The following is a 72089-nucleotide window of genomic DNA, read 5'->3' on the forward strand; positions in this document are numbered from 1 at the left end:
TTTTAATGAGATTGCAAAATTTTGTAAACTATAAGGTTAGTGAGACTGACATCTTCATTATATTGAGATGTTCTCACCAAGAAGAGAGGATGCCTTTCTATTTATTGAAGTCTATTTCTGGTTTCAGTGGTGCTTTATAGTTTTCTATTTGTTGGTTTCGAACATTCTTTATTAAACTTATTCCTAAACATTTTATCTTAATCCAGTGTTAACAAAATTGGAGTCACTATTTTTTTTTTTTTTTTTTTTTTTAAGACGGAGTTTCACTCGTTGCCCAGGCTGGAGTGCAACGGTGCGATCTCGGCTCACAGCAACCTCCACCTCCTGGGTTCAAGCGATTCTTCTGCCTCAGCCTCCCGAGTAGCTGGGATTACAGGCGCCCGCCACCATGTATTTTTAGTAGAGACGGGGTTTCTCCATGTTGGTCAGGCTGGTCTTGAACTCCTGACCTCAGGTGATCCACCTGCCTCGGCCTCCCAAAGTGCTGGGATTACAGGCGTGAGCCACCGTGCCTGGCCTGGAGTCACTGATTTTATATTTCATTTTGTGCTGTTTTAGGTATTAACAGCCAGGTCTATTATATTCCAGAGTTCAAACAGAGTAACCCTAAAGATGTTTTGGTGGTATGTTTTTTCTTTTCAAAAGGCCTATAGCTGAATATTGTGTAGTAGTGTTAAGCATATATTTCTTTTTATTTACTTTTTTTTTTTTTTTGAGACAGAGTCTCGCTCTGTCGCCCAGGCTGGAGTGCAGGGGCGTGATCTCTGCTCACTGCAAGCTCCACCTCCTGGGTTCACGCCATTCTCCTGCCTCAGCCTCTTGAGTAGCTGGGATTACAGGCGCCTGCCACCACGCCCGGCCAATTTTTTGTATTAGAGACGGGGTTTCACCATGTTAGCCAGGATGGTCTCGATCTCCTGACCTCGTGATCCGCCTGCCTCGGCCTCCCAAAGTGCTGGGATTACAGGCGTGAGCCACCGCGCCCGGCCAGGCGTAGATTTCTTATTTCCATAAAACACTAATATTTGTTTCTGGTGTGGTTTTCTATTAACCCAATCAAATGGTTCTTTTCCTCTTCTTTCATCACCATTTTTATCTAAAAGCTTTCAGATGTATCTAGCAGAGATATTATTTTTTAAAAAGTTCCATATATATATATACACACACACACACACACACACACTTTTTTTTTTTTTTTTGAGATAGAGTCTTGCTCTTGTCGCCCAGGCTGGAGTGCAATGGCGCAATCTTGGCTCACTGCAACCTCCGCCTCCTGGATTCCAGTGATTCTCCTGCCTCAGCCTCCTGAGTAGCTGGGATTACAGGTGCCTGCTACCATGCCCGGCTAATTTTTGTATTTTTAGTAGAGACAGGGTTTTGCCATGTTTGCCAGGCTGGTCACGAACTCCTGACCTCAAGGGATCCACTCACCTTGGCCTCCCAAAGTGCTAGGATTACAGGTGTGAGCCACTGAGCCCAGCCTGTTTTTTATTTATATATCATTTATCAGGTCCATTTTGGGTGAATGGCCGTAGAAACTTCCATTATGGAAAAACACTTTCAAGTACAAGGTCAATATATATGCTGGAATGGTTATTATTTCTATTTCTATTTTCAGTAGAAATTTTTAAACTGCTGGCATGAAATGACCCCATACCACACATATGCGTGTGCACGTGCAGGCATGCACGCACACACACATACACACACACACCATGCTTCCCTTGTGACTTCAGCTCTGGCCATTGGATAACTTGCTGAGGCAAAATGGCTTCAGTGAAAATGTGTTGATAAGGGCTGTCCCCAGTGGTCTCAGGGCATCCCCACCAAAGCTAACCCAAAGACCGTCTCCAGCTGAGATGCTGGGGTCAGTGACCTCCATCTGTCATTCTTCTTTCATCTATCCTCCCAAGGCAAATTCTTCCAAACTAAAATCTCTTTCTTTTCATTCTGGTGAAAAACCCCTCTGAGCCAGCAGTGGCTCCAAGCACTGGGGAGATGGACCATGCAGTAAACACTCGGTGCTGAAGGAACAGGGCCAGGGCCATTCTTGGTGTAGGCATTTGTCAGGATCTGGGGCATTTGGGCTCTGGGGATCAGGGAACAGGAGGGACTGTAGCTAAGGGGGCAGTGTCTTGGGCTGGATAGAAGGGTGGGTGGCTTCAGAGCCTTAGCTCCTGACTGGAGCTTTAAGGAAGGTTGTGGCTGAAGGGCTGGATCACTGGCATGTAGGCATAGCTAACATGACAGGGATGTGAATAAATGCCCTTCAATCTGGCATCAGGGAAGGTGAGCGTGTGGCCAGTGGCTCTCCTCACAGACACTGGAAGACTTAGGAAGAGGTGAGGTTGAAGACCGTAATATCCCTGTCCCATAGGACAGTAGTCTAGAATAAATACGCAGAGTAATTCCTCCATGTCTCCGACAAGGTTGAATGCCTTGGGGTTCTCCTCAAAGTATCAGTGAATGAGGTACATAGCCAGGTATGCAGCTTTGTAGAGAAGCAGTTTATTAAAACAAAAGACCATAAAATACAAAGGACCACTGTGCAGAAAGTAAAGCATAAACCAACTATCTCATGATCAGTGAAGGAAAGCAACTCTTTTTCCTCCATTCCATATCAGGAAAGTGGAACATCTGTTATTGATTTCTGCCATCTTCACACTTATGGAGAAAGGAAAGGAATTCAGGAGAGCACTCTTATGGCAGGTGCTCACGGCTAGACATGAATTTTGGAAGTCCAGAAGGCAGAGTGTTATGGACTAAATTGTGTCCCTCCCCACCCAAATTCATATGTTGAATCCCTAATCCCCAGTGTGACTGTTTTTGCATATAGGACATTTAAAGTTGTAATTAAGGTTAAAACGAGGTCTTTAGGATGTTGCCCTAATCCAGTATCACTGGTGTCCTTTTAACAAGAGACACCAGGAAAGTGTGTGTACAAAGAATAAGCTATGTGACACCACAGAGGGAAGGCAGCCATCTGCAGGCCAAGGAGAGAGGCCTTAGTAGAAACCAAATCTGCCAACACCTTATTCTAGGACTTCCAGTTTCCTGAACTATGAGAAGATAAATGTCCTATTGCTTAAGACACCCAGTCTGCTGTTTTCTTATGTCAGCCCTAGCAAATTAATACAGATTTTGGTACTGTGATTGGGATGCTTTGTAACCTAAAATGTGGAAGTGGCTTGGAACTGGGTACTTGGTAGAAAGAAGATACAAGAGTTCTGAGACACATGTTAGGAAAAGCCTGGATGACCTTTAAAACACTGTTGGTAGGAATGTAGATGTTAAAGGTTCTGGGCTGGGTGTGGTGGCTCACACTTTGAGAGGGCAAAGCAGGAGGATCATTTGAGGCCAGGTGTATGAGACCAGGTTAAGCAACATAGCAAAAACCCGTATCTACAAAATGTTGTTGTTTTTTTTTTTTTTAATTTTAAGGTGATTGTGGTGAGGTCTCAGACAGAAATGAGGAATGGGTAATGGGAAACTGGAATCCTTGCAAAGGACTTGCCCAAATTGCATTCTAGTGTTTTGTGGAGTATAGAAATTGTGAGTGAGGCAGTGCAGAATATTCAGGTGATATTTCTATACAAAGTGATGCAAGTGGAGTCTGTTTTCTCCTTGCTGCTTATAGTAAAATATGAGAGTAGAAAGATAAATTGAAGGAAATGTTAAGCAAAAAAGAACCAGTACTTAAAGATTTGGAAAATTCTCAGCCTGTCCGCATTGCAAAAAATGAGAAAGTATGTTCTCCAAAGAACACTAGGCTGTGGCTGGACAACCATGTGATAAAGAGATTAGTATAGGTCTGAATGGAACCAATTAACCATCTCACCAGAAATGCTGCCAGCCTGAACTGAATAGAGAAAGAGACACGACAAAATGAAGGCCGGCTGTTAGACTTCTGGGATTCTACAGGAAGGTACAATAGAGCTATCCAGTTGCAAACATACGTTGATCTTCAAGAAAAGGGAAGAATGTGATTCTCAAAGGTTCTAATGGGCCCAAAGAGTACAGGTCTAGAGGGCAAGTATGTCTCCTCCTCAATTTCAGTGGGCCAAGAGCCGCTGCCAAGGGCCAAGGGAGCGACACTGCAGCTCCCGTGAGCCTAAAAAGCAGGGCTGCCAATCCAATTGGCCCAGAGGGCAGAGCACTGAGCCAAACGGGATTATTCCCGAGACTTAAAATCTAATGGAAGTTGCCTTGCCAGGTTTGAGACTTTCTTGGGATCCATCGTTCTTCATTTCTTTCTCATGTCTCTCCTTTGGAATGGGGAAGTCCAGCCTCTGCTTGTCCCACCATTGTATAATATTTTGGAAGCAGATAATCTGTCTGGTTTCACAGCATCACACCTGGAGAATTTTGCCTAAGGATGATTTGTACCTAAAGTCTCATTCACGCTTGATTTAGATGATATTTAAATGAGATTTTGGATCTAGAGTTGAGGTTGAAATGGGTAAAGAATTTTGGGACTGGTGGGATCATGTGAATGTATTTTGAATGTCTGAGGGACCTGAACTTTGGTAGTGGAGTGTTATAGACTAAATTGAGTTTCCCAAAAATTCATATGTTGAAGTCCCAACCGTGTAGTGTGACTGTATCTGGAGATAGGACCTTTAAGAAGGTTATTAAGGTTAAATGAGGCCATGTGGCTGTGGCTCTATCCAAAATGACTGGTGTCCCTAGAAGAGGAGGAAGCCACACCAGGAAAGCATGCACACAGAAAAAAGCCCACGTGAGGACGTGGCCAGAAAGCAGCCATCCGCAAGCCAAGCAGAGAGGCTTTAGCAGCAGCCAAACCTACCAATACCTTCATCTGGGACTTCCAGCCTCCATAAATATGAAAATATATTTCTGTTGTCAAAGTCACCCAGCCTGGGGTACTTTGTTATGGAACCCCTAGCAAGCCAAGACAAATTGTGAATATAGAAAGTAAACCAAAAATCAACTATCTCATGACCGATGAAAGAAAGCAACATTTTTTTTTTCCATTCCATTTCAGGAAACTGAAGCATTTACTAGTGATTTCTGCCAGCTTCACACTCACGGGGAAATGAAAGGTCAGAAGACCTCTTGGGGTAGGAGCTGATGACCAGACTTGGTCCTCCTGTGTCTATGCAAGTGAGACTTCTGGCTAAAGCCACGCCCACACTCCCTGCAGACATACGGCTTCTCCCCAGAATGGGTCCGCTGATGTCGGATGAGGGCAGACTTAAAGCCAAAGCCGCGCCCACATTCATCGCAAATGCAGGGCTTCTCTCCTGAGTGTGTCCTTTGGTCAGAGATAAGGTGTGACTTCTGGCCAAATCCTTGTCCACACACCCTGTCTACATAAAGCTCCTCCTCTGAGTGTGTCCTCTGGTGTCGGGTGAGGAGCGACTTAAAGCCAAAGGAACGCCCACACTCAGGGCACAGATAAGGCTTCTCCCCTGTGTGTGTCCTCTGGTGTCTGATGAGGGTGACCTTTTGACCAAAGCCACGCCCACAATCAGGGCACAGGTAGGGCTTCTCCCCTGTGTGTGTCCTCTGGTGTCCAATGAGGGTGACCTTCTGGCTAAAACCCCGCCCACACTGGGGGCACAGGTAAGGCTTCTCCCCTGTGTGTGTCCTCTGGTGCCTGATGAGAGTGACCTTCTGGCGAAAGCTGTGCCCACACTCAGCACAGACATAAGGCTTCTCTCCTGAGTGTGTGACCTGGTGACTAAGGAGGAGTGACTGCTGCCTGAAGCCACGCCCGCACTCAAGGCACAGGAAGGGCCTCTCCCCTGTGTGTGAGCTCTGGTGCTGGAGGAGTGATGCCTTCTGGCAAAAGCCTCTCCCACACTCGGGACACATGAAGGGCTTCTCCTCCAAGTGCGTCCTCTGGTGTAGAATGAGGGCTATCTTCTGGCGAAAGCCTCGCCCACACTCCTGACACACAAAGGGCCTCTCCCCGGAGTGAATCCTCTTGTGATTAGTGAGGGAGGATGTATACCTGAAGTGTCGCCCACATTCCCTGCACACATAGGGCTTCTCCCCCGAGTGCTTCCTCTGGTGTATGGAGAGGGAGGCCTTCTGGCTAAACCGACGCCCACACTCAGGACACAGGTATGGCTTCTCCCCGGTGTGTGTCCTCTGGTGCTTGATAAGGTCTGATCTCTGGCAAAAGCCTCTCCTGCATTCAGGGCACACATGATGCTTCTGGTGGCTGAACAGGCTTGACTTTTTGCTAAGTCCCAGTCTATAGATTCCACGTATGACTGCTCCAGATTCTGAGGTGTCTACTCCCTTCAACATTGTGTCTGACCCCCCAGGACTCATCCTCTGGGCCAGGCGAAGGTCTGTTCCTCCTTCTCTGTTCCCTTCTACCCATTCTACTGGGTCACCTTGATGTGGGCTGAAGAATGTCCTAGAAATTCTGCTTGGCCTCTTTCTTAATGAGGTGTCGGGGCCTTCTGTCTCTCCACTTTCTCCTTTTTCACTAGAGCATCTTGGAGCTTCTAGTTGGAAGTCACCTCCTGCAGATGAGCTTGGGAAGATCTGTGTGGGATGACCACTTAGCGCATATTGTCTGAGGAGCTGCGAGCTAGAAAAGGCCACCAGGTGGGGAAGACTGGGCTGGAATTCTGTCCTAGGCTCTGCTAGAGAGAAAGTCTCGGTCAGAATCACCACAGGTGCCTGTAGATTGTAATACCTGCCCAGCAGTTTTCTTCAGATGTTCACAACAAAGACCTATCTTCCAACCCACAAGGGCACATTACATGCTCTATTGCAGCACAGAAAACCCACACTACAAACTAGTCCTATCAGCCAAACTAAAAAGTTCAAAAAAGCATCACAGGCAGCTTCAGCTCTATACATTGCTGCAAGTAGAGTTACACATTTATCTTCCTTTCTTGGGCACTGCTCCCTTGCTTTTGCTCCAGCTCAAGCCTATTAAACCTTGCCTGAGAAACATTTGTTTGGCCTGCTGTTTATCCAAGAGCCAAGAACTTGGTGTCTGAGCTGCAGTAAGTAACAGACTGATTATGATCTTGAAGGTGCTATAAATAAGATCTAAGCATCTGAAGGGGAGCCATGCTTTGGGCTTCCTTGACTATGGTGACTCAAGTAAGGGGCACCCACGAATCAGATAAGCTGTAGCAAGAGATACTGGTTTCTGTGTGGAATAGGCTTTAGGCCAGGGAGCTTCCATATCAGCCTGATGTGAGTTGTCTCCTGAACTGCCGGAGGGACACTCTTAAGTCCTCTTGAAGAAGAGGAATCCCTGATGCTGCCCTCCTGGCAAACGAGGGTGCTGTCCTCCAGCCTCTGGGCAGACTGCAGCCAAGTATATTCCCCGAATAGCACTGCGCAACACTGTGTACACTGTTTTGCTCAATAATCTAGAATTTTTAAAAAATCTGGCAAATTAAGGTGAAGCTCAGCGTTTGAAGGTTAATAATAGATGACTTCTTATTAGCATAAAGATATTTCAGGGATTATACATATTTTGGCTTAAGCATATTCTTATCCATGCACAAAAACTGTTAAAACTATACAAATTGACTTTTTCAAAAATTTTTGTTTCCAGGTTTAAATAGGCTGCCAATCGGAGATAATACTAATTCCCATGATGGTATAAATTAAAGGCTCTGGAAATTGGCAGCTTCCATAAGTTGATACCGTAACTCCTATGGACTAAGTTCTTTTTTTTTTTTGAGACGGAGTCTCATTCTGTTGCCCAGACTGGAGTGCAGTGGTGTGATCTTGGCTAACTGCAACCTCCACCTCCTAGGTTCAAGCGATTCTCCTGTCTCAGCCTCCTGAGCAGCTGGGATTACAGGCGTGCACCACCATGCCCAGCTAATTTTTGTATTTTTAGTAGAGATCGGGTTTCACCATGTTGGCCAGGCTGGTCTTGAACTCCTGACCTTAGGTGAGAGACGGGTTTTCACCATGTTGGCCAGGCTGGTCTCGAACTCCTGACCTTAGGTGATCCACCTGCCTCAGCCTCCCAAAGTGTTGGGGTTATAGGCGTGAGCCACTGCGCTCGGCAGGACTAAGTTCTTATAAGTCATTATGGGACAACCCTTAATAGAGAAGTCTGCTTTCATCATCTCTGAAATGTTTGCTGTAGTGAATAAGCGAAGTATTCGGTAAAAGAAAAATAAGGCATTTTCTTATCCATGGCTAGTTTATCTTTTTTACCTTATTTTTGTTTAAAGATTCCTGTTTTTTAACTCAGATTAGAAATTGAGTCTCCTGGAACAAATTTTTTTTTTTTTTTTAAAGGAGTCTCGCACTGTCGCCCAGGCTGGAGTGCAGTGGCGCTATCTCAGCTCACTGCAACCTCCACCTCCTGGGTTCAAGCAATTCTCCCACCTCAGCCTCCTGAGTAGCTGGGATTACAGGCGCACCTACCATGCCTGGCTAATTTTTTGTATTTTTAGTAGTGACAGGGTCTCACCATGTTGGCCAGGCTGGTCTCAAACTCCTGACCTCGAGTGATTCGCCTGCCTTGGCCTCCCAAAATGCTGGGATTACAGGCGTGAGCCACCGCGCCCAGCCCCTGGAACAAATTTTTAAGAGCATTGATCAGAAATGTACCCGGCAAGTAGCAACCCATAGCAAGAAACTGAATCAGGGTTTCAAGTGCCCTATCAGAACAGAAGTGAACAATTTAATGGAATTAAACTACTTAACGGAAGACCCTTGGTTCAAGGCAGACAATTATAAATAGAATACTGATTTATATGTTATTCTATTTGTTAACTATTTTTAATCACAAAATATGTATTTCTTATTTTTGACCATACTATTCCTAAGAAAAACTCTTTGTGTCATTGATTAGAGTCAGTAAGATCATATCTGCAATAGGGAACTTCAGCAGCTTTAGGGATTGCCATTCACATTCCATCTGGAATACAGAGAAGGTCCTTCATATTAAAATATTCCAGTGGAAAAAGATGTGAGTTTTGCAAGATTACAGCACACAAAATCACTATACATAAATCCATTTTATTTCTATATACCATCAATAAACAACTGAAAATTGATACTTAAAAATAGCATCAAAATATGAAATACTTAGGGGCAAATCTGACAAGAGATATGTAAGGCCTGTATACCAGAAATGACAAAACAATGCCGACAAAAATGAAAGAAGTCTTATGTAAATGGAGAGCTATACTGTGTTCATGTACTGTAAGACACAGTATTATTTATGTGTAAGTTCTCCACAAATTGATACAGATTCAACTCAATCCCAATCAAAATCTCAGCAGGCATTTTTGATACAAACTGACAAGTTGATTCTAAAATTCATATGAAAAAACAAAGAATAACGAAAAGAACTTGCAAAAAAAAGCAAAGATAGAAGATTTTTTATTTTATTTTGAGATGGAGTCTCGCACTGTTGCCTGGGCTGGAGTGCAATAGTGCGATCTCGGCTCACTGCAACCTCTGCCTCCCAAGTTCACGTGATTCTCCTGCCTCAGCCTCCCGAGTAGCTGTGATTACAGGTGCACACCACCACACTCGGCTAGTTTTTTTTGTATTTTTAGTAGAGATGGGGTTTCACTATGTTGGCCAGACTAGTCTCAAACTCCTGACCTTGTGATCTGCCTGCCTCAGCTTCCCAAAGAAGATGGAGGATTTACAGTGAGTTCAAGACCTAATAAAGCTACAGTAATCAAAACTGTGGTATTGGCATAGAGACACTAACAGAGGAGTAGAAAAAATATAGAGTCCAGGTATAGACCTATCACATATGGTCAACTGATCTTCCACAAAGATACATAGGAAATTCAGTAAAGAAAGGGTAGTCTTTTCAATAAATGGTGCTGGAAAAATTGGATATTTGTATGCCCTTCCTCCCCTAAAAAAGTACATAAATTCAGACCTTTTATCAAGTATATTTACTCAAAATAGGCTTACAGACCTAAATGTAATTAAAAATTATAAAATTACTAAAAGAAAAAAATGAGAATCTTTTTGACCTTAGTTTAGACTAAAATTTCTCAAATACACTACCAAAACTGCAATTCATAAGATAAAAAATTGAAAACCGGACTTCATCCAAATTAAAAATTTCTCTTTGAAAGACACTATTAAGATTATCAAAAGTAAACCACAGAAAAAATGTTTGTAAATCTGATAATGGACTTCTACATAGAATATCTGAAGAACTCTCAAACTCAATAATACAAAAATAAGAAACCACATTTTTAAATGGGTAAAAGATGTGAAATACTTCACTAAAGAAGACATAAGATGGCAAATAAGCTCATGAAGATACTCAACATATCAGTCATTAAGAAAATGTCAAAACCACGGTAAGATGCCACTCACTACACAGCTATAAGAATGTCTGAAATTAATATAATAACCAAGCCAAGTTTTGAGATACGGAACACCTGGAGCTCTCTTACACTGCTGTGGGAATGTGAAACGGTGCAGTCACTTTGGAAAGCAGTTTGTGAGTTTCTTCAAAAGTTGAATATATATTGTACCCATCATCATACAACCCAGCCATTCCAGTCCCAGGTATTTATTCAACAGAAATGAAAGCATTATATTCACACAAAAACTTGCATGCTTAAAACAGCTTTATTTATATTTGTCAAAAATGAAAACCCAAATATCTTTTAATAGGTCAGTATTAAAATGTGACCTAGCCATATAAAGGAATACTCAGCAATAAAAATTAATAAACTACTGATACACACATTATAGATAAAATTCAAAATACTTATGCTGAGTGAAGAATCCAGTTGTATCCTGTATAATCCAGTTATACAGATTCTAGAAAATGCAGACAAATCTTTAATTACAGAAAGCTGATCAGTGGTTGCCCAGGTACAGGGGAGGACAGGAAGGAGTGGGAGGTAGGAGTGAGGCAAAATAAAATTTTCAAGGATGACAGACATGCTTGTTACTTTAGCTGTGGCAGTGGGTTCATGCATGTATACATATGCCAAAACTAACCAAATTTCACACCTAAATAAGTGTAGTTTATTATACCTTAAAAACATATCTTATAATATACCTTAATTACTGTATCTTAATAACATTTTTATCATTATTTCACTTTATTTTTTTTTGAGACAGAGTCACTCTGTAGCCCAGGCTGGAGTACAGTGGTGTGATCTCAGTTCATTGCTACCTTCGCCTCCCAGGTTCAAGCGATTCTCACTCCTCAGCCATCCGAGTAGCTGGTATTACAGGCATGCACCACCAGGCTCGGCCAATTTTTGTATTTTTAGTAGAGACAGGATTTCGCCATGTTGGCCAGGCTGGTCTCAAACTCCTGGCCTCAAGTGATCCGCCCGCCCCTCGCCCACCTCAGCCTCCCAAAGTCTGGGATTACAGGCGTGAGCCACTGTGCCCAGCCCATTTTTATATAATGAAACGCTTTTAGAAAGACAAAAGCACTCAGTTGCTACATACTATAATACCAGCTATATAGTTATATTTAAAAGCAAAAAAAAGACAAAAATAAAATGCCAGGAAACCATGAAAATAAACAAGGAAGAAGATAAAGCAGGCAAAAATTTATTTCTATCTCCCAGCATTCATATAAAATTAATTCCAGTTAGATTAAAGACCTAAATGTTTCCATAATTTATATGGGATTTCTACAAATCAGTAACAAAAAGAATGGACCCATTGAAAAGTAGGCAAACACCTTAAATGGTCAAATCACAGATGGAGAAACAGGAAAGGCCAAGCAACATATGAAAAGATGCTTATGCGCACTAGTAAGCAACTTAAAAACCCCTCTGAGATTTCGCTTCCAGCTGAATAGATGGATAAAACATGAGGTCTCACAATCCCAAATGTTGGTGAGGATGTGCAACAAGAATTCTCATAGACTCCTGCTGGGAGCATAAGCTGCCATGCCCACTTCAGAACACAAGTTGGCATAACTTACATAAGTTGAGGCTACACATGCCTGTGAACCAGCTACTACACACCTAGGTATATATCTTTTTTTCTTCTTTGTGAGATGGAGTCTCGCTCTGTCACCTAGGCTGGAGTGCAGTGGTGCAATCTCAGTTCACTGCAATGTCCGCCTCCCGGATTCAAGCAATTCACCTGCCTCAGCCTCCTAAGTAGCTGGGATTATAGGCATGCGCCACCACGCCCAGCTAATTTTTCTATTTTTAGTAGAGACGGGGTTTCACCATGTTGGCCAGGCTGGTCTCCAACTCCTGACCTCGTGATCCACCTGCCTCGGCCTCCCAGAGTGCCGGGATTACAGGTGTGAGCCACTGCACCTGGCCGGTATATATCTTAAGAGAAACTCTTGGATGTGTTTCCAAGGAGGCATACAAGAATACAGAACAAGATTATTTCATAGCCAAAAGTTGGAAACAATAATATTATGTGCAGAGAAGTTTACAGACATGCAAAACAACACCCCATATGAGTGAAGAACCCATCGGATGGAATAAAAGGATAAAGACAGTCATGGAATGCTAACTCAGAAAACAGAGGTGGAGGAACGGGACACGATCAGGAAAAGTATGGGGCTATTACCTGGTTCTATAACACGCTATTTCTTAGGCTATAGGGCTGCCCCAACCCTGCTCATTGTACAGTTTTCCTTTTTTTTTTTTTTTTTTTTTTGAGACGGAGTCTTGCTCTGTCACCCAGGCTGGAGTGCAGTGGCGCGATCTCGGCTCACTGCAAGCTCCGCCTCCCGGGTTCACGCCATTCTCCTGCCTCAGCCTCTCCGAGTAGCTGGGACTACAGGCGCCCGCCACCATGCCCGGCTAAATTTTTTTTTTTGTATTTTTGGTAGAGACGGGGTTTCACCGTGGTCTCGATCTCCTGACCTTGTGATCCACCCGCCTCGGCCTCCCAAAGTGCTGGGATTACAAGCGTGAGCCACCGCGCCCGGCCATTGTACAGTTTTTCATACCTTGCTGTAAACTTAAATAATCTATGATAAAAGAAACAAAGTTACGAGAATTTACAGGATAGAAATGATGCACAAAAAAGCTACCAGGTTAAGAATAGAAACTGGCTGGGCGTGGTGGCTCACGCCTGTAATCCCAACACTTTGGGAGGCCAAGGCAGATGGATTGCCTGAGCTCAGGAATTCGAGACCAGTCTGACCAATAAGGTGAAACCCCATCTCTACTAAAAATACAAAAAAATTTAGCTGGGCATGATGGCGGGCACCTGTAGTCCCAGCTACTCAGGAGGCTGAGGCAGGAGAATCACTTGAACCCAGGAGGCGGAGGTTGCAGTGAGCCAAGATCATGCCATTGCACTCCAGCCTGGGCAACAGAGTGAGACTCTGTCTCAAAAAAAAAAAAAACAAAAAAACAAAAAAAAAACAGGGGCAGGGACTTAGTCTCAAAGGACAGGAACTGTTTTGAAGATTATGCCAACCACATGAGCCCAAGAATGGAGAAATCCTGAATGTGCTCGAGAAAGGAAGCCAAGTGAGGAGTGAGGCTCCCTGACGGAGGAAGGAGATGGAATGCCAGGGGTGCCCTCTCCTGGGGGGAGGCATACAGTGTGGAAGGCAGGCAGTGCCATGCAGCCTTTACCAGTGGCCTAGGAGGCCTGAAGAACTTCCTCCTAGTACCTCAAAGACAGCCCCTCCTTCCTTACCTGCTGAGCTCCTCACTGCCCTGCACGCTCGCCTGCCCAGGGCTTCCCACTCACCTGGACAAAGGTCCAGATGTTCGTTCTCCTCTCTCCAAGGTTCATCGCCTTGCTCCAGCTGTTTGATGAGTTTTGGTTTGGAAAATGCAATTCCTACTCACAGGAAAAAAAAAACCAAGGTCATCTTGAGTTAGTGGCTTAAGAGGTTATCTCAGAACTCAGAGCCAACCCAGGAATGCAATAAACCCAGAAGGTGGTAGGGAGGTGCAGGGGTGGAGTAAACTATGTTTGAATGCTAAGAAAGGATGCATACAGGGAGGGGATCCTAGACCTAAAGGCAATATGTTGATTCTACTCTGTGCTTGAGTCAATAAAAATATTCCTCCTTTTGAAGGAAGATAACCTTAGAGGAGCCCAGCCAGGGTAAACAGGCCTGAAAAATGCAGTGAGACACACCACACGCTCACAGCGTGTGCACGCACACACACACACACACACACACATAAAACTGCACTATGAAAGCCAGGCATTCGCTGGGGGAATAGGGGAAAAAACCGTTTTTCTGAGTCAGAAGCATGGCAGCTTGCTATGTAAGAGCTTAAAATACCCACAAGCAGAATCTGAAACCTTAAACAGGCCAGCCTTACCCACAGAGACCAGATGGCTGTAGTTCTCCAGCATCACCTCCCTGTACAGGGTCCTCTGAGCAGAACTCAATAGCTTCCACTCCTTCTGGGTAAAGGCCACAGCCACATCCCAGAAGGCCATCAATGCCTGTAACACAAACACATCCCTGCTCACTCAACAGCCAGCCATGCCCACTAACCAACTTAAGCCACTAACCATAGTCAAGGCAGAAGGAAGCAGTCCTAGAGCACCCAAGTGAGATTTATAGATCCTGCTTTTAACCTGAAACCTGGTTCCATATATTCAAGCCTATTAATCCCCTCCATACACTGATGCTGGTTCTATTTCTGGGCTCTCTGTTGTACTGATCAAACACACAAGTTTGATTATCGTAGTTACATAGCAGGACTGGAAATCAGGTAAACCAATTCCTCTCACTTTATTTTCACGTTAAAAGTTGATTTAGCTATTCTAAAACAGCCCGTGCCTGTGCCTTTCTATGCAAATTTTAGAATAATCTTGTCTATATCTCTAAAAGCCCTTGCTGAAATTTTGATAGGATTCCCATTAAACCTGTATATCAATTTGGTGAGAACTTACATCTTTACTATATTGGATCTTCAAATCCATAAACACAGTATGTCTCTCCATTCGTTTAGACAATCTATGATTTCTTTCATCAACATTTTGTGATTTTCTGCAAACAGACCCTACACGTTTTGTTAGATTCACACCTAAGAATTTCTTCAGCTTTCTTCTTTTTTTTTTTAGTAATTTTAATGGTACTGTATTTTAACTTCAGTGACCATATGTTCATGCTATGACATATGATACAATTGTTTGTCTTGTTTTATCTTCTATATGGCAACCTGAGTAAACTTTACTTAGCTTTAAAAGCTCTTTTCCGTTCGTTCCTTGAGATTTTCTACATGGACAATCATGTCCTCTGCAAATAGGAACAGTTTCATTTCTTTGTTAATGATCTGTATGTCTTTTATTTCCTTTTCTTGCCTTATTGCTGTGGTTAAAACTTCCATTTTTTCTGGTAGTAGTTATCCTGTTGAATGAGAGTGGTAAGAACAGATATAACCTTGGTTTGTTCCCAATCATGGAAGGAAAGCATTTAATCTTTCACCATTAAGAATGCTGTTCTGGCCAGATGCAGTGGCCCACATCTGTAATCCTAGCACTTTGAGAGGACAAGCCGAGTGGATCATGAGGTCAGGAGTTCAAGACCAGCCTAGCCAAGATGGTAAAACACCATCTCTACTAAAAACACAAAAATTAGCTGGGCGTGGTGGCGAGTACCTCCCAGCTACTTGGGAGGCTGAGGCAGAGAATTGCTTGAACCTGGGAGGCGGATGTTGCAGTGAGCCGAGATTGTGCCACTACATTCCAGCCTGGGCAACAGAGCAAAACTCCATCTCAAAAAAAAAAAAAAAAAGAATACTGTTCCATAGACCAGAATCAGAGTAGATGTTTAAAAAATTTTTTTAATTAAAAATAAATTATATAAAAAATACTGTTCCACAAACAGGATAACTACTACCAGAAAAAAGAAAAACATATTTTTGTGGGATGTGGAGAAACTGGAAACTTGCACATTGCTGATGGGAATGTAAAACTATACAGTTTCTATGGAAAACAGTTCGGCAGTTCCTCAAAAAATTAAACATATAATTAGCATCTGATCCAACAATTCCACTCCTAGGAATATACCCCCAAAAATTGAAAGTAGGGACTCAAACAGATACTTGTACACCCATGTTCATAGCAGTACTGTTCACAACAACTCAAAACAACTTGAATGTTTATCAACTGAATGAATAAAGAAAATGTGGTATATACATACAATGGAGTATTTTTCAGCCTTAAAAAGGAGGGACCTTCTGATGGATATTTTCAAGAGACAAGCCTTGAAAATATGCCGAGTGACATAAGCCAGTCACAAAAGGACAAATATTGTATGATTCCACTTACGTGGGGTACCTAGAATAGGCAAATTCATACAGACAAAGTAAAACAGAAGTTACCAGGGGCTGGAGGGAGTGGGGATGGGGAGTTATTGTTTAATGGATACACAATTTCTATTTGGGATAATGAAAAAATTCTGGAAAGTGGTGATGGTTGTATAACAATGTGAATGTACTTAATGCCACTGAATTGTAAAAGTATATAGTCAATTTTGTGTTATGTATTACCAAAATTTTAAAAAGGATGTTAGCTGTAGATTTTTAGAAGATTATCCTCTGTTCCTATTGTACTGAGAGTTTGTTTTGTTTACAAATGGTTGTTGAATTGTGCTAAACTCTTATTTTATTAACTGATAAAATCATGATTTTTCTTCTTTAGCCTATCGATATGACCAACATTACATGACTTAAATTAGAAAAAATTTTTTTAACTGAAGAAATTTTTGCTTTATGTTGGTTTATGGCCCAGGATATGTCTATCTTCATCTGTGTTTCCAAAGGCACATGAAAAGAATACGCATTCTGTTCTTATTGGTTGGAATGTCTGCCATTTAAGTTTTATTTCTGTTTGTTCTCTGTTCTCTGGGCTTTTTGCCTCTTTGTTTTCTTTACAAATTTCTCATGGGTTACTCAAACTTTTTTATAATTCTGTCTTGATTTGCCTACAGTGTTTCTTAGTGTATTTCACTGTATAGCTTTTTTTTTTTTTTTTTTTTGAGACAGAGTCTCATTCTGTCGCCCAGGCTGGAGTGCAATGGCACGATCTCAGCTCACCGCATCCCCTGCCTCCCAAGTTCAAGTGATTCTCCTGCCTCAGCGTCCTGAGTAGCCAGGATTGCAGGCTCCTGCCACCAAGCCCGGCTAATTTTTGTATTTTTAGTAGAGACGGGGTTTCGTCATGTTGGCCAGGCTGGTCTTGAACTCCTGACCTCAGGTGATCCACCTACCTCGGCCTCCCAAAGTGCTGGGATTACAGGCGTGAGCCACCATGCCCGGCCATTGTATAGCTTTTTAAGTGGTTGCTCTAGGTGCTACATTACGTACATATAGCTTGTCATAATTTACTGGTGTCATCATTTTACCAGCTTGCTTTTTTTTTTTTTTTTTTAAATTATACAAACAAAATCGCTTTCCTTTGCTCCAGGGAGTCCAGGCAACCTTTCAAGTTCATTTGCTGCCTGAAAGAAAGGTTTTTAGTATCAGAAAGAACCTCGCTCTCCTCCAATATCCACATGGAAAACAAGATCAGAAACAAAAGTCCACCATGGAAGAAATCCCAGAGTGATCCAATTTGGAAAGAATTTAATTAACAAAATAAAACGGAGGGAAAATGGTCCAGGTGGGGCCCTAGGGAGAGAGGACTCCTGTCCCAGCCGAAGTCTGCCCAGCACACCTGGTGGGCAGCCCCTGGGCCTGTCACTGCAGAACTGGCCTCGACAATCAGACCCACTGTGCGCGACACCATGGCTTCCTTACGCACTCGGCATTATGTACAGATATTAAAAAACCCAACGGCAGGTGGCTGGAAAGTGGCTTCTAGCTCCCCTATGCTGGCTTGGCACATGCATGCATGCAAAGCAAGGAGGTTTTGCGGGCTTCACCAAACAGTTAATTTTGGCAAAAAGAGAAAACAAACCAAAAGCTAAAATTCATAAGCAGGATTTAAAAGCCACTGAAGTGAAAACGATGTATTTCCTCAGCGTTATGGAGTTAGACTACCACTACAATCTTTTTTTTTTTTTTAAATAAAGTCTCTGCCATCCTCTCCCCCGACTCAGGTCAAAGTTCATAGCAGCAATGCACAAAGTCCTCTGTGAAGCCAGTGTTCTCTGCTCCCCGGGTCAGAGGTCACAGGTCAAGTTTAGTCAGTCCGAAGAATCATGGGTGGGTGCTCGCTGTCCTCATCTAGGCGCAGGGCACTGGCCTCGTCCTCCAGGCAGGCGCCACCCACAGCACCCAGGTTGTCTGTGTAGGCTTTTGCTGCAGCTGCGCCGTATGTCTAAGTGACTAAGCGGCAGTCGTGAGAGGCAGAGTCCAAGATCTCACTGGTCGTTTCCAGACTGCCGTCCAGCCGGTACCGCTTCATCAGGGCGCACTCGCCGCCCTCCTGGGGGTCCATGTTGTACATGTACAGGTACCCGTCGGCGGCACCCACCAACAACCGCGGGATCTTCTGAATTGTGGCTAGCGAGCAGATGTTTTTGTGGCCGCAGAACAGCAGGCGGACTGTGGCGAAGGCTCTGCCCTGGTTGAACATTTCTGTCACTTGGGAGGGCAGGTAGCTGGTGGAGGCCATGAGCACTTTCCCGAAGTACGCGGTCGAGGTGGTGGGCTCCTCTGGGGGTTTTTCTTTCACAGTGTCGAGTTTGAAGATGTGCACGGTCTCAGTGTTGCTGGAGGCGGAGAGGAACATGCTGTCCATGCTGAAGGCCAGGGAGCAGATGCTCATGCACCTCTTCACTCATCTCCGAAACTCAAAGAGTTTTTGTCCTTCTGGAATGGAAAATACCCTAATCACGGTCCCCTTCTCCGAAGCCATGGCAAGTTTAGTTCCACTTGCGTCAAAGGCCAATGCCGCTAAAGGACTGTCGTGAGCCGGAATCATGTTTGCAGCTCTCAAATTAATGGTATTGAAGACCTGCACCTCTCCCATGGTCGCGCTCCCTGGGTACGCCAAGTAGCCGTTGTCGTTGTTGACTGACAGCGCACACAGGCCTGCAGGGTTTGGAGGCGTCTCCCTGATCGTATGCAGAACCTTCATGTCCCGAATGTTGTGGATGTACAGGGACTCCTCCAGGCATACTATCAGCCTTGCATTCATAGATCTCTTCCAGCTTACCCACGGAAGAAAGGGAGAAAAATTTATAACCAGACTTAACTACCAACAGCTAGGGACCAGACAACAGCGCGACGGCCAAGACCAGCTGCTCCTGATGCCCTTTTCAGTGCTGTCCTGGTTGAAGTTGGCGAAGAGCAGCTGGCCGGCGCCGGACTCCCGGCTCTGGCTCGCCAGGTTCATGGCTGGGCGCGCGAGTGGGCCCGGCAGAAGAGGGAGCGCGCGCGAGGGCGGGTCAGGCTGCACTCAGGGTCGGTGCCGGGCCCTGCTCACCTCCTTGGTCGCCGCCACTCGCCACCCTGGGATCAACCGCCCCAGCTTGCTTTTTTGTTGTTTTTTTGAGGCAGGATCTCACTCTGACACCTAGGCTGGAGTGCAGCAGCATGATCATGGCTCACTATAGCCTCAATCTCCCAGTCTACAGCAATCCTCCCACCTCGGCCTCCCAAGTTGCTGGAACCACAGGTGTGCATCACCACATCTCGCTAATTTTTTTTTTTTTTTTTTAACAGACAGGGTCTTACTATGTTGCCCAGGCTGGTTTCAAACTCCTGAGCTTGAGCAATCCTCCTGCCTCAGCCTCACAAAGTGCTGGCATTACAGGATAAGCCACCATACCTGGCCCATTTTACCAGGTTGAATAATTGTAGAGAACTTACCTCCCATTACATCCCCTTACTCTTTCTGTTTAAAAACAGAATTTTCCTAAGCATTTCCTCTATATACATTCAAATCCACATCAGACCATATGATAATCTTTGCTTCAGCCATCAACAAGTTTAGAAAATTCATGCAGAATAGCAATGCCTACTACGTTTACCCTTATGTCTTCTTTACCATGTTCTTCTTTTCTTCCTGATTGTTTCAGGGGACGCTGCTAGAAAGAACTACCTGAGACTGGGTAATTTATGAAAGAAAGAGGTTCAATTGACTCACAGTTCTACAGGCTGTACAGGGAGCATGGATGGGAGGCCTCAGGAAACTTATAATCATGGTGGAACGATGAAGGGGAAGCAAGCAAATCTTCACACTGTGGCAGGAGAAAGAGCGAGCAAGAAAGGGAAGTGCTACACACTTTTAAACTATCAGATCTCGTGAGAACTCATGATCACAAAAACAGCATGAGGGAAACCTGCCTCTGCACCAGAGCCCCTGCCATAGCTGCCTCTGAGCCCATTGCTGCCACCTCTGAGAAGATGGCTGTGCTACTCACATATGAGATCCTGGCAAATCTGCCAGGGATGTCTTCACCAATGGCTATGGATTTGGCTTAATAAAGCTTGATTTGAAAACCAAAGAGAAGAATGGATTGGAATTTACAAGCTCAGGCTCAGCCAACACTGAGACCACTAAAGTGACAGGCGGTCTGGAAACCAAGTACAGATGGACTGAATATGGCCTGACATTTACAGAGAAATAGTACACTGACAACACACCAGGCACTGAGGTTACTGTGGAAGATCAGCTTGCACGTGAACTGAAGCTGACCTTCAATTCGTCCTTCTCACCTAATACTGGGGGAAAAAAATGCTAAAATCAAGACAGGGTACAAGTAGGAGCACATTAACCTGGGCTGAGACATGGATTTTGACATTGCTGGGCCCTCAATCCAGGGTGCTCTGGTGCTGGGTTACGAGGGCTGGCTGGCCAGCTACCAGGTGAATTTTGAGAATGCAAAGTCCCGAGTGACCTAGAGCAACAGTGTAGTTGGCTACAAGACTGATGAATTCCAGCTTCACACTAAAGTGAATGATGGGACAGAGTTTGGCAGCTCCATTTACCAGAAGGTGAACAAGAAGTTGGAGACTGCTGTCAATCTCTCCTGGACAGCAGGAAACAGTAACATTAGCTTCGGAATAGCAGCCAAGTATCAGATAGACCCTGATGCCTGTTTCTAGGCTAAAATGAACAACTCCAGCCTGAGAGGTTTAGGATACAATCAAACCCCAAAGCCAGGTGTCAAACTGACACTGTCAGCTCTCCTGGATGGCAAGAATGTCAATGCTGGTGGCCACAAGCTTGGTTGAGGACTAGAATTTCAAGCATAAATGCACACTGTATTGTTTAATTTTAAACTATTTTTGGCCTGGCACGGTGGCTCATGCCTGTGATCCTAGCACTTTGGGAGGCTGAGGTGGGCGGATCATGAGGTCAGGAGATCGAGACCATCCTGGCTAACACAATGAAACCCTGTCTCTACTAAAAATACAAAAAATTAGCCAGGCGTGGTGGCAGGCACCTGTAGTCCCAGCTACTCGGGAGGCCGAGGCACGAGAATCACTTGAACCTGGGAGGCAGAGGTTGCAGTGAGCAGAGATTGCGCCACTGCACTCCAGCCTGGGTGACACAGCGAGACTCCATTTCAAAACAAACAAACAAACAAACAAACAAATTTTGCCGTATAGGAAACTTCAGAATTTAGTGTATCTTTTAATGTTGTATGTCTGGGATGCAAGTATTACTAAATATCATGTTAGACCCCCAAGTTAAAGATGATTCAGCTTTAAGATGTTACCCTTTCATGGGTACAGAAGAAACCCAATTCCAAAAAAGGTTCTTTCAGTGGTAGACTTGGAGGGAACATGGTGGCCCCTCTGAGATGCCAAGTTTCTTTTTTATCTAGAAATGGCTGTAAGTGGAAGCTGATAATATGTAGGTACTTTGTAAATTCATATTGAGTAAATGAATGAAATGGTGATTTCCTGAGAATGGAACCTTGGTTTCCTAACCCTAATTGATGAGAGGCTCATTGCTTGATTGTGTGTACAAACTCACCTGAAAGGGACTTTTTCAGACAGAGCTTCATGACCTGTTCCCACCCCAGTTCATCCTCACCTCTTTTATGCCAAAAGGTCTGCAGGGTGGGTTCACTGTGTCTTTTCTGCCATTTTGGGGTGGAGATGGTAGATGTGATGAAGCCAATAATTCAGGACTTACTCCTTCTTGTGTTGTGTTTCTTTGCCCTTGCACCAGAGTATGAAATAGCTTCCAGGAGCTCCAGCTGTAAGCTTGGAAGAGTCTGTATGATTGTAATCACATGATGACAACACTCAGAATCTAAACTGGACTTCTGTTGTATTCTCACCACTCAATTTGTTTTTTTAGCAGTTTAATGGGTACATTTTAGTGTCTTGCATTTTGTGTGGAATTAATTCCTCCCCTTCAAATGCTGTAGTTAATATCAGTTAAAAAAAACTTGAATAAAATATTGAAACCTTAAAAAAAAAAAAAAAAAAACCATCAGATCTCGTGAGAACTCACTGTCACAAAAATAACATGGGGGAAATCCACCGCCCTGATCCAATCACTTCCCACCAGGACCTTCCCCTAGTATTGACAATTAAAATTCAACCTGAGATTTGAGTGACGACACAGAGCCAAACTGTATCAGACTCCAGTACCACTCCCAAGTATGATGATTCACTAGAAGGACTCACAAACCTCATCATATAGTTATACACGTGGCTATGATGATTATAGTAAAAGGATGCAAAACAGAATCAGTAAAGGGAAATGGTTTGAGAGAGAAGTCTGGAGGAAACCAGACACAAAATTCCAAGAATTCTTTCTCAACAGAGTCACACATAATTCTGTAATTCTTCAGTAATAATTTGCAATACGTTAAATGTTGTCTGTCAGAGAAACCTATTAGAAACTCAGTGCCCGAAGTCTTAATGGGGCTAGTCAACAGACAGCCTCTGCCTAGCACATACTAAAAGCCCAGATCTCATAAAGAAAGCAAGTGTCCAGCATAAACCACATTGTTTATACACTTTAGGCACAGGAAGCTATACTTTTTTTATTGAGATGGAGTTTCGCTCTTGTTGCCCAGGCTGGAGTGTGGTGATCTCAGCTCACTGCAACCTCTGCCTCCTGGGTTCAAGCGATTCTCCTACCTCAACCTCCTGAGCAGCTGGGATTACAGGCGCCCACCACATCCAGCTAATTTTTTTGTATTTTTAGTAGAGACGGGGTTTCTCCATGTTGGTCAGGCTGGTCTTGAACACCCGACCTCAGGTGATCCACCCACTTCAGCCTCCCAAAGTGCTGGGATTACAGGCGTGAGCTACCGTGCCCGGCCAATTCTTATCAGTTCTGATGAGAAATCCATTGGCATTCTAATTGTTTTTCCCCTATAAGTAACATAATTTTTATCTGGATGCTTTCAGGATGATTTTTTCATCTTTAGTCTTCAGAAGTTTACTTGTATTCTGACATAGATTTATTGGATTCATCATGTTCCAAATTTACTCAGTGAGCTTTTAAAATCTGTAGGTTTGTTTCCTGCCAAATTTGGGACATTTTCAGCCATTATTTGTTGAAGTACTTTTTCAGCCCTTCCCTCCTTTGTTTCACCTTCCAACCTCCAAAGATATAAATATTACATCTTTTGTTGTACTCCCACAATTCTTGAGGCTCTATTCATTTTTATTTCCACTCTATTTTCTCTCTGTTCTATCTTCTAGTTCACTCATTTCTTTGTTACTGCTAATATACTGGTAAGTCTATCCCCTAGCTTTTTATTTCAGTTCTAAAATTTCCATATACTTATTCTTAAAACCTTTTATTTCCTTGCTGAGGCGTTCTAATTCTTTCATTTATCTCAAGCGTGTTCTTTTGGCTGTGGATATCCAGTTGTCCATGTATCATTTGTATACACTTCCCTTTTCTGATGGAATGATCTCGACATCCACCCTTGTAAAAAAATCAATTGACCATATATGTGAGATTTTTTTTCAGGACTGTCAATTCTATTCCACTGATCTACATGTATCCATCCTTATGCCAGTATGACACTATTTTGATTATGATAGCTTTGCAGTAAGTATTAAACTCAGGCAGTGTGAGTCCTCCAACTTTGTTTTCTTTTTCAAGATTGTTTTGGCTATTCAGGGTACCATGAGATTCCATGTAAATTTCAGTATGAGTCTATTTCTGAAAAAAACACCATTGGAATTTTGATTGAACTAAATCTATAGATCATTTTGGGTAGTATTGCCATCTTAACAATATTAAATCTTCTAATTCATTCCAAGCATGGAAAGTCTTTCCATTTATTTAGGTCTTCTGTAATTTCTTTCAGCAATATTTTGCAGTTTTCTTTATCTTTACTTCCTTGGTTAAATTTATCACTAAGTATTTTATTCTTTTTGATGCTGTTATAATTTGTTTAAATTTCCTGTTCAGATAGTTCATTGCAGATGTACACAAATACAACAGATTTTTGTGTGTTTACTTTGTATCCTGCAACTTTGGTTAATTCATTAGCTCTAACAATTTTCTCTGTGGATGACTTAGTCCATTCCTGCTGTTATAAAAAAATTGCTGCTTGGTGCAAGCTAGTTTCTTCTAACTATTTTATTTTTATTTTTTGAAATAGAGTCTCATTCTGTTGCCCAGGTTGGAGTGCAATGGCACGATCTCATCTCACTGCAACCTGAGCCTTCCAGGTTCAAGCGATTCTCCTGCCTCAGCCTCCTGAGTAGCTGGGATTACAGGCACATGCCACCACGCCTGGCTAATTTTTGTATTTTTAGTAGAGATGGGGTTCCTCCATGTTGGCCAGGCTGGTCTTGAACTCCTTACCTCAAGTGATCCACCTGCCTTGGCCTCCCAAAGTGCTGGGGTTACATGTATGAGCCACTGCACCCGACCCTTGGGAGGATTTTTATTACTAATTCAATATACTTACTAGTTATAGTCCTTTTTTTTTTTTTTTTTTTGAGACAGAGTCTTGCTCTGTTGCCCATGCTGGAGTGCAGTGGTGCAATCTCGGCTCACTGCAACCTCCATCTACTGGGTTCAAGCAATTCTCCTGCCTCAGCCTCCCAAGTAGATGGCATTACAGGTGCCCGCCACCACGCCCGGCTAATTTTTTTTGTATTTTTAGTAGAGATAGGGTTTCAGCATATTGGTCAGGCTGGTCTCAAACTCCTGACCTCAGGTGATCCACCAGTCTCAGCCTCCCAAAGTGCTGGGATTACAGCTGTGAGCCACCACACCCAGCCTCATATTATACTTTTAAAATAAGTTTTCTATACTGATATTCTCTGTTGAAAATTGTTGACTTCATTTCCTTTAGTTCCATGTCCATGGTTTCCTTGGTTGTTTGTGATTATTAAGAAAGTTCACTTAAAGTCTTTGTGCCTGGGCTTCCTCAGGGACAGCTGGGAGGCAGGCAACCTAATGGTAGCCAGGCAGTCTGAAATGCTATAGTACTCTCTCACCACTAAACAGCAGCTTATTTCTTCACCAAGTCTTCCAGTTTTGACAAGATTCCAGAATTTTACAAAAGTTGATTCTGACAGTTTTTTGCCAGCTCATTAGTTGCTTTTGGGGAAGGACAGAGGCCTGGATTTCCCTACTATTTATTTATTTATTTATTTATTTATTTATTTAGAGATGGAGTCTTGCTTTGTCGCCCAGGCTGGAGTAGAGTGGCGTGATCTCGGCTCATTGCAACCTCCGCCTCCCAGATTCAAGCAATTCTCCTGCCTCAGCCTTCCGAGTAGCTGGGACTACAGGCGCATGCCACATGCCCAGCTAATTTTTGTATTTTTAGTAGAGATGGAGTTTCATCTTGTTAGCCAGGATGGTCTCTATCTCCTGACCTCATGATCCGCCTGCCTCAGCCTCCCAAAGTGCTGGGATTACAGGCATGAGCCAACACACCCGGCCCCTACTCTGTAATTTTTTCTGATACATGTTTCATTTTTGTTAAATTATATGATCTCACGTATATAAAATATCCAGAAGAGGTAAATCCATAGGACAAAAAGCAGATCAGTGGTTGCCAGGGGCTGGGAGAGGGGCAAATGGGGAACAACTCCTAATGGGCATGAGGTTTCTTTTAGCAGTGATGAAAACATGATGGTGAAGGTCACTCAATTTTGTTAATATAATAAAATCTTCTGAATAGTACATTTTAAATGGCTGGATTGTATGGTATGTGAATTATATCTCAACCAAAAAAATTTTTTTAAGTTTTAATTCCAATGAGGAGTGAACCCCTAAATAAACCAGGAATCTTATACGAATTGATGCTATGCTGTAGGTATCATTATTCCTAAACCAACAAAGTCTCCTGCACACAACAAACATTTTTAAAATTTTTAAGATTCAATGAAGGGGTTATGAAAGGAAAATAAATCTTGGGGTGCCCAGATCACTAGGCTAAAGGGAAAAGTCAAGCTGGGAACTGCTTAGGACCAACCTGCCTCCCATTCTATTCAAAGTTACCTCTCTGCTCACTGACATAGATGCATATCTGATTGCCTCCTTTGGAGAGGCTAATCAGAAACTCAAAAGAATGTAACTGTCCCTCTCACCTGTTACCTGGAACCCCTCTTGTTCAAGTCTTGCCCCCCTTGCTTCAAGTTGTTCCGCCTTTCCAGACCGAACCAATATACTTCTTACATACATTGATTGATGTCTCATGTCTCCCTAAAGGGTATAAAACTAAGATGTATCCCAACTGCCTCAGGCACATGTTGTCAGGACTTCCTGAGGCTGTCATGGGCGCATCCTGAGGACTAAGCTCTGATTTTTTTTATCTTGCCCAAATTCCTATCTAAGGGGTCTGGGGAGTCATGCCCTACAAACCACAAATTCTCATCAGATGGGTTTTATTTAACCCTATATATCGTGGCTTACTTTCCAATCTGACTCTGGCATAACATTATGAGACAAGGAAGAAAATTAAAATATTTAACCCCAAAATGTATTTCCTTGCCATACCTTAAAATTGCTCTGCAAAGTCTCTTGTGGGAAAAATCCACATTCTATAGAGAATCCCCTTGCCCTTTGTCTTCCTTCCTTCCTTCCTTCCTTCCTTCCTTCCTTCCTTCCTTCCTTCCCTCCCTCCCTCCCTCCCAGATCCAGGAGATCATCAACTAAGAGCCAGGTACCCTTTTAGGTCCCATAAGAAACATTTTACAACCTGCTCTCTGAAGTCTGCTATCTGAGAGCTGCTTCTGCACAATAAAACTTGGTCTCCACAATCCTTTATCTTAACCTGAACTTTCCTTTCTATTGATCTCAGGTCTTCAGACAAACTCAACCGTCAACCAGAAAATGTTTAAATTTACCTATAGCCTGGAAGCCCCTGCTTTGAGCTGTCCCGCCTTTCTGAACCAAACCAATGTATTTCTTAAGTGTATTTGATTGATGTCTCAGGCCTCCCCAACATATATAAAACTAAGCTGTACACTGACCACCTTGGGCACATGTTCTCACAACCTCCGGAGAGCTGTGTCATAGGGCCATGGTCACTCATATTTGGCTCAGAATAAAACTCTAAAAATATTTTACAGAGTTAGACTCTTTTCATTGACAATCCTCAACCTTGGCAAAATAAACTTTCTAAATTAACTGAGACCTGTCTCAGGTTTTCTGGGTTTACAGGGTGCTAACTAGTTTCTTATTAGTTAACATATTGTGCTTACCAGCTCCCTTTCTATGTTACAACTATAATGCATGTTACAATTTCTCCTCTCAGGCAAAAGCCCTTAGGAAAAATGCCTAAATGTCATGTTGCATATAGGTCAGGTTTTTCTATATAATTCAGATCTGATGCATAACAAAGTACGAGGAAATGCAATTTTAAAAATAATAAAATACACAATTTCAATGCTTCAAATAACATGCATCATAACAAACCTCTTTCCCTTTATGCAATGAGTATTTTTTGACTAAGAGACACTATTCTAGATATGGAAGCTTTGTCTTAAAACGCTAAGCCTCTTAGATGCTTAAATCTTTTCATCAATTTTTCACAGATGTTAGATATAGTGAACTCCAAGTTTCTCTTCAAAGAATCAGTATGTCAGAATGTTCAGTTCTCTTATTCTTTGATTCTCCATTTTAAAGTTTAACTTCCTGGTTCTCTTCACCCCCTTGCCTCTAGTTTCAGTAAACGACCGTCCCACCAGTTCTAATCAGTAGTTCACATCTGTTCCCCTGGTCACCTGCTTTGACCTGAGTCACCCCTGGTCACCTGCTCTGGCCTGAATCATCCTGAATAACTGTCCTTTCCACCAAACTACCCACCCCACCACTCTGGCTGGTACCCCTGCTCTCTTTAAAATAGCCAACCGGAATTAGCTTAGACTGTGCGGTCCAACCCTAGCCAACAGGGGAATGACACAGCAGTGGAGCTACCTGCGTCAGGAATAAGAACCCCTTCCCCTCCCTTGCCCAGGCGTGCTCTCACCATTACTCCATTAGCGAGTTGCACCATTCTATAGAAGTAAAAATTGCCTTGCTGAGAAAATTAAATTTATGTTCGAGTGCTATTTCTTTGCAGCACTAAGGAAAAAGCATTTTGTTTCTAACACAAATAAATGGCTAAAACAAACAAACAAAAATGTATATTGAGAGAAGTTGGTCACAGACAGAATAAGGTTTAGGGCCTGCTAAAGATTCCACAGGAAGTGGAAGAGTAAGGACAGAAAACATAAGCCAATATTCCATGTTTTGCAAGAATGCTTCTCTATTAACATACACAGTAAAGTGCAACATATGGAAGAAAAAAGTCTCCTACTACCTTGGAAAAAAATCCTGAACTGCCTGTGCTACATACACATTTTCTCTCAAAGATGTTACAGATTTCTCTCAAAGGTGTAACAAATAAGGGACTCACAGCTCTCAGTGACGTTCTCGTAAGATCAAAACCATTTTAAATTTATCCAGAAATATGTAAATATCCACCATGAGCCCCAGAATATGATTACATATAGATCTCTCATTCTACACTTGACATATTTATAGCACAAAGCAAAACTGAATTAGCAAAAATGACAATAAATATTTTGTGTAATTGATAAAATCAATACAAAAATGCCCTGCCTGGCAGCTATTTATGTTGTCAGTAAGTGTTAATTCCATTCAGTTACATCAAGTTCACACGCTGCCTAGCTGGTGGAGAATCATCTATTTTCAGAGAAGTAGGCAATCTGGACCTTTAAGCATAATCTTCCAATTTTTAAGTACAGAAAACTCACTTTATAAAGTATGGGCCTGCAAAACTATCCATGCACCACACAGAAATAGCAGGTTACAGCCCTCACCTATACACAGAAAACTAATGTGGCTAAAGACCACTGGCTGTTGAAAGCTTCCCACATGGTGAGGGATAGCCTGCCAGTCACCTCGTCTCTGAGAAGGGATAGGATTCCTGCCCCATTTTCTTTCCTTCTTTTTTTTTTTTTTGAGACAGAGTCTCACTCGGTTGCCCAGGCTGGAGTGCAATGGCGCAATCTCAGCTCACTGCAACCTCTGCCTCCCAGGCTCAAGCAATTCTCTTGCCTCAGCCTCCCCAGTATCTGGGATTACAGGCACGCGCCACTGTCCTGCGTCATTTTCACAGCAGTCTCTTCCCCTAACTCTTCAGCTTGCCAAACCCTTCAGGGGCAAATCAGACAATTTCTCTTTTGAGAGCCTTCTTATATATATATATATTTTTTTGAGATGGAGTCTCACTCTATCGCCCAGGCTGGAGTGCAGTGGCGTGATCTCGGCTCACTGCAACCTCAGCCTCCTGGGTTCAAGTGATTCTCCTGCCTCAGCCTCCCTAGTAGCTGGGATTACAGGCACCCACCACCATGCCCAGCTAATTTTGTACTTTTAGTAGAGATGGGGTTTTACCATGTTGGCCAGGCTGCCCTCGAACTCCTGACCTCAGGTGATCCTCCTGCCTCGGCCTCCCAAAGTACTGGGATTACAGGTGTGAGCCACTGTACTTTTGTAGGCTTTCAGAGTCACTGGGCACATAAGCATGGATGTCCTGTATTTTTATTTTAACTGCCCAGGATGTGATGGTCACAGTTAACTACTTGATAAATACCTGAGCCATAAATGTAGCAAATAAGACTGAGAGAAAGCTCCAGATAAGATGAGTCACACCTATAAGATCAAGATAGGCTTTGCCTAACACCAAGAAGGCAGCCTTCAGGACAAGAAAAGATTATGAAACCTTCCTGCAATACCTAGGAAGAAATTTCGGGACTTACCTCCTCCCTGGTTGTCAGGAGTCCTGGTGCCATATCCCTGCTCTCTGGAGTACTCTTCCTAGAGGAGAGTCAAGTTGCAGAGGCAAATCTGGGGAAAGAGATGAGAAGTGAGAGAGGTACTTGGGAAGAACACCCTTCACATTCTGTCCAGTCTCCCAATTCAGTAGGGAGTAGGGGAACAGGGAAGCAACAAAGGCAGGTTGCAGAGGGCATCGGTGAAGCCCATTCTTAGCCAGTGTCTTATAAAAAAAGCCCACAGAGCTGGGCCAGCAACAGGCTTACATCCAAACTCTAGTTAGGGAATGAAGCCCCCATCTTCCAGCAGCTGGGTGAGACTTTGTGTGGACTCCATTAAAAGAAAAAGGCCTCAGAGTGCCCTCAAGTGAGCATTCATGTTGAAAAACAAAATGCCTCATCATACTGAAAACAAAAGCATCCCATCCATATTTACCCTGAGGCCAAAGGACAGGTTCCAGGAAGTCCAAAGCAGAAGTTCCTGGTTTTGAGGGAGACATGAAGCAGGGTGGAGGCCATAACCTGAGTTTCCTTCTATGTGACCCTGGCTGCACCCTTCCCTCCACTCACATATCAAAAATTAGGTCCCAAAATTTGAAATGTGGCTTGGAATTTAGGAACAGGCAGTCAGTAACTGACCTAGTTTTTTAACAAGTCAATTTCATGAAGAGATTTTTAAGAAGGGAGAAGTAGGGGTAGATTTTTTTCTTAATGAAAATATTTCTTAAAAGATAAATCATACTTCAGATGCCAAGTATAGGTCTTGACTGGATTCTGTCTTGTACAAATGAATGAGAAAAGCAGACTACAAGAGACAATTCAATATGTGATGAGAATTATTGTTAATGGTGTTAGGTTTTGAGAACAACGCTCTGATTTTTTAAAATCTTGCCCAAATTCCTATCTAAGGGGCCTGGGGAGTCATGCCCTACAAACCATAAATTCTCGTCAGATGAGTTTTATTTAACCCTGTATATGACTTACTTTCCAATCTGACTCTGGCATAACAAGGAAGAAAATCAAAATCTATTACCCCAAAATATATTTTCTTGCCATACCTTGCAACTGCCCTACAAAGTCTCCTGTGGGAAAAATCCACATTCTATAGAGAATCCCCTTTCCCCTTTGTTTTCCTTCCTTCCTTCCCAGATACAAGAGATAATCAACTAAGAGCCAGGCACCCTTTTAAGTCTGATAAGAAATATTTTACAACCTGCTCTATCGGAAGTCTGCTATCTGAGAGCTTCCTCTGCACAATAAAACTTGGTCTCCAAAATCCTTTATCTTAACCTGAACATTTCCTTTCTGTTGATCCCAGGTCTTCAGATAAACTCAACCAATTGTCAACTGTCAACCAGAAAATGTTTAAATTTACCTATAGCCTGGAATCCACCCCCCTACTTTGAGTTGTCCTGTCTTTCTGAACCAAACCAATGTATTTCTTAAATGTATTTGATTGATGTTTCATGCCTCCCTAAAATATATAAAACCAAGCTGTACACTGACCACCTTGGGTACATGTTCTCAGGACCTCCTGAGGGCTGTGTCATGGGCCATGGTCACTCATATTTGGCTCAGAATAAATCTCTAAAAATATTTTACAGAGCTTGCCTCTTTTTGTCAACAGTGTGATCATGATATTCTGGATATGGAGGAAACAGTCATTAAGAAATGATACAAACGTTCTGTGGTGTGAACTAACATGTTTGCAATTTTTTAAAAATGCAACACTTTCAACAAATGAATAGCATTAAAAATATAGTAGAAAAAATACAATAGAAAGAGCTCTTACAGATCTTATAGAATAAAAAGAGAATTAAAGAGACACCAATTGGGCTGGTGCGATGGCTCACGCCTATAATCCCAGCACTTTGGGAGGCCAAGGATGGATCATGAGGTCAGGAGTTCAAGACAACCCTGGCCAAGATGGTGAAACCCTGTTTCTACTAAAAATACAAAAATTGGCCAGGCACAGTGGCTCACGCCTGTAATCCCAGCACTTTGGGAGGCCAAGGTGGGTGAATCATGAGGTCAGGAGTTCAAGACTAGCCTGGTCAACATGGTGAAACCCTATCTCTATTAAAAATACAAAAAAATTTGCTGGGTGTGGTGGCGAGCGCCCATAATCCCAGCTACTCCAGAGGCTGAGGCAGGAGAATCACTTGAACCTGGGAGGTGGAGGTTGTAGTAAGCCGAAATCACGCCATTGCACTCCAGCCTGGGCAACAGAGTGAGACTCTGTCTCAAAGGAAAAAAAAAAAGAAGAGACCCCAATCAACCGTAATGTGTGAACCTTGTTTAGACATTTTTGAGGCAATTGAGGAAACCTGCGCATGATTAGATATTAGACAACATTTTAAAAATCAGTATAAATTGTATTAAGTTTAGGTTAAAAATGGTCTAACCAATGTTCTCTGCAAATAATTGTGACTATACTTAAACAAAAAGAGAGTGCAGGCCAGGTGTGGTGGCTCACGCCTGTAATCCCAGCACTTTGAGAGGCTGAGGCAGGTGTATCAATTGAGGTCAGGAGTTCTAGGCCAGCCTGGCCAACATGGTGAAACCCTGCCTCTACTAAAAACACAAAAATTAGCCAGGCATGGTAGCAGGCGCCCAGCTACTTGGGAGGCTGAGGCAGGAGAATCACTTGAACCCGGGCAGTAGAGGTTGTAGTCAGCTGAGATCGCACCACTGCACTCCAGCCTGGGTGACAGAGTGAGATTGTCTCAAAAAAAAAAAAAAAAAAGAAGAAAAAAAGAGAGTGCAGAGCCTACAGCTGACATCATATTTAATGTTGAGAAACTAGATGCTTTCCCCCTAAGATCAGGAACAAGGCAAGGATGCCCCTACAACTCCTATTTTACATCACTGATAAGATAATGAAAAGACAAGCCACGGACTGAGAGAAAATACAGGAAGAAAAATGACAGAATAGGAGAAAGAGAAATAGACCAACGCATAATCATAGTCAAGAAAATTTATTACACCTCACTCAGTTAATGGAAAAGTGAACTGACAATAAGTCAGGAAATGGATGATCTGGAAAACACTATTGGGCAGTATTGATCTAATGGACATTTGCAGAACACCAAACCCAACAAGTACAGAATACATATCCTTTATAGGTGTGTACACAAAATATTCACCAAAGTAGATGAAATACTGAGGCATAGAAAACAAATCTCCAATTTCAAAGGACTAAAATTTAAAGAGTACCGTCCCCAACTTACAATGGTTCAACTTACAATTTTTCGACATTATAATGGTGTGAAAGCAGTACACATTCAGTAAAAACCATACTTCTTTTTTATTTACTTTTTGAGAGACAGAGTCTCACTTTGTCACCAAGGCTGGATGCAGTGGCACAATCACAGCTCACTGCAGCCCCAACTTCCTGGGCTCAAGCAATCCTCTTGCCTCAGCCGCCAGAGTAGCTGTGGCTACAGATGTGTGCCACCATGCCTGGCTATTTTTTTATTTTTCATAGAGATGGGGTCTCACTGTTTGTCCAGGCTGGTCTAGAACTTCTGGCCTCAAGTGATCCTCCTGCCTCAGCCTCCCAAAGCACTGGGATTACAAGGCATAAAGCACCATGCCCAGTCAAAACCCTACTTCAAATTTGGAATTTTAATCTTTTCCAAGGCTTGCAATGCTGGGCAGCAGCAGCAAGCCACAGCTCCAAGCCAGCCACACAATCATGAAGGTAAACAACCTATACTCTATAGTGGAACACGTTGCCAGATGATTTTGCCCTTTCTGAACCAAACCAATGTATTTCTTAAGTGTATTTGATTGATGTCTCATGCCTCCCTGAAATATATAAAACCAAGCTGTGCCCCAACCACCTTGGGCACATGACTGCCCAACTGTAGGCTAATGTAAGTATTCTGAGCAAATTTAAGGTAGACTAGGTTACGCTCTGATGTGCGGCAGGTTAGGTATATTAAACGCATTGTCAACTTAAACAATATTTTCAACTTACAATGGGTTTATTGGGACATAATCCCATTGTAAGTCAAGGAACATCTGTATATTATTTGCCCAAGATGGAACTAAAGCAGAAATCAATAAGATATTTTTTAAAACCTTGATAATTAGGAATTAAGCAGCCCTTATCTAAAGGAGATATGAATCAAAGAAGAAATTCCAAGGGATACGAGAAAATATTTTGAACTCGGTGATTCTAATAAACCTATTAATACATATCACAACTTACCAAATTTGTGACGTGGAGCTGTTCCAGGCTGAATTATTCCGTCTCCCATATTCGTATGTTGACATCCTAACCCCTAGTACCTTAGAATGTCACTGTCTTTGGAGGTAAGGTCTTTAAAGAGATAACTAAGTAAAAATGAGGTCATTAGAGTGGCCCTACTCCAATATAACTGGTGTCATTATAAGAAGAGAAAATTTGGACATAAAAAGTTCCAGAGGGAAGACCATGTGAAGACACAGGGAGGAGATGACCAGCTATAAGCCAAGGAGAAAGGCCTCAGAAGAAACCAACCTTGCCGAAACCTTGACCTTGGACTTCTATCTTCCAGAATTGTGAAGAAAAAATTTCTGTTGTTTACAGCCACCCACTGTGTGGTACTTTGTTATGGCAGCCCTAGCAAATGAATACAGCAGGTAATAAGGCAGTTCTTAGAAAGAAAGTTATAGCTTTAAATGAATGTACTTTAAAAAAAGAAGTTTTAATTTAAAAAAAACTCAGCTCCCATCTTAAGAAGCTAAAAAAAGAAAAGCAAAAAGAACCCAAAATAAGAAGAAAGGAAGTAATAAGGAGGAAAATATAATGAAATAGAAATGAAATTATAGAGAATTAAAAAGTCAAAGGGTGTTTGCAAAAAAAATTAAAATTGCTAAACCCTAGACCTGAAACTATAAAACTCCTAAAAAAAAAAAAATAGGAAAAAGCTTCATGCTATTGGTCTTGACAATGATTTCTGGAATATGACACTAAAAGAACAAGCAACAAATATAAAATAGACAAATGGGACTACATCAAACTTACCAACTTCTCTGCAGCAAAGAAAACAGCCAACAGAGTGATAAGGCAACTTACAGAATGACAGAAAATATTTGCAAACCATGTATCAAATAAGGAGCTAAAATGTAGAATATATAAAGAACTTCTACAACTCAGTAACAAAAAACTCAATTAAAAATGAATAAAGGACTCAAATAGACATTTCTCTAAAGAAGATATAGAAATAGCCGAGAAGCATATGAAAAGATGTTCAACATCACAAATTACCAGGGAAATGCAAATGAAAACCAAAATGAGATATCACCTAACCCCAATTTGTATGGCCACTACAAAAAAAACAAAAACAAAAACAAAACAGAAAATAAGTGTTAACAAGGATGTAAAAGAGTAGAACCTTAATGAACTGTTAGTGGGACTGTAAAATGGTGTAGCCACTATGGAAAACAGTATGAAGGTTCCTCAAAAAATTAAAAATAGAACTACCATATCATCCTGTAATCCAACTTCTGGATACATATCCAAAGGAATTGGAAGCAGATGTATCCATTCAATGTATGAACGGATAAAGAAAATGTAGTCTATCCATACAAATGGAATATTATTCAGACTTTAAAAGGAAGGAAATTGTGGCGCATGCTACAACATAGATGAACCTCAAGGACGTTATACTAAATAAAATAAGCCAGTCACAAAAAGAAAAATACTGCATGATCCCACTAATATGAATACTAAAGTAATGAAACTGATAGAAACAGAAAGTAGAATGGTAGTTGCTAATAGATGGGGAAGAGGAAAAGAAGGAGTTGCTATTCAATGGGTAAAAGATTTCAGTCATGCAAGATGAAAAAGTTCTAGAGCTCTGTTGTACATAGTTAACAATATTATATAGTATACTTAAAAAGTTTTAAGAGGATAAATATATGTTATGTGGTTTTTTGCCACAATAATTTTAAAAAAGAATAAGAAGATCAAAGCTCCTACAACCCCCTCCAAAAAAATTACTAAACCCCTAGGAAAAGTGATTAAATTAAAATTTAAAAAGACAAACTTCCAAGATCAGGAATGAAAGAGGAAACATTGTTACAGATCCTACATACACTAAAAGGACAATAAGAGATTCTTATTAAAAATAAAAACGACAGGCCCCAAATTCATGAAATGAACAAATTCCTTTAATCACAAGGTTTACCAAAACTAAATGATAATTTTGAATAGCCCTACATCTGTAAAGATATTAAAATAATGATTTTAAACTTTAACCAGAAGTAAAAGTTCAAGCTCACAGATAAATTCTGTCAAATACTTAAGTAGGAGAGAAGGCAATATTTCCCAATCCATTTTATGAGGCCAACATAATCCAGACACCAAAACCTGACAAAGCCATACACTTCCTGCAAAAGTCCTTTAAAAATAACAGAAAGTCAAACCCAGCAATAGGTTATAAGGATGATACGGGAACACATGAGACCTATCCAAGAAATGCAACATTAGTTTAACTTTTTTTTTTTTTTTGAGACAGAGTCTTGCTCTGTCGACAGGCTAGAGTACAGTGGCACAATCTCAGCTCACTGCAACCTCTGCCTCCTGGGTTCAAGCGATTCTCCCACCTCAGCCTCCCAAGTAGCTGGGACTACAGGCATGCACCACCACGCCCAGCTAATTTTTGTATTTTTAGTAGAGACAGGGTTTCACCACTTTGGCCAGGGTGGTCTTGATCTTTTGACCTAGTGATCTGACTGCCTCGGCCTCCCAAAGTGTTGAGATTACAGGCGTGAGCCACTGAGCCTGGCCAGTTTAACATTTGAAAAGCAATTTAATTACTTGCATTAACCAAATGAAAGGTGCCCTGGACCACTCCTGTAGTCCCAGCACTTTGGGGGACGGAGGCACGTGGATTGCTTGAACTCAGGAGTTCGAGACCAGCCTGGGCAACATAGTGAAACCCCATATCTACAAAAAATACAAAAATTAGCTGTGCATGGTGGCACGTGCCTGTAGTCCCAGCTATGCAGGAGGCTGAGGTGAGAGGATTGCTTGAGCCCAGGAGGTTAAGGCTTCGGTGAGCCATGATCATGCTGCTGCACTCTGGCCTAGGCAAGAGTGAAATCCTGTCTCAAAAATAATAAAATAAAATAAAGGAGAAAAATCACCTTAGTAGTTGCATATATATATATATATATATATATATATATATATGAAAAAATTCAATGGTTATTCATGATAAAAAACTCCTAACAAATTAGCAATAGAAGGAAACTTCCTCAATTTAATAAGCAGCTACAAAAACATAGCACTAACACCATACTTAATAGCAAAATATTGAATGATTTCCCTGAGATCAAGAACATGCAAAGGATCTCTCATCTCACCATTTAATTCAACACTTAGGAAAAATAAAGAATACAAAAAGTGAAGAAAGAGTAGAAAAGAAGTAAAAAAAGAAAACCAGATAAATGTAATAATTTAACTTTACATCAATCAGGGTAAGTAAAAGACAGACAATACCAGTGTTGGCAAGAGTGAGGCAACAGAATTCTCATACAACCCTGGCAGGATTGTGACAGGCCAAGTATCACTAACAACTGTTTCAGTACTGACTGTGCGGTTAAGTTAAATATTAAAAGCCAGTGCCCTTATACAAAGGTCGGGATGTAACAAAAGCCCATCAAGAGTTTTGCCTAGGCCTTTCCTGGGCCTTAAACCATGACAAAGTAACTAAGAATTTTTTTTTTTTTTTTTTTTTTTTTGAGACAGTCTCTCTCTGTCGCCCAGGCTGGAGTGCAGTGGTGTGATCTTGTCTCACTGCAACCTCTGCCTCCTGGGTTCAGGCAATTCTACTGCCTCAGCCTCCTGAGTAGCTGAGATTACAGGCACACGCCACCATGCCCAGCTAATTTTTTGTAAATAACTAAGGAATTCTTAACAAGACCCATTTAGGATTAAACAAGTTTTATTGTAGGTCTGAAGAAACTCCCTAGGCCTCCACAAACAAGTTGATTGAGGATCTGAGGGAACTCCCCAAACTGCCATGATTTAGCAGGAGATAAGATAAGGGTAATCACCCCAGCACCTGGACCCATTTAGGTTAAGTAAATTTACTGAGGCTCCAGAGGAAGGTCTTCAGGACTCAGACCTTAGGTATAGATTAAAAGAAGTTAATCACTTATGTCTTTAAATGAAGGCACACTTACATGTAGAGATATAGCTTGGTATATAAGCTCTGGAAAACTTTGTAATTTTTTTTTTTTTTTTGAGACAGAGTCTTGCTCTGTACCCCAGGATGGAGTGCAATGGGGCAATCTTGGCTCACTGCAACCTCTATCTCCCAGGCTCAAGTGATTCTACTGCCTCAGCCTCCCAAGTAGGTGGGATTACAGATGCCTGCCACAAAGCCTGGTTAATTTTTGTATTTTTAGTAGACATAGGGTTTCACCATGTTGGCCAGGCTGGTCTCGAACTCCTGACCTCAAGTGATCCGCCTGCCTCAGCCTCCCAAAGTGCTGGGATTACAGACATGAGCCACTGCGCCTGGCAAAACTTTGTAATTTTGAGTTTTGCGATGATTCCCAGGCCTTCTCCCTGTAACCAGTTACAGAAATAAAAACTCTCTTCCTCCCCAGTTCATCTGCATCTCGTTACTGGGCCACGAAAATAGCAGCCTGACCCTCGGTTTGGTCCGGGAACAGGATTGTAAAATGGTACAATTATTTTTGAAGACTGTATGGCAGGTTTTTTTAATGTTAAACATACCTATGATCTAGCAATTCCCAAAGTACCCAAGAGATACTAAAAAAAAAAACAAAACAGGGTACAGAGTTATACATCAGCTTAGTAAATGAACCCTGGAAAAAAAGAATTGTACAAGAATGGTCACAGTAGCTTAATTACTATACCTAATGTGGGGAAAAGAAAGAGAGATCAGCCTGTTACTGTGTCTATATAGAAGGAAGTAGACATAAGAGACTCCATTTAGTTCTGTATTTGAGATGCTGTTAATCTGTGACCCTACCCCCAACCTTGTCCTTGCAAGAGACATGTGCTGTGATGACTTAAGGTTAAAAGGATTTTGGGTGGTGCAGAATGTGCTTTGTTAAACAAGTGCCTAAAGGCTGCTTATGGTTAAAGGTCATCACCATTCTCTTTAATCTAGAGAAAAAGAAAAACATGTGTCTTCTGCCCGTCCCTGGGCGATGGAACATCTCAAAGCACAGCACCGGTGATGGTAAAGATAATTGTGAAAACCGCCTTTAGGAATAAGATGGGGCTTGCTGGAGCAATACTGCTAAAAGGTTTATGGAGAGGTTCGCATATACATCTCAAAGCACAGCACCGGTGATGGTAAAGATAATTGTGAATAAATACCAAGGGAACTCAGAGGCCGGTGCCGGTGTGGGTCCTCTGTAAGCACAGCACCGGTCCCCTGGGCCCCGCTTTTCCTTCTCTACACTTTGTCTCTGTGTCTTATTCCTTTTCTCAAGTCTTTCGTCCCACCTAACGAGAAGCACCCACAGGTGTGGAGGGGCAACCACCCCTTCACCTAACAATCAAAAACAACAGAAAAAGGAGAATGGATAAACAAAAGGTAGTAGATTCACACAACAGAATACAATAAAAAGGAATAGGAATAAACTACTGATCAAGTAACAAGAAGGCAGAAACAGAATACGTACTATATGATTTCATTTACATGGGATTCTAGGAAAGGCAAAACTTTAGTGATAGGGAGCAAATCAGTTATACAACAATAATACATTACTTAAAACTCATCAAATTGTACACTTAAGAGTTGTGATTTTGTAATAAATCTGATTTTTAAAAAGACTTCAAAGACATTTTCAAGTAAAAGAAAACCAGTAAAATTTATCACCAGCAGACCTGCCCTGTAAGAGTTTCTGCAAACTGAAGAGAAATGATGCCAAAAGGAAACTTGGATTTTCTGCGGTGATTGAAGATCACCAGAAACGATAAATAATGTTCACACTCAAAAAAGACTATCTCTTTTTTCTCCTAATTTCTTTAAAATATATGACTGAAGCCAGGCGCGGTGGCTCACGTCTGTAATCTCAGCACTTTGGGGGGCCAAGGTGGACGGATCACTTGAGGTCAGGAGTTCAAGACCAACCTGGTCAACATGGTGCAACCCCATCTCTACTAAAAATACAAAAATTAGCTGGGCATGGTAGCGTATGCCTGTAATCCCAGCGACTCGGAAGCTGAGGCAGGAGAATCGCTTGAACCCGGGAGGCAGAAGTTGCAGTGAGCCAAAATTGTGCCACTGCACTCCAGACTGGGCAACAGAGCGAGACTCCACCTCAAAATGATAAAAGACTGTTTATAGTAAATATATTATATTTGCATTGTGATTGACAGCATATGAAGATTCAATACATATGACAATTACAGCCTGAAGAATGAAGGAGTAGGTAGGTACAAGTACCTACACGATTACAAGATCCCTCATTTTACATGAAGTTGTACAAGATTACATAAACTGTGAAGAGTTACAGATATATACTGTCATCTCTAAAGCAGGCACTAAAAATATAAAGTAAAAATGCAAAGCAGTATAGCTAAGTAGCAATTAAATTATATTGAATTAAGTTAAATTAGAATGCTAAAAAAAAAAAAATTCATTTGGCCCAAAGAAGGCAGAAATAGGAACGGAGGAAGAAAAAAAACAGGAGGCAAATAAGAAAACAAACAGTAAAAGAGACCTAAATCTAATTGTATCAGTAATTACATGAAATAAACATTCCAATTAAAAGGCACAGACTGGCGGGGTACGGTGGCTCATGTCTGTAATCCCAGCACTTTGGGAGGCTGAGACAGGAGGATTGCTTGAGCCCATGAGTTGGAGAATAGCCTGGGCAACGTAGCAAAATGTCGTCTCTAAAAATAAACAAACAAGAATGGATTAAAAAAAAAAAAAGCAAGACCTAACCATATGTTGTCTACAATATAAAGACTTTAAATATAAAGACATAGGTCAGTTGAAAGCAAATGAATGAGAAAAGAGATAACATGCAAAGAGTAAACATAACAAGACTGGAATGGCTATATTACTATCAGATAAACTATATTTCAAGAGAAAGTGTTACCAGAGATACAAAGGGATGTTTCATGATAATAAAACAGTCAATTCATCAGGAAGATATAACAAAGATAAATATGTATGCACCTTATAATAACAATGCTTCAAAATACGTGAAGCAAAAATTGACAGAATTCAATGGAGAAATTGGCAATTCCATAATTCTAGTTCGAATTAACACCTTGCCCACAACAGTTGATAAAATAACTAGAAAAAAAAATCCATAAGGAAATACAAGATTTGAACATAATAACTAACTTGACCAAACTGATATTAGTTCACCACTGCACAACAGAATGCACATGCTTTCAAAGAGCCCATGGTACATTCCCCACCTCACACTACATGCTAGGTTGTGAAATAACTCCCAATAAATTTGCAAAGACTGACATTCTACACCATTTGTTCTTTGACCTGAATGGAATTAAATAAGAAGTCAGTAAGGATATCTAGAAACCCCCCAAATATTTGGAAATTAAATAGATGATGCACAGAAAGGCACTGCATTCATCAAGTGCAGACAATTTTTTTGATGACTTTCACCGTAAAAGGGAGCAGAGAGATAGGGTAATGAGTACAGTTAGAAATCATGACCCTTCTCAGCCAAGCGAGGTGGCTCACGCCTGTAATCCCAGCACTTTGGGAGGCCGAGGCAGGGGGATCACGAGGTCAGGAGATCGAGACCATCCTGGCCAACATGGTAAAACCCCGTCTCTACTAAAAATACAAAAAAATTTAGCTGGGCATGGTGGCGCACCCCTGTAGCCCAGCTACTCAGGAGGTTGAGGCAGGAGAATCTCTTGAACCTGGGAGGCAGAGGTTGCAGTGAGCCGAGATAGCGCCACCGCACTCCAGCCTGGGCGACAGAGTGAAACTCTGTCTCAAAAAAACAAACAAAAAAAAAAAAAGAAAAGAAAAAAGAAATCATGACCCTTCTCTTATCACAACCCGGCAGTAGATCCCGCTGACCTCAGATAAGATCCACACACAATCTTGGCACCCTAGGCTTTCCCCAGTAATAGCCTAACCCCCTTTTCCCATCTGAGTTTCTATCCTCCATGAACTTCCTTTTCCAGGCAGAAAGGACAACTCCTCATACCCTCAAAGTCAGTCAGTTGCACAGTCCAGGTGGGTGCCAAGCACTGTGTCAGTGACCCATGAGGAGCCAGACAAGGTGCCTGTCCCCTCAAAGAACTATCTCAAAACCAGTGGGACAGTCAGACAGTTGAGATGTACCATGCCAGCCGTGGAGTCCTCATGTAATAAAGTGCTCTGCAACTAAAAAGGACAATGGAAGTAATTCTGCCAGAGAAAACTCAGGAAAGCTTTGTAGTGGACAAATATCTGTAGTAAGACATCTTTTGAGACAAATAGGGAAACAACACAGCCTGAATAAGTGATACTAAATAAATTCTGTTAATTTTGTTGGGTATGATCATTAATGCTGAAGTTGTTTTTCTTTAAATTCCTTATTTATGAGAGATGCATACTGAAGTAATTGTGGTTTTTGCCATTTACGGATGAAATGATATGACATTTGAATTTTGTTTTAAAGAACTACATCAGAGAAGTGTTATACACAAGTTTTACTTCATTCCACATTCACAGCAGCTCCACGAGGTTAAGTACCTTGCTCAAAGTGACAGTGACAAAGGGAGAGACTTGGATTTGAACTCACTCTATGAAGGGTCACTCAAGACAGCAAATCCTGGTATAGACCCCTAGTGAAAGAGACAATTTCCAAAGAGATCCACACTTGGGGTTGCAGATTTGGGGGAAAGAAGACAGGTAAGTCATTTATAAGTGATGAATCTGAGTGATGAATCCACGGAACTTCACAACTACTTCTGGATATCTTTGCAATGTTTTCATACTGAAAAGTTAGAAATAAGAGTAGGTCTTGGCCGGGCGCGGTGGCTCACGCTTGTAATCCCAGCACTTTGGGAGGCCGAGGCGGGTGGATCACGAGGTCAGGAGTTCAAGACCAGCCTGACCAACATGGTGAAACCCCGTCTCGAGCCGGGTGTGGTGGCTCACGCCTGTAATCCCAGCACTTTGGGAGGCCAAGGCGGGTGGATCACGAGGTCAGGAGTTCAAGACCAGCCTGACCAACATGGTGAAACCCCGTCTTGAGCCGGGTGTGGTGGCTCACTCCTGTAATCCCAGCACTTTGGGAGGCCGAGGCGGGCGGATCACGAGGTCAGGAGATCGAGACCATCCTAGCCAACATGGTAAAAACACAAAAATTAGCCAGGTGTGGTAGCGCGTGCCTGTAATCCCAGCTACTCGGGAGGCTGAGGCAGGAGAGAATCCCTTGAACCCGGGAGGTGGAGTTTGCAGTGAGCCGAGATCGCGCTGCACCACTGCACTCCAGCCTGGCGACAGAGCCAAGACTCCCTCTCAAACAAACAAACAAAAAAGAAACCCCGTCTCTACTAAAAATACAAAAAAAATTAGCCAGGCGTGGTGGCGGGTGCCTGTAGTACCAGCTACCCAGGAGCCTGAGGCAGAGAATTGCTTGAACTCGGGAGGCGGTGGTTGCAGTGAGCTGAGATCGCTCCACTGCACTCCAGCCTGGGAGACAGAGCGAGACTTCATCTCAAAAAACAAAACAAAACAAAAAAAAAATGTAGGTTTGGATGCCTTCCACCCAACTTCTTTCCCCACCTCCAGGAATTGAAGGAGTCACCCAACAGCCCCCTGGGGCTTGAGAAAAATGTTCCTTGGCCCTATGAGCACCATTCTGCTTGTTGCAACCCATGCTCCCGGAAGGGTCTCCAAGTCTGAGGGAGCCACACAGCTGCAGAAGCCGACAATCTGGATACAAGCACGCCCCCATGCAACCCACAACCCAGGGATGTCTAACTCCAGGCAAGCCCTTCTCAACTCACCAACTTGGGCCTCCAGGCCCCAAGGCTACTGACCCGAGTCGCACGGCCCTAGCCGTCCCCCCAGCTATCAAGACCAAGTCTGGATGTCTACCCACAAACAATCCTCCCCTACAAACCCGGTCCTAGTGGCCAAGCTGCACCATCACCACCACGGTGCACCAGCTAGCCACAAGAGCCCTAATAAACAACCGGACTGAGGTTGGGCACGGTGGCTCACGCCTGTAATCCCAGCACTTTGGGAGGCCGAGGCGGGGGGATCACTTGAGGTCAGGAGTTTGAGACCAGCTTTACCAATATAGTGAAACCCCGTCTCTACTAAAATACAAAAGATTAGCCGGGCCTGGTGGCGCGCGCCTGTAGTCCCTGCTTACTCGGGAGCCTGAGGCAGGGGAATCGCTTGAACGCGGGAGTCAGAGGTTGCAGCGGCCACGCCACTGCACTCCAGCCTGGGCGACAAGAGCGAAATTCTGCCTCAAAAAAACAAAACAAAACAAAACAAAAACCGAAAAATTAGCCGGGCGTGGTGGCAGGTGCCTGTAATCCCAGCTGACGGAGGCTGACGCGGGAGGATGGCTTGAACCCGGCGGGTGGGGTGGAGCGCGGAGATTGCAGTGAACCGAGACTGCGCCACTGCACTCCAGCCTGGGCGACAGAGAGAGACTCTGTTTCAAAAATAAATAAATACAATTTAATAAATAACCCGACTGATGCCCCAGCGCGTGCCTCCCACTAAAGGGGAAGTTTGCTCCAACCGAGGATATCATGTCCCCCAAAGGCACATTTGCTGGCCCAGAGATCTCCGAGGCGCGATGGTGGGGAAGGAATGGCGGGATGCTAGTGGCAGGATGTTGTCTGGTACCCCAGGCAGAGCCCACTCAACGGCCCCCGAAGTACCGGGAAAGTCAGTCCCAGGCCTGCACTGGCCCCTCCAGGTCAACATACTGGGCCCAAATCCCGCCAGAAGCACGCGACAACGCCAACGCCCCCTCCCCACCAGAGGACCTCCGCCAAGACCTCTCTACGGAGTGGACCACGCACGCCCAGACCCCACAGCCGAAACTCAAACACCAAGGAACATGTGTTTGAGTCCACAGCACGCACTGCCCATGCCAGCTTTCCCGACCTCCCTTCCAGTGGAAGGGCCGCGGAAGCGGGGACCACCTACGGGCTAGCTCACCAGAACTGTGAAAGGACACTCACCACGCACCAGGCGACGATGGCGGAACGCGGAAGTACGCGAGCCGTACTGCCTCTGGGCAGGGAACTACACTACCCAGACTGCCCCGGGGCGCGCAACTGCCCTACCGTGGATGCCCTGGAGCCAGGGACTACAACATCCAGAATGCCGCGAGGGGCGGGACCGCAGCATACAGGAGAAATTGTGAAAAATCAGAAAGTAAAATCTAACTTTCGGGTCCATGAGAAGGGTGGTCAGGTGAGAACTAAGTCTTTCTCTTTTAACTTTTTATACGGTCCTTCTAATTTTAATTTTTTTTAAAAAAAGATGTTACATGTCCTCCATCCTGCAAATTCACACCTGCGATTGTACACCCCTGTACTTTATCTACTTATTTTTTGAGAAGGGGTCTTGCTCTGTCGGCCAGGCTGCAGTACAATGGTGTGATCATAGCTCACTGCAGCCTCAAACTCCTGGCCAAGCAATCCTCTCACCTCAACTTTCTGAGTAGCTGGGAATACAGGTGCATAGCACCACACCCGGCTAATTTTTTGTTTTGTTTTTTAGAATCTGGGTCTCGCGGCCGGGCGCGGTGGCTCACGCCTGTAATCCCGGCACTTTGGGAGGCCGAGGCGGGCGGATCACAAAAGGTCAGGAGTTGGAGAGCAGCCTGGCCAATGTGGTAAAATCCCGTCTCTACTAAAAATACAAAAATTAGCTGGGCGTCGTGATGGGCGCCTGTAGTCCCGGCTACTCAGGAGGGTGAGGCAGGAGAATCGCTTTGAACTCGGGAGGTGGAGGTTGCAGTGAGCCAAGATCGCACCACTGTACTCCAGCCTGGGCAACAGAGTGAGATTCGTTCTCAAGGAAAAAAAAAAAAAAAAAAGAATCTGGGTCTCGCTATGCTGACCAGGCTGGTCTGGAACTCCTGGCCTCAAGCAATTTTCCCACTTCAGGCTCCCAAAGTGCTGGGATTACAGGCGTGAGCCGTCTTGTGGCCCAGACTGCCTTTCGAGTTTATTTAGGGCCCTCGAGCCAGAGGTGGTGAGATTTGCAGTAACTCAAATTCCAACTGCTGGGATAGGTGATTCTCCTCTGGCTAAGGCTGGTGTAAATACTCCCTCCATGGGTGAGCATCAGCTGGGTTTGATCCAGTTTTGCTTTCTGGTATAACAGAGCAGCACTGAGTTCAATGCAATGTCTCATCATTGCTGTGCTTGCCGTCTCCCAAGAACATAGATTTTCTCTCCGCACCACAGAGCCACTGCTGGGGGATGAGTCAGGGGCACTGGTGACTCAAGACTGGCTTTCCTACCTCTTCAGTGCCTCTTTCAGTGATATGAAGTTAAAACCAGGTACTGTGAGTGCTTACCTGATTTTTGGTTCTTGTGAAGGTGCTTTTGTGTGTAAATAGTTGTTAACTTGTTTTTCTTACAAGGAGGAATGATCAGTGGAGCCTTCCATTCCACCATCTTGCTCCACCTCCCACCTCCATGTTTTCAGTGACAATGTGTATGAATGTACTTCTAAAAATGCCAGAAATACTGGGGGTTTTTTTTCCTGTTATAAAGAAGAAGATTCTGAAGTTTTTTCTTTTTTTTAATTCCAATTGATTACAAGAAGAAAGATAAGGAACAACTAAACTTGAGGACATTTAACACTGTAGCAATTAAAGTTATCTTACTAATACAAAGATTGTTTATTAGATGTAACAGAATAATACGCTCAGAAACATACCAAAGTCTTTGCAAAATGAGATCTACTCTTTTTCTAAGAATTTGATGAAAGTGGTATTTTTAAGTTACTTACTATTTGCTTCTTCTCAAAATGAAGTAACAGAAACCAGATTTAGCCCTTCACCTTAATCAACATTTAAAAGGACAAAATATATGAAACATTTGAAGACATTTGACATCAGACAATGAAGAGCAGTGATCTCCGAGACGTGGGAAATCATGGAGGTGAGCCCTTGAACTTCCCGCAGATGGAGAGAATTTCCAAGTCATAGCACAGAGAAGGAAAACTCAAGTGAAGCATGGAGTTCAACTTGAGGAGATGGAACTGGGAATCTGAGGAGGCCTATGCATCTAGAGTTCACAGGGCAGAGTACAGAAAGGGAGAGAGAACGCCAGAGATGTGCAGAGAGTCCTCTTCCTCAGGTATTAGTTAAGTGCTGACCAGCATATACATGGGAGGAAACTCTGCAAAATTAGGGGTAAAAAACACTAGAAAGGGTTAGAGGGCAATACTGTGAGCTCAAAAAGAACAGGAATAATGTCTGTTCCCACGAGACAGAGTGGAAATGCTAATTCACATGGCATCAAGTCATGTACTCAAAAGGGTTTTGCCTCAATAGTGGGGCAAAAATTAACCTAAATGCTTCTCTGGTCTCACTTAACAGAGCTTAAATCCAAGCCTAGAAAGGACTGAATTGTTCCCAAGTAACTTAACTACATCCCAGATAAAAAGCTCGAGAACATTTAAAAGAAGACAAAACTATGCAGCATCCAATAAGGCAAAATTGGGGACTTTTTTTTTTTTTTTTCTGTTCTTAGACCTGCTTCCATCCTAAGACCCTGGATTTTAGAATTCCAATTAAAAAAATGCTAGCATGCGAAGAATATATTCCCCAAAATGAAGAGAAAATCAACTGATAGAAATTACACAGAAGATATAATTAAAAGGTAAGGACACAAGCTGGGCACAGTGGCATGTGTCTGTAGTTGCAGCTACTTAAGAGGCTGCTTAAAACGATTGGGACAATTGCTTAAACCTAGGGGCTCCAGGCCGGGCGCGGTGGCTCAAGCCTGTAATCCCAGCACTTTGGGAGGCCGAGGTGGGCGGATCACAAGGTCAGGAGATCGAGACCATCCTGGCTAACACGGTGAAACCCCATCTCTACTAAAAATACAAAAAAAAATTAGCCGGGCGTGTTGGCAGGCGCCTGTAGTCCCAGCTACTTGGGAGGCTGAGGCAGGAGAATGGCGTGAACCCGGGAGGTGGAGCTTGCAGTGAGCCGAGATCGCGCCACTGCACTCCAGCCAGGGGGACAGAGAAAGACTCCGTCTCAAAAAAAAAAAAAAAATAAATAAATAAATAAACCTAGGGGCTCCAGACCATCCTGGGCAAGACCCTAGCAAGACCCTGTCCAAAAAACAAAAACAAAAACAAAAACAAACAAAACCAAGATAAGAGCACTAAAATATTTATTATAACTACAACTTCAAGAAGCTACAGGAAACACTTCAAGAAGGGTTTTTCTATACATCATGCCATACTAGATGGTATGATGATTAATTTTACATGTCAACTTGGCTATGCTATAATGACCAATTATTTAGTAGTAGTCTAGATACTACCATGAAGATATCTTACAGGTGTAATTAACATTTTCAGTCAGTTGACTTTAAGGGAGATTACATTCCATAATGTGGGAGGGTTTCATTTAATCAGTTGAAGGCCTTAACGGCAAAATCTGAGGTTTCCAGAGAAGGAATTCTGCCTTAAGACTCTAACAGAAATCCTCCCCGATGTTTTAGCCTGCTGTCCTGCCCTGTGAATTTTAGACTCAAGATTGCAATATCAACTCTTACCTGAATTTTCAGCCTGCCTGCCCTACAGATTTCAGACTTGCCAGCCCCTGCAATTGCATGAGCCAATCCCTTAAATAAATCAGTATCTCTCTCCCACTTGATAAACACTTGATAAACAGATCAAAAGATAGAATATATATATATGTATATATGCACACATACATATATATACAGATATATATATCCTATTAGTTTTTTCCTATCCTATTAGTTTTTTCCTATCCTATTACTTTTTTCTTTATATATCCTATATATACGTATATCCTACTCACTCTCTCTCTTTATATATATATCCTATTAGTTCCATTTCTCTGGAGGACTTTGACTGACACAGTTGGTATTGCAGCAGACTGGACATTTCAGGGGAAAAACAAGTTAGCCTGAAGACATGGAAGGGGAAACTATTCAAAGTAAAACAGGGATAAAAATACTCAAATGAATATTATTATTATGAAAATTATGTGATGAAAATTATACGCCAACAGATTAAAGCATCTCAGTGAAGCCCATGCAGAGGAAACATGAAAATAACAACACCAAGGTACAACTGCTTAAAAGCAACTATAAAGAAACTTGTTTTAAAAAGCCAGAAAGGGGAGACATATTATGTACAAATGAACAAAGATAACAGCAGATTTCATTCAATAAAAAATGCGGCCGGGCACAGTGGCTCACACCTGTAATCCCAGCACTTTGGGAGGCCAAGGTGGGTGGATCATAAGGTCAAGAGTACAAGACCAGCCTGACCAACATGGTGAAACACTGTCTCTACTAAAAATACAAAAATTAGCCAGGAGTGGTGGTGCGCACCTGTGATCCCAGCTACTCAGGAGGCTGAGGAAGGAGAATCGTTTGAACCCAGGAGGCGGAGGTTGCTGTGAGCAGAGATCACACCATTGCACTCCAGCCTGGGTGACAGAGCGAGACTCCATCTCAAAAAAAAAAAAAAAAAAAAAAAAGCAAGCAAGGTAAAAGGAGCAACATCTTTAAAGCACTGAAAAAAAAAGCCAACGTATCAACTTAGAATTTTTTACCCAGTGAAAAAACAGGATGTCCTTCAATCAAAAGGAAAAGGATACTAGATGGAAATAGGGATCTATATAGAGAAATGAAAAACACTAGAAAGAATATGTAAAAGCTGTGTTTCTATTTAAATAGCTTTAATACATAATAAACTGTTTAAAGTAATAAGAAGGTATTGTAATGTTTATGATATATATAGAAGTGAAATGCGTAACTATGATAACTCAAAGGCCAGGGCTGAAATGGAAGCACATTGTTGTAAGGTTCTACTTTGTGTAAATAGTATAATACCACTGAAGGTAAATTGTGGTAAATTAAAGATGTGTAATATAAACTCAAAGATATAACTGAAATAACACAACCAACATATACCCAACGAACCAACAAAAGACAAATAAAATCATTAAAAATACTCCATTCAAAAGAAGGCAGGGAAAAGAAGAATAATGAACAGATGATGGGTGGGCGCGGTGGCTCACGCCTGTAATCCCAAAACTTTGGAAGGCCGAGGTGGGGAAATCACCTGAGATCAGGAGTTCAAGACCAGCCTGGCCGACATGGTAAAACCCAGTCTCTACTAAAAATACAAAAATTAGCCGGGCATGGTGGCACATGCCTGTAATCCCAGCTACTTGGGAGGCTGAGGCAGGAGAATCACTTGAACCTAGGAGGCAGAGTTTTCAGTGAGCCGAGATCACACCACTGCACTCTAGTCTGGGTGACAGAGCAAGACTCTGTCTCAAAAACAAGCAAACAAAACAAATAACCCGACCTCAGGTGATCCACCCACCTCGGCCTCCCAAAGTGCTGGGATTACAGGTGTGAGCCACCGTGCCAGGCCCATGTTAGTTTTTAATATTTTTTTAATATGAGTGTGCATATAGTTGTTAGTATGTTATTTTATTATTGTTTATTTCCTATTTTGACATTTTAAGCCATTTTAAAAGGTAGGCCTGCTAACAACAAATACTCTTTGTTTTCACTTGTCTGAGAAATAAAATTCTTTATTTTTTACTCATTCCTGTGGATATTCTTGCTAGATGTAGATTTCACCGACAATCCTTTTCACAACTTGAAGGATGTTGTGCCATTTCCTTCTAACATTCATGGTTGCAGATGAGAAATCTGCTGTCATTTTAATTGCTTTTCCCCTACAGGTAAGGTGTCCTTTCTCTCACATGCTACTTTCAGGATTTTTTATTTCGTGTTTATTTTTTATTTTTTTTTCCAATATGGAAGTCTTCATGAATTTGTGTGTCATCCTTGCATAGGGGCCATGCTAATCTTCTCTGTTGCCCAGGCTGGAGTGCAGTGGCGCAACCTCGGCTCACTGCAACCTCCTCCTCCCAGGTTCAAGCTATACTCCTGCCTCAGCCTCCCTAGTAGCTGGGATTACAGGCACACGCCACCACACCCAGCTAATTTTTCTATTTTTAGTAGAGACAGGGTTTCATCATGTTGGCCAGGCTGGTCTCGAACTCCTGATCTCAGGTGATCTGCCTGCCTCGGCCTCCCAAAGTGCTGAGATTACAGGCGTGAGCCACTGTGCCCAGCCTGAAGCAAGCACATCTTTGTGTTTTGTTTTCAGAAGGTTAATTATAATGTGTACTGGCATGGATTTCTTTTGGCTTATCCTATTTATGTTAGCTCCGCTTCTTGAATCTGTAGGTTTATAACTTTAGCCAACTTTGGGAAAATTTCAGCCATTATTTCCTTGAATATTTTTTAGTCATATATTCTTTATTTTCTCTTTCTGGGACTCTGATGATATAAATGTTTCATCTGTTGATATTGCCTCATAGGACCCTGAGGCTCCATTCCTTCTTTTCTAGTCTGTTTCTCTATGTTGTTAAGATTGTGTAGTTGCTAGGTATCTGTTACTGAGTTCATTTTTTTTCTTTTTTTTTTGAGATGGAGTGTCACTCTGTCCCCCAGGCTGGAGTGCAATGGTGTGATCTCAGCTCACTGCAACCTTCACTTCCTAGGTTCAAGTGATTCTCCTGCCCCAGCCTCCTGAGTAGCTGGGATTACAAGCATGTGCCACCATGCCCAGCTAATTTTTGTATTTTTAGTAGAGACGGGGTTTTGCCGTGTTGGCCAGGCTGGTCTCAAACTCCTGACCTCAAGCGATCCACCCACCTCAGCCTCCCAAAGTGCTAGGACTACAGGTGTGAGCCACTGTGCCCAGCCTGAGTTCATTATTTAGTACTCCAGTCATGTTTAATTAAGTATTTTGGGCTGGGCGCGGTGGCTCAAGCCTGTAATCCCAGCACTTTGGGAGGCCGAGGTGGGCGGATCACGAGGTCAGGAGATCGAGACCATCCTGGCTAACACGGTGAAACCCTGTCTCTACTAAAAATACAAAAAATTAGCCGGGCGTGTTGGCGGGCGCCTGTAGTCCCAGCTCCTCGGGAGGCTGAGGCAGGAGAATGGCCTGAACCCGGGAGGCGGAGCTTGCAGTGAGCCGAGATCGCGCCACTGCACTCCAGCCTGGGTGACACAGCAAGACTCCGTCTCAAAAAAAAAAAAAAAAAATTAAGTATTTTGCCCATCAGTGAGTTGCGAATTTCAGTTATTGTTTTTACAGTTCAGTAATTTCCCTGTGGTTCTTTTTAATATTCCCAGTTTTCTGCTGAGATTTTCTATTGTTTCCATTTGTTTCAAAGAATTCACAATTACTTATTAGAGCATTTTTATGATTGCTGCTTTTATGATAGCCTGTGAACTTCAATATCTGATTCATCACTGTATCTGTTGATACTGATTATTTTTTCTCATGAAAGTTGTAATTGTCCTGGTTCTTGGTATTATGTGTGATTTTTAAAATTATATTTTGGATATTTGGAATATAATAATGTGAGACTTTACATTCTAAAAAATATTCTTTTTTAACAGCAATCCCCCTGCTTAGGTATAGCACACAGGTGTTGGTGGGAGTGAATGTTTAGCTCCCTGATAAGCCTGGCTGACACCAACCTGCAGAAGTAGAGTACTAATTTATACTGCCTCTTTCAGATGGTTAAGGGTAGAAGTTCAGCTCCACTCTCAGCCCTACTGACGCCTTTCCAGAAAAAGCAGAGCACTAACTTACATTCATTGTTTGTGAGTAAATGTATAAGTTCAGCTTCTCACTGGAACCCACTGACACTGAGGGAAGGGAAAGTGGAGTTCGACTAGCTTCAATCTATACCATTTCATTCAATCTCATTGCTGTCAGATGAGGATGGAGGATCCTTTCTCCACAGACATTCCTATGCGCTAATAACTGTCAAGCTGAGAGCCAAATCAGGAATGCAATCCTATTCACAATTGCCACAAAAATAATAAAATACCTAGGAATACAGCTAATCAGGGAGCTGAAAGATCTCTACAAAGAGAACTACAAAACACTGCTCAAAGAAATCAGAGATGACACAAACAAATAAAAAATACTCCATGCTCATGGATAAGAAGAATCAATAGCAATTTATAGATTCAATGCTATTCTTATTAAACTACAGTGTAGATTATTTACAGAACTAGAAAAGACTATTTTAAAACTCATATGGAAGCATAAAAGAACCCAAATAGCCAAGGCAATCCTAAGCAAAAAGAACAAAGCTGGAAGCATCATGCTACCCAACTTCAAACTACATTACACAGCTACAGTAAACAAAACAGCATGGTACTGGTACAAAAACAGACATATAGACCAATGGAGCAGAATGGAGAACCCAGAAATAAGGCCACACCTACAATTTTCTGGTCTTTGACAAAACTGACAGAAACAAGCAATGGGAGAAAGAACACCCTATTCAATAAATGGTGCTGAGATAACTGGTTAGCCATATGCAGAAAACTGAAACTGGATCCTTTTCTTACACCATATACAAAAATAAACTCAAGATGGATTAAAGGTTTAAATGCAAAACCCCAAACTGTAAAAATCCTGAAAGACAACCTAAGCAATACCATTCAGGACATAGGAATAGGCAAATATTTTTTTTTCTTTTTTTTTTTTTTTTTTTTTTTGAGACGGAGTCTCGCTCTGTCACCCAGGCTGGAGTCTGGAGTGAAGTGGCACGATCTCGGCTCACTGCAACCTCCATCTCTTGGGTTCAAGCAGTTCTCCTGCCTCAGCCCCCCGAGTAGCTGGGATTACAGGTATGAGCCCCCACGCCTGGCTCATTTTTGTATTTTTAGTAGAGACTGGGTTTCACCAGGTTGGCCAGGCTGGTCTCAGACTCCTAAGCTCAAGTGATCCACCCGCCTCGGCCTTCCAAAGTGCTAGGATTACAGGTGTGGGCCACCGTGCCTGGTTGGAATGGGAAAAGATTTCATGATGAAGACATCAAAAGCAATTGCAACAAAAGCAAAAATTGTCAAATGGGATCTAATTAAACTAAAGAGTTTCTGCACAGCAATGGAAACTATCAACAGAGTGAACAAATAACCTACAGAATGGGAGAAAATGTTTGCAAACTATGCATCTGACAAAGGTCCAATATTCAGCATCTATAAGGAATTTAAACAAACTTGTAAGAAGAAACCAAATAACCCCATTAAAAAGTGGGCAAAGGACATGAACAGACACTTTTCAAACGAAGACACACATGTAGCCAACAATCATGAAAAAAAGCTCAACATCACTGATCATTAGGGAAACGCAAATCAAAACCACCATGAGATACCATCTCACACCAGTCAGAATGGCTATTACTAAAACATAAAAAAAAAACAGATGCTGGCGAGGTTGCAGAGAGAACCTATACACTGTTGGTGGGAGTGTAAATTAGTTCAATCATTGTGGAAAACAGTATGGCAATTCCTCAAAGACCTAAACGCAGAAATATTGTTCGACTCAGCAATCCCATTACTGAGTATATACCCAAAGGAATATAAATTGTTCTGTAATAAAGACACATGCATGTGTATGTTCATTGCAGCACTATTCACAATAGCAAAGACATGGAATCAACCCAAATGCCTATTAGTGATAGATTAGATAAAGGAAATGTGGTACATATACACCACGGAATATTATGCAACCATATAAAAGAACTAGATCATGTACTTTGCAGAGACATCAGTTGAGATGGAGGCCATTACCTTGGCAAACTAACATAGGAATAGAAAACCAAATACCACATGTTCTCACTTATAAGTGGGAGCTAAATGATAAGAACACATGGACATATAGAGAGCAACAACACACACTGGGGCCTATCGGAGGGTGGAGGATGGGAAAAGGGAGATGATCAGGAAAAATCACTAATGGGCATTAGACTTAATACCTAGATGATGAAATAATCTGTACAACAAACACCCATGACATAAGTTTACCTTTATAGCAAACCTACACACGTACCCCTGAACTTAAAAGTTTAAAAAAGATAGTGAAAATATAACAAATACGAATTTGTGGGGATTTAGCTAATGCAGTGCTTACAGAAAAATTTTTTTTTAGGTAGTTAATGGGATTTATTTAAGAATCTGTTTACAATAATAACTCAACTTCTGTGGATATAAAATAGACTTCTTCAATTTTACTAATTTATTTTATTATTTATTTTTTTAATTATGTATTTATTTATTTTTGAGATAGGGTTTCACTATGTTGCCTAGGCTGGATTTGAACTTTTTTTTTTATTTATTATACTTTAAGTTTTAGGGTACATGTGCACAACGTGCAGGTTAGTTACATATGTATACATGTGCCATGTTGGTGTGCTGCACCCATTAACTCATTTAACATTAGGTATATCTCCTAATGCTATCCCTCCCCCCTCCCCCCACCCCACAACAGGCCCCAGTGTGTGATGTTCCCCTTCCTGTGTCCACGTGTTCTCATTGTTCAATTCCCACCTATGGGTGACAACATGCGGTGTTTGGTTTTTTGTCCTTGTTATAGTTTGCTGAGAATGATGGTTTCCAGCTTCATCCATGTCCCTACAAAGGACATGAACTCATTATTTTTTATGGCTGCACAGTATTCCATGGTGTATATGTGCCACATTTTGTTAATCCAGTCTATCATTGTTGGACATTTGGGTTGGTTCCAAGTCTTTGCTATTGTGAATAGTGCCATAATAAACATATGTGTGCATGTGTCTTTATAGCAGTATGATTTATAACCCTTTGGGTATATACCCAGTAATGGGATGGCTGGGTCAAATGGTATTTCTAGTTCTAGATCCTTGAGGAATCGCCACACTGACTTCCACAATGGTTGAACTAGTTTACAGTCCCACCAACAGTGTAAAAGTGTTCCTATTTCTCCACATCCTCTCCAGCACCTGTTGTTTCCTGACTTTTTAATGATGGCCACTCTAACTGGTGTGAGATGGTATCTCATTGTGGTTTTGATTTGCATTTCTCTGACGGCCAGTGATGATGAGCATTTTTTCATGTGTCTTTTGGCTGCATAAATATATTCTTTTGAGAAGTGTCTGTTCATGTCCTTTGCCCACTTTTTGATGGGGTTGTTTTTTTTTCTTGTAAATTTGTTTGAGTTCATTATAGATTGTGGATATTAGCCCTTTGTCAGATGAGTAGATTGCAAAAATTTTCTCCCATTCTGTAGGTTCCCTGTTCACTCTGATGGTAGTTTCTTTTGCTGTGCAGAAGCTCTTTAGTTTAATTAGATCCCATTTGAGAAAATTTTACAATTTATTTTTTATTTTTATTTTTTTGAGATAGAGTCACTCGCCACCATGCCTGGCTAATTTTTGTATTTTTGGTTAAGACGGGGTTTCACCATGTTGGCCAGGCTGGTCTTGAACTCTTGACCTCAGGTGATCCACCTGCCTCGGCCTCCCAAAGTGCTAGGATTACAGGTGTGAGCCACCATGCCCGGCCACAGAAATTTTACTGTTTTAAATGCTTATATTTGTGGGGAAAAGAAAGAGAGATCAGCCTGTTACTGTGTCTATATAGAAGGAAGTAGACATAAGAGACTCCATTTAGTTCTGTATTTGAGATGCTGTTAATCTGTGACCCTACCCCCAACCTTGTCCTTGCAAGAGACATGTGCTGTGGTGACTTAAGGTTAAAAGGATTCTGGGCGGTGCAGAATGTGCTTTGTTAAACAAGTGCCTAAAGGCTGCTTATGGTTAAAGGTCATCACCATTCTCTTAAATCTAGAGAAAAAAGAAAAACATTTGTCTCCTGCCCGTCCCTGGGCGATGGAACATCTCCAGGTAAAACCCTTTGTGTGCTTTGTTTACTGAGTAAGGAGAAAACCGCCTTTAGGAATAAGGTGGGGCTTGCTGGAGCAATACTGCTAAAAGGTTTATGGAGATGTTCGCATATGCATCTCAAGGCACAGCATTTTCTTTTAAACTTATTGATGTTACAAGGATTTTTTGTTCATATGTCTTACTGCTGATTTCCTCCCTACAATGATCCTATTGTCCAGTCACTCCCTTATCTTTTTGATGGTAAAGATAATTATCAATAAATACTAAGGGAACTCAGAGGCCAGGGCCGGTGTAGGTCCTCTGTAAGCACAGCACCGGTCCCCTGGGCCCCGCTTTTCCTTCTCTACACTTTGTCTCTGTGTCTTATTCCTTTTCTCAAGTCTTTCGTCCCACCTAACGAGAAGCACCCCCAGGTGTGGAGGGGCAGGCCACCCCTTCAATATTTAAAAAGTAAATAGGTTTGAAATCAGTGATCTAAAATTCCACATTAAGATGAAAAAAGTAAAATGTAAATAGAAGGAAAGAATAGTGAGTAGAAATCAATGACATATGAAACAATTTAAAAAATTAAAATGCCAAAAGTTGAGATAATTGGCAATCCAATACTACTTTAGTCTTGCAAGAATGGCCATAATCAAAAAATCAGAAAATAGTAGATGTTGGCGTGGATGTGGTGAACAGGGAACACTTCTACACTGCTGGTGGGAATGTAAACTAGTACAGCCACTATGGAAAACAGTGTGGAGATTCCTTAAAGAACTAAAAGTAGAACTACCATTTGATCCAGCAATCCCACTACTGGGTATCTACCCAGAGGAAAAGAAATCACTATTTGAAAAAGATACTTGCACACGCATGTTTATAGCAGCACAATTCGCAATTGCAAAATCATGGAACCAACCCAAATGCCCATCAGTCAACAAGCAGTTAAAGAAACCGTGGTATATATATACAATGGAATAGTAATCAGCCATAAAAAGGAAAGAGTTAATGGCATTTGCAGCAACCTGGATGAGATTGGAGAGTATTATTCTAAGTGAAGTAACTCAGGTATGGAAAACCAAATGTCCTATGTTCTCACTCATAATTGGGAGCTAAGCTAGGAGGATGCAAAGGCATAAGAGTGACACAATGGGCTTTGGGGTCTCAGGGGGAAAGGATGGGAGGGGGGTGAAGGAGAAAAGACTACAAATAAGGTGCAGTGTATACTGCTTGGGTGATGGGTGCACCAAAATCTCACAAATAGCCATTAAAGAACTTACCCATATAGGCCGGGCACAGTAGCTCACACCTGTAATCCCAGCACTTTGGGAGACCAAGGCCGGTGGATCACGAGGTCAGGAGATCAAGACCATCCTGGCTAACACGGTGAAACCTCGTCTCTACTAAAAATACAAAAAATTAGCTGGGCGTGGTGACCGGTACCTGTAGTCCCAGCTATTTGGGAGGCTGAGGCAGGAGAATGGCATGAACCCAAGAGGTAGAGCTTGTAGTGAGGGGAAGATAGCACCGCTGCACTCCAGCCTGGGTGACAGAGTGAGACTCCCTCTCAAAAAAAAAAAAGAGAGAGAGAGAGAGAGAGAAAGATAATCAGAGAAGCCTAGCACATTCAGTTACCAAAATGGGAATAGGAAACAAGGTCATAGGTGGCTGTTGGCTCTGTTCAAATAAACACTTCTGAAAATTTGTAGCCAAGCATCTCCTGATAGGGCTGGGGTCAGCAGCTGGGAAGGAGAGCTGGATGTAAAACAGAGGAGCACCAGGATGAGCTGGTAACCACCAGGCAATTCTGCATCTGTCCATCAACTATATCACACTGAACAGCTTCAGAGAGAGACTGCTTCTGCTTCAAAAATCTCATGGAGATTCACTAACCAAAACCATAAGGAGAAGTGAATTCTGGGTAATGTAGTTCACAGATTGACCAAGTTGCCAGCACAAGTATGCAGTACACCAAATAAGACAGAGAGATGAGAGAGAGAACACAAATTCCTCATATCTGAAACAAAACTGGGAAGATCAGCAGTTTAGAATTAAAAGGATAATAAGTTATGCACAAGCTTATGCCAATAAATGTAATAACTTGGATAAAATAAATTTCTTAAAAGATATAAAGTATTGTTAAACCTCACTTTAGAAGAAACAGGAAAACTTAACAGCTATAATTTGTTAATATAATTGAATTAGTCATAATTCCCTCAAAGAAAACTGCAGGCCCAGATTACTCCTCTGGTGAACTTTGTGAAATATTTTAAGGAAGAAATAATACCAATCTTAAGTGCTTTCAAAAACACAGGAATGAGGAACACTTCCCAATTTGTTTTGTGAAAACAGCATAATCTTAATATCAAAGTCTGACAAGGACGTTACGAGAAAAAATTAATGCCACCATCCATCATGAAGATGAATTCATCTTTGGCACAATACTAGTGAATGGATCCCACCAGGGTAAACCTTTTCGTCTGCGGCTCTAGTGCTATGAAGAACTCAAAACGGCCAGATAGTCTCAACTTCCAGTTCAGTATAATCACTGCGGTGTGCCCCGGAGAAATTATGACCCCTTTCAGTACTAAAATCTCTAAGCCAGTGGAGCCCAAAGTCACAAGAACAAGAAGTCAAAATTTTTCTAATGGGTCATTTTGGTAATAGAAATATAACTTCCACTTTGCCTTTTGGTACCTAGTGCAAATGGTGTAACTATGGGACAAACAGAACTATTTATTGTAAACAGTTAAACTATTTAAATAGTTATTATAGTTATTTATTGGTTTGTTGCTGCTTTAATTTGCATTTTCTTAATAATGATGTTAAACATCTTTTCACATGCTTAATTAATAGCCATTTGTATATATTCTCTCATATTTAATTTTTTTCTATTTTTTCTTTTATACTTTGTTGTAAAGTTTTAAAATATATATTCTGGGCCTGGCACGGTGGCTCATGCCTCTAATCTTAGCACTTTGGGAGGCTGAGGTGGGTGGATCACCTGAGGTCAAGAGTTCGAGATCAGCCTGGCCAACATGGTGAAACCCCGTGTCTACTAAAAATACAAAATTAGCCAGGCGTGGTGGCACATGCCTGTAATCTCAGCTACTTGGGAGGCTGAGGCAGGAGAATCACTTGAGTCTGGGAGTTGGAGGTTGTGGTGGGCCGAGATTGTGCCATTGCACTCCAGCCCCGCAACAAGTGCAAAACGCTGTCTCAAAAAATAAAAAAATTAAATAAAAAATTAAAAAAAATATATATATTCTGAATACAAGTCCTTTATCAGATATTTGATTTGTAAAAGTTTTCTTAGTATGTGAATTATTTTATTTTCTTAATGATATCTCTTGAAATACAAATGTTTTTAATTTTGATCAAGTTCAACTTATCACATTTTTTTCTTTATTGGTTGTGCTTTTGGTATAATATCTAAGAAATATTTGCCTTAGCCAATATCATGAAGATTTTCTCCTATTTTTTTCTAAAAGTTTTATATTTTCAGTTCTACTTTTTTTTAAAAAAAATTGCTATTTTGGCTCCATGTCAGCTAATGTAGGCATTCTTCAAAAATATGCATTTTTATTTTATTTTATTTATTTTGTGAGACAGTTTCACTCTGCCACCTAGGCAGGAGTGCAGTGGCACCATCTCTGCCAACTGCAACCTCTGCCTCCCGGATTCAAGCAATTCTTGTGCCTCAGCCTCCTGAGTAGCTGGGATTACAGGCATGTGCCACCATGCCTAGCTAATTTTTTTTTTTTTGGTATTATTAGTAGAAACAGGGCTTCACCATGTTGGCCAGGCTGGTCTCAAACTCCTGACCTCAAGTAATCCACCTGCCTTGGCCTCCCAAAGTGCTGGGATTACAGGCATAAGCCACCATGCCCAGGCTTCAGTTATACTTTTCTATAATCTATTTGGAGTTGATTTTTTGTTTTGGTATGGAGTAAGGTCTAAAAATTGTTTGTTTTGCATGTGTATATCCGATTGTCTTAGCACCACTTGTTGAAAAGACTATCCTTTTCCCTACTGGATTGCCTTAGCACTTTTGTCAAAAATCAATTGATCATGTATATGTGGGTTAATTTCTGGACTCTCCATTTTGTTCTATTGATTTATATGGCTATCCATACACCAGTACCACACTGTCTTCATTACCATAGCATTCTGTTCAATTTTAAAATCAAGAAACAGAAGTCTTCCCACATCATTCTTCTTTTTCACAGTTGTTTTGGCTATTCTGCATCCTTCCATTTCCATATAAGTTTCAGGATCAGCTTGCCATTTCTGCAAAGAAGTCTGCTAGAATATTGACATGGATTACATGGCATTTATATATCAATTTGGAGAGAACTGTCATTGTAACAATATTGAATCTTCCAATCAATGAACATGGTATATCTTCTCCATTTATTTAGGTCTTCTTTAATCCCCCCACCCTGCCCCAGCAATGTCTTACAGTTTTTAGTTCACAAGTCTTAAACCTCTTTTCTTAAATTTATTCCTAAGTATTTTTTTGATCTATTATTATTTGAATTTTTGTATTGCTAATTGCAGTATATAGAAATACAACCAATTTTTTGTATTGAGTTTGTATTCTGTGACCTTCCTGAATTCATTTATTAGTGCTAATAGTTTGCTATGAATTCTTTAGGATTTTCTACATATAGGATCATGTTGACAGTTTTACCTCTTTCTTTCCATCTGAACACATTTTATCTCTTTTTCTTGCCTGGTAGCATGGACACATACTGGCTTAAAACATATGCTATAGCCTATAGGAAAACATTCTGGCCAGGGCAGTGGCTCATGCCTGTAATTCCAGCACTTTGGGAGACCGAGCGGGGAGGATCTCTTGAGGTCAGAAGTTCGAGACCAGCCTGGCCAACATAGTGAAACCCTGTCTACTAAAAATACAAAAATTAGCCATTTCTTTTCTTACCTCAAAGAAAACTGCAGGCCCAGATTGCTCCTCTGGTGAACTTTGTAAAATATTTTAAGGAAAAAATAATACCAATCTTAAACAAGTGAGTGGCGGGCGCCTGTAGTCCCAGCTACTTGGGAGGCTGAAGTGCAAGAATCACTTGAACCCGGGAGGCGGAGGTGGCAGTGAGCTGAGATCATGCCACTGCACTCCAGCCTGGGCGACAGCGTGAGACTCCGTGTTTAAAAAAAAGAAAACATTCCAACTTCTCAAGGTGATGTCTCCTAGCTGGTGCCATGCTCAACTTTCAAAAAAGCACTACGCTAACGCTATTATAAAAACCTAGCAGTCTGTGTCACACTTATTTTTTTTTTTTTTTTTTTTGAGATGGAGTCTCGCTGTGTCGCCCAGGCTGGAGTGCAGTGGCGCGATCTCGGCTCACTGCAAGCTCCGCCTCCTAGGTTCACGCCATTTTCCTGCCTCAGCCTCTCCTAGTAGCTGGGACTACAGGCGCCCACCACCACGCCCAGCTAATTTTTTTGTATTTTTAGTAGAGACGGGGTTTCACTGTGGTCTCGATCTCCTGACCTCGTGATCCGCCCGCCTCGGCCTCCCAAAGTGCTGGGATTACAAGCGTGAGCCACCGCACCCGGCCTGTGTCACACTTATTCAGAGGTAATTATATGTCCGGAATTTCTCCAAGTCCCCACCCGACCCAGAAGCCCAGATGGCTTCACCTCTCAATTATATGTATAATGCCATAACAATGACTAAGGCAAAAAAATTTCCATAAAAGATGTTGCTAGCCCAACATTGTAGAAAGGAGGAAATCAAGATCTAGAATAAACTGTTTGCAGTGTCAATGAATTCTTGGTCTTTGCTGCTGGAAGGCTGAGGACTCAGTGTTGCAGCAGCCAGGTGAACCTGGGTGAGAGTAAGTCCGTTTATTATTCCATTCGTAACATCTGTTTCTATTACCATGTCTATTTTGTTCAAACACTAGCTGAGAAAGCATAGGCACCACGAAGAAAGAAGTTGGCTGATATTCAGAGTGTATTTTATTAACAATGTTATTATTGTGACTCTCCTCTGCAGGAGAGGATTATTTAATTACTTTTCACATGGTGGGGGTTGGAAACATCTTCACACTCTGGCCTAAATTCTGAGAGGCCTTTTTGTCTAACTCTTCTGTCACTATTCTATCATTTTAATTTCAAATCCCTAGAATTATGCAAATTACTTACAAAAAGGTACATTCACAGAAGTCTCACCTCCATTCATGTCCTGTATACCCTGTTCCTTCATAGACTTTGTTTGTGTGTGTGATGGAGTTTTGCTCTTGTTGCCCAGGCTGGAGTGCACTGGTGCCATCTCAGCTCATTGCAAGCTTCGCCTCCTGGGTTCAAATCATTCTTCTTCCTCAGCCTCCCGAGTAGCTGGGATTACTGGCGCCCGCCACCACGACCGGCTGATTGTTTGTATTTTTAGTAGAGACGAGGTTTCTCCATGTTGGTCAGGCTGGTCTTGAATTCCTGACCTCAGGTGATCCATCCACCTCGGCCTCCCAAAGTGCTGGGATTACAGGCGTGAGCCACCGTGCCTGGCCTTCATAGACATTTTTTGTACTCATCTGGAAATTAGAAATGGAGAAATCTTCTCCCATGTCTATTGCTTAGATCTACCACACTCAGAGCTGCTCCTATTAGGGATATTTGTGGCAATTTCTGTGTTCTGAGGCCCCTTAGGACTACCAGAATTCTCATTTCTCTTCCTTTCACACTTCCTGCAAGAATGCTGATGTTGGTGATGGTTTGGCTCACCCTGTTTTCTTCTGGGATTTATTAGTTACCTTGTTCCTCATTTCAGTTAAGATGTCCATGTTTCTTTTACTATTCTGTTGCTTCATCTATTTTGATTAGAGAATGTAGGGAGATGAAAAAACTGCAAAACTGTCATCTTGCTCCAGACAGAATTCTTTGCCTCAGTTTTCTAAAGATGCCTTTGCTGGGTGTAGATTTCTAGTTCAGCAGTTATTTTTTCAGCACTTTGAAGATCTTTTGTTGTCTTAATTGGTGGTCTTTGAAGGTAAAATGTGTCTTTTAAGCTTTGGCCACTTTTAAGATTTTTCTCCTTGTTTTTGTTTTCTTCTGTTTTGTTATGATGTGTCAAAGTGTGGATTTCTTTTCGTATATCCTAATAGGGGTCATTGGGACTTTTACTATGGCATTTGATGTCTTTCACCATTTGGGGAAAATTCTTTTTTTTTTTTTCAATCATGTTAGATGGGTAATGTGCTGATGTCATAACAAGGATTGATGGTGACACATCTTACATGTGTGTGTGAAAACCCAATCATCATGCTTATGAGATACAAAAGGATCAGGGAAAATCCTTAACCACTTTTCAAATGATTTTTCTGTCAAATTTTCTCCCTCTCTTCTAAAACTCTGATATTATTATTTTTTGAGACGGAGTCTCGCTCTGTTGCCCAGGCTGGAGTGCAGTGGTGCGATCTCAGTTCACTGCAACTTCTGCCTCCCGGGTTCAGGCAATTCTCCTGCCTCAGCCTCCTGAGTAGCTGGGATTACAGGTGCACCCAGCTAATTTTTGTATTTTTAGTAGAGACGGGGTTTCGCCTTGATCAGGCTGGTCTCGAACCCCTGACCTCATGATCCACCTGCCTCGGCCTCCCAAAGTGCTGGGATTACATGCGTGAGCCACTGTGCCTGGCCTAAAACTCTGACATTCTTAAACCCTCACACTGCATCCTCCATGTTTTTTTCCATCTCTTCTGTTGTGTTTGTCTTTTTGTCTCAATGTTTTTTAAATATTCATTCTGATCTTTCAGTTTATTATTTTATCAGCTGTTTCTAATATTCTATTAAAAACATCCATTTGGTTTAAATTTAAGTTCCTACATTTTTCAGTTGTACAATGTCTACACAGTTCTTTGTCATATCTGCTTTATTTTTAGAATTTCTAGTTATCTCACAAAATTTTCCTTTTTGATTTTTAACTCCTAGAACAGAGTAACCATTTATTTTAGAGTCAAAATCTGTTAATTCCAGTATCACAGCCCCTGTAAGTTTGTTTCTATTGTTAATTTTTTTGTTTGAGTTTTGCTTATGCTGTTCTATATGATTGTGTGCCTGCATATATAGTGTTTGCTAGACCACTGTATTGAGAATGTGTTTGTAGAAAAAGTGTGGAGCTTTTTCTACACTAGGATGATGTCATCTTTCTTCAGAGAGGATTTTTACTTGCTTCTGTCAGATTATTGGGTTACAGATGATCCAGAATCACCTTAATATCATTTCACAAATTGGAATTTTTCTGAGCTACCCATATGACACAAAACTGAGCTATAATCCATGTGAGAACTGGTTTACTTCTGGCTCATTCTTACCTCTAGGGTACAGGTTTTAGAGGCCAATCCAGAGTGTGGACTGGTACCCTCTTGCTCCAAAGTGCTATGAAAAGCACTTCTCAGCTTCTGAGCCACCTCTCAGTATACATAAATATCTCCATACAAAAAATCCCCAAAAGCTTGTCTCACCTCTCTGGATTTCTGCAATATCTCTTTTTCATCTTGACCAGATTTTTCACTACCTTTTTAGCTCTTAAATGCCTTCAAGTAGTTTTTAGAAACAATTTTGTCCCACTGTTTTAGTTGTCATTAGTCATAGGGTTGCATTAAATTACCAAGTTTCCAGAAGAGAAATTTAAATGTATTTATCGTGTTTCTGTTTAAGGAAAGAGAAGCATCAATAACCCAAATAAAAATTAAAGAATATAGTAATTGGATGCTTTCAGGGCCCACATTCCTGCAACCCCCACCCCCCACCTCACTTTGTTTCTTCAGAGTAGTCCCTGGTTCTGCACTCAGCAGTTTGGATACAAGTTGTTAGCAACTCTTCTGTCATCTCTCCCCAGTTCTATGTAATTCATTACTAGATTGAGGTCCTCAACTTTTTTCTGAAAAGTAATCCCAGCATATGCAGAAGTGCATGACTGGTATTAGCAATATGTGAGTGGTTAAACTTGATGGGAAATTGACCACATACAACCTCTTGTGCTCTAATGCTGTCTCTTTTATGTAATTTTTGATATAAAATAACAATTAAAAATTTGTATAGAGTGACATCAAGGAATATGGCATATCAGGAAGCATCAGGAATCTCTCTTTACACCCAGACAGCAATTACGCTAGTAGAAACTGTTAACTAACTATTGATGTAACTATTTTGTAACTCTGGAGGTCGTTTGAACACTTGCAACTTCCAGGGAAGGGCTTAGCTGCTAAATTCTGATTAATTTCAGTCATAGCTACCTATCTCTTCAACATCAGTACCATGGTAAGCAGCCATGGCCACATTCCTGGTGAGAGTTGCAGAAGCCAGGGTGGTCAATACAAATCTGATTCTCTAATAATTCTGTATTCTGAACTGCTGACTGCTGCTTCTGATCATGGAGAAGTGCAGACACAGAAAAGTGAAGCCATTGTTTCAACCCCCACCAACAGAAGCAGCATCCAGGGACAGTATCTGGAATGGTGTGAGAAGAGTCTTTTCTTCTTTTTTTTCCCTCCCTTTTTCTAATGTTGGGAGCCAGACGTGTAAAACTTAGAACGTTGAAAAGCAACTATATATATGAGAATATTTACAATGTCACCATACCACCCACGGAAAGACAAGGTATAGAAAAGTCTTTAAGCTTTTGCCTCAGGATGATCTCTAACACAGAGATACCCTACAACAATAAAAAATAGAAAGCAACCCTCGGGAAGGAGGAGAATCTGTTTTCCAGAATTACCACATTATATGATAAACAAATATCCAGTTTTCAACATCAACAACAAATCCCAAAGCATACAAAGAAACAAGAAAACATGGTTCATTCAAAGGAACAAATTAAATCTTCAGAAACTATTCCTAAAAAATCACAGGCATTGGACTTCTAGACAAACACTTTAAAACAAGGTTTTGTTTGTTTGTTTATTTTGAGACAGAGTCTTGCTCTGTCACCCAGGCTGCAGTGGAGTGGCATGATCTCGGCTCACTGCAACCTCCACCTCCTGAGTTCAAGCAATTCTGCTGCCTCAGCCTCCCAAGCAGCTGGGACTACAGGCACACACCACCATGCCCAACTAACTTTTGTATTTTTAGTAGAGATGGGGTTTCACCATATTGGCCAGGCTGGCCTTGAACTCCTGACCTCATGATCCACCTGCCTCAGCCTCCCAAAGTGCTGGGATTACAGGCGTGAGCCACTGGGCCTGGCCAAAACAATTGTCTTAAACATACTCGAAGATCTACAGAAAGAAATGCGCAAAACAGGAAAATGATGTATGAACAAAATGAGAACATCAATAAAAACACATAAAATATAAAAAAGGAACCAAAAATAAATTCTGGAACTAAAATGTACGATAACTGAAATGAAGATTTTACTAGATGGTTACAAAAAGAGATCTGAACAGGCAGAAGAAAAAATCAGTAAAATTGAAGATAGGACAATTGAAGTTATGAAGTGGGAAGAATGGAAAAAAAGAAATGAAGAAAAGTGAACAGAGCATAAGGGACTTTTGAGATACTACCAAGCAGACCAACATATGCATTATGGGAGTTCCAAAGGGAAAAAAAAAGCAAGAAAAGGGCAAAAAGAATTTGAAGAAATAAATAATGGGGGAAACTCCCCAAATTTGACAAGAAGATACGAATCTCCAAATTCAAGAGGCTCAACAAATTCCAAGAGGGTAAATTCAAAGAGACCCACATGAAGACCTCTTATAATTAAAATGTTGAAGACAAAGACAAAGAAAGAATCCTGAAAGTATTAGTGACTCATCACACAAAAGAGATCCTCAGCAAGATTACCAGCTAATTTCTCATGAGAAACTTTGGAGGCTAGGAGGCAGTGGGTTAACATATCCAAAGTGCTGAAAGAAAAAATAGTCTACCAAGAATTCTATATCCAGAAAAACTGCCCTTAAAGAATCAGGGAGAAATTAATACATTCCCAGATAAACAAGAGCTGAGGGAGTTCATTACCATAAGACTTTCCAAGGCCAGGCACGGTGGCTCACACCTGTAATACCAGCACTTTGGGAGGCCAAGGCAGGCAGATCACTTGGGGTCAGGAGTTCGAGACCAGCCTGGCCAACATGGCGAAACCCCGTCTCTGTTACAAATACAAAAATTAGCCAGGTGTGGTGGTGCATGCCTGTAATCCCAGCTGCTTGGGAGGTCGAGGCAGGAGAATTGCTTGAACATGGGAGGTGGAGGTTGCAGTGAGCTCAGATCATGCCACTGCACTCGAGCCTGGGTGACAGAGCAAGACTCCATCTCAAAAAAAAATAAAAAAATAAAAAATAAAAAATAATAAAAAAATAAAAAAAGACTTTCCATGCAAAATATGCTAAAGGGAATATTTCAAGTTGAAATAAAGTATTGATAGTAATTTGAAGGCATATAAAGAAAGAAAGGCCAGATGCAGTGGATCACACCTGTAATCCCAGCACTTTGGGAGGTCGAGGCAGGTAGATTACCTGAGGTCAGGAGTTCAAGACCAGCCGGCCAACATGCGGAAACCCTATCTCTACTAAAAATACAAAAATTAGCCAGGCATGGTGGCATACACCTGTAGTCCCAGCTATTCAGGAGGCTGAGGCAGGAGAATCACTTGAACCCGGGAGGCAGAGGTTGCAGTGAGCTGAGATTGTACCACTGTGCTCCAGCCTGAGTGACAGAGCAAGACTGTCTCAGGAAAAAAAAGAAAGAAAGATCAGAGGTAAAGATAAATATATGGAAAATCATAGAAGCTAGCATAATTGTAATTTTTTAACTCCTTTTTTCTATATGTTAAAAATAATACATATCGCTTCTCGGCCTTTTGGCTAAGATCAAGTGTAAAAATAATACATAAACATGAATCTATATTATTGGGCACCAATATATACAAATATAAGTTGTGACAGTGATAACATCAAAGGAATGGAGCTATATAGGAGCAGAGTGTTTGTATGATATAGAAGTTAAGTTGGCATCAATTCAAGAAGGGAATCAAAATGTTCCACTACAAACCAATTAGACACAAAAGAAGGCAGTAATGGAGGAAATGAAGGACAAAAAGGCTATAAGGCATAGAGAAAACAAATAGCAAAATGGAAAAACTAAGTTCTCCCTTATCAGTATGTACTTTAAATATAAATGGGTTAAACTCTTAAATAAAAAACAGCAGTTGGCAGAATGGATAAAAACAAACCCAAACCCCATGATCCAACTTTTGAGATGCAGCAAAAGCAGTGTTCAGAAGGTAATCCATAACTGAAAATGCGACTTTTAAAAAGAAGATGTTCAAAATCTATAACCTAACTTTACACCTTAATGAACTAGGAAAAGAACATACTAAGCCAAAGGCTAGCAAAACGAACAACATAATAAGGACTAGAGCTTAGATAAAATAGAGAGTAGAGAAACAGCAGAGAAACTCCAGTAAAACCAAAAGTTGGTTCTTTGAAAAGATCAACAAATTGACTAAACTTTACTTCAACTGATAAAGAAAAAAAGAGATACGTAAATAACTAAAATCAGAAACGAAAGTGGAGACATTACTCTCAACCGTACACTGATAAAGAGGATTGTAAGAGAATACAATGAACAACTGTATGCCAACAAATTAGACAACCTAGAAGTAATGGACACATTCCTTAAAACACGTGAATCATGTAAACTGACTCAAGAAGAAACAAATTTTGCATAGCTTTGTAACAAGTAAGAATATTGAATTGGTAATGAAAAACCTCCCAACAAAGAAAAGTCCTGGACCAGAAAATTGTACTGGAGAATTCTACCAAATATTTAAAGAAGAATTCACATCAATCCTTCTCAAACTGTTCCACAAAACTGAAGCAGAGAGAATAGTCCTAACTCACTCTACAAGGCTACATTACTCTGATGCCAATGTCAGATAAAGACATCACGAGAGAAAATTATAGCCCAATATTTCTCATAAATATAGGTTAAAAAATCCTCAATAAAATATTAGCAAACTGAATCCAACAGCATATGAAAATAATTATTTCGGCTGCACGCGGCTCACACCTGTAACCCTAGCACTTTGGGAGGACGAGGCAGGTGGATTGCCTGAGCTCAGGAGTTCCAGACCAGCCTGGGCAACACAGTAAAACCTTATCTCTACTAAAATACAAAAAAATTTAGCTGAGCGTGGCAGCGTGCACCAGTAATCCCAGCTACTTGGGAGACTGAGGCAGGAGAATCCCTTGAACCCGGGAGGCAGAAGTTGCAGTGAGCCAAGATCGCACCACTGCACTCCAGCCTGGGAGACAGAGCAAGACTGTCACAAAAAAAAAAAAGAAAGAAAAAAGAAAAATAATTATTTATGATATCCAAATGTGATTTATCTCAGGAAAGCAAAAGTGGCACAACATATGAAAAATCAATGTAATAGATCACATAATCAGAATGGAGAAAAAAACACGATCATCTCAATTGATGCAGAAAAGGCATTTGACAAAATCCATACTCTTTCATGATAAAAACTCAGAAAATTAGGATTAGAGGGGAAATGTCTCCACATAATAAAGGTATTTGTGAAAAGTCCACAGCTAACATCATAATGGTGAAAAATTGAAAGTTTCCCCTTGAGATAAGGAACAGGAAAGAATGCTTGCTTTCAGTCATGCTATTCAACACAATACTGTAATTTCTAGCCAGAGCTATTAGATGAGACAAAAAAAAAAAGGTGTGTGTAGGGGGGCTTTCAAATTGAAAGGAAGAGGTAAAATCATCTCTATTCACAGGAATCCCAAAAATCCACATGAAAGCTACTACATACAGCTAATAAACAAATTCAGCAAAGTTGCAGTGTACAAATCAATATACAAAAATTAGTTGTTTTTATATGCCAGCAACAAACAATCCAAAAAGAAAACTTAAAAAGCAATTCTATTTACAGTAATATCTAAAATAATTAAATAGTGAGGAATAAATCTAACCAAGAAGTCAAAAGACTAGTACACTGAAAACTATACAACACTGCTGAAAGAAATTAAAAATGACCTAACCTAAATACATGGACAGACATCCTGTGTTTATGGACAGGAAGACTTAACATTATACTGATCCTCAAATTCATATGGAATTACAAAGGGCTCTGAATTGCTAAAACTACCTTTAAAAAGAATAAAGTTGGAGGACTCACACTTCTTAACTTTGAAACTTACTACAAAGCTACATTAATTAAAACATTATGGTGCTAGCATAAAGCCAGACATATAGACTATTGCAATAGAATAGAGTTCAGAAATTAACCCTCACATATATATGATTGATTAATTTGCAACAATGATGCCAAGACCATTCAATGGGGAAAGGACATTTTTTCACCAAATGGTACTGGGAAAACAATATCCACATGCAAAAGAATGAAGTTGGATCCTTATCTTAGACAATATAAAAAATTAACTCAAAATGCATCAAAGATCTATATGTAAGAGCTAAAACTATAAAACTTTTAGAAGAAAATTTTGGAGAAAATCTTCACACAATTGAATTTGGCAACAGTTTCATGGATTTGACACCAAAACCACCAGCAACAAAAGAATAAAAACGCTGTGTGCGGTGGCTCACACCTGTATTCCCAGCACTTTGGGAGGCCAAAGTGGGTGGATCACTTGAGGCCAGGAGTTTGAGACCAGCCTGGCCAACATGGTGAAACCCTGTCTCTACTAAAAATACAAAAATTAGTTGGGCGTGGTGGCGCATGCCTGTAGTCTAGCTATTCAGGAAGCTGAGGCAGGAGAATTGCTTGAACTCAGGAGGCGGAGGTTGCAGTGAGCCAAGATCGCACCACTGCACTCCAGCCTGGGCAACAGAGCGAGACTCTGTCTCAAAAAAAAAGAAAAAAGTAGGTAACTTGGGTTTCATCAAAATTTAAAAGTTTTCTGCATCAAAGGATACTATCAAGTAAAGGCAAGCTTTAGAGTGGGAGAAAATATTTGCAAGTCACATACCTGATAAAGAACTAGTAATCAGAATATACGAAGAACTCTTGGCTGGGTGTGGTGGCTCCCAGTGTATCCAGAGTTGGTTCCTTCCGGTGGGTTCATGGTCTGGCCAACTTCAAGAATGCAGCTGCAGACCTTTGCAGTGAGTGTTACAGCTCTTAAAGAT

General features: G+C 41.6%; 1 protein-coding gene, 1 non-coding gene and 3 pseudogenes across 5 annotated transcripts; 1 reads left to right on the forward strand and 4 right to left on the reverse strand.

Annotated features, from left to right (window-relative positions):
• Positions 1 to 2486: 2486 nt before the first annotated feature.
• On the reverse strand, positions 2487 to 45264 carry ZNF169 (zinc finger protein 169). Of its 4 annotated transcripts, XM_063636214.1 has the most exons (6): positions 34552 to 34562; positions 30030 to 30117; positions 21856 to 22039; positions 14232 to 14358; positions 13645 to 13737; positions 2487 to 6623 (listed from the first exon to the last, which is right to left on the reverse strand). In XM_063636214.1, exons 4-6 carry the CDS (start codon positions 14350 to 14352, stop codon positions 5065 to 5067), a joined length of 1773 nt encoding a protein of 590 aa, XP_063492284.1. In that variant the 5' UTR covers positions 14353 to 14358; positions 21856 to 22039; positions 30030 to 30117; positions 34552 to 34562; the 3' UTR covers positions 2487 to 5064. The 4 variants fall into 4 exon arrangements, with proteins under 4 accessions (XP_063492284.1, XP_055127828.1, XP_055127827.1 ...); XM_055271853.1 differs by lacking the exons at positions 21856 to 22039; positions 34552 to 34562 and adding an exon at positions 45217 to 45264 and having other exon boundaries at positions 2487 to 6620; XM_055271852.1 differs by lacking the exons at positions 21856 to 22039; positions 34552 to 34562 and adding an exon at positions 45217 to 45264.
• On the reverse strand, positions 17858 to 34562 carry LOC134736188 (WD repeat domain phosphoinositide-interacting protein 2-like; annotated as a pseudogene).
• On the forward strand, positions 20246 to 21068 carry LOC129479179 (voltage-dependent anion-selective channel protein 1-like; annotated as a pseudogene).
• A 5771-nt stretch (positions 45265 to 51035) lies between the features above and the next one.
• Positions 51036 to 51105, reverse strand: LOC129479936 (uncharacterized; annotated as a pseudogene).
• Positions 51106 to 64172: 13067 nt separating this feature from the next.
• Positions 64173 to 64276, reverse strand: LOC129479987 (small nucleolar RNA U13). The gene has a single exon (XR_008656901.1). It is a non-coding gene; the product is annotated as a small nucleolar RNA U13 (small nucleolar RNA).
• Between the last annotated feature and the right edge of the window lie 7813 nt (positions 64277 to 72089).

The sequence above is a fragment of the Symphalangus syndactylus genome, chromosome 3 (assembly GCF_028878055.3).
Source record: "Symphalangus syndactylus isolate Jambi chromosome 3, NHGRI_mSymSyn1-v2.1_pri, whole genome shotgun sequence".
Classification (NCBI taxonomy): domain Eukaryota; kingdom Metazoa; phylum Chordata; class Mammalia; order Primates; family Hylobatidae; genus Symphalangus; species Symphalangus syndactylus.

What these genes read in the sequence shown, in the direction of transcription:
- ZNF169 (XM_055271852.1), bottom strand. Translation starts at nt 30,062, where the DNA reads ATGGCACCAGGACTCCTGACAACCAGGGAGGAG. An exon ending in TCCTGACAACCAGGGAGGAG is followed by an intron (nt 14,359 to 30,029) that starts GTAAGTCCCGAA and finishes TTTGTGTTACAG; the next exon opens with GCATTGATGGCCTTCTGGGA. An exon ending in CAGCCATCTGGTCTCTGTGG is followed by an intron (nt 13,738 to 14,231) that starts GTAAGGCTGGCC and finishes TCCTGTGAGTAG; the next exon opens with GAATTGCATTTTCCAAACCA.